At 58.4% G+C, this 67,907-nt stretch overlaps 3 protein-coding genes across 10 annotated transcripts; 1 reads left to right on the forward strand and 2 right to left on the reverse strand.

Annotated features, from left to right (window-relative positions):
• The first annotated feature begins 1,479 nt into the window (after positions 1 to 1,479).
• CFAP410 (cilia and flagella associated protein 410) lies at positions 1,480 to 10,182 on the forward strand. 2 transcript variants are annotated; one of them, XM_074324459.1, is made up of 7 exons: positions 1,480 to 1,676; positions 3,067 to 3,085; positions 4,477 to 4,523; positions 5,437 to 5,666; positions 6,675 to 6,846; positions 8,113 to 8,206; positions 8,355 to 8,741. In XM_074324459.1, exons 1-7 carry the CDS (start codon positions 1,600 to 1,602, stop codon positions 8,364 to 8,366), a joined length of 651 nt encoding a protein of 216 aa, XP_074180560.1. In that variant the 5' UTR covers positions 1,480 to 1,599; the 3' UTR covers positions 8,367 to 8,741. The 2 variants fall into 2 exon arrangements, with proteins under 2 accessions (XP_074180560.1, XP_019601334.2); XM_019745775.2 differs by lacking the exon at positions 8,355 to 8,741 and adding an exon at positions 8,748 to 10,182 and having other exon boundaries at positions 1,482 to 1,676.
• Positions 10,183 to 11,347: 1,165 nt separating this feature from the next.
• Positions 11,348 to 38,204, reverse strand: PFKL (phosphofructokinase, liver type). Of its 3 annotated transcripts, XM_019745745.2 has the most exons (22): positions 38,048 to 38,204; positions 32,565 to 32,638; positions 28,176 to 28,253; positions 26,531 to 26,720; positions 25,681 to 25,846; positions 25,162 to 25,206; positions 24,551 to 24,659; positions 22,419 to 22,514; positions 21,559 to 21,651; positions 19,890 to 20,015; positions 18,924 to 18,988; positions 18,382 to 18,445; positions 16,971 to 17,117; positions 16,581 to 16,651; positions 16,020 to 16,107; positions 15,533 to 15,685; positions 13,870 to 14,034; positions 13,424 to 13,485; positions 13,156 to 13,267; positions 12,413 to 12,512; positions 12,226 to 12,331; positions 11,348 to 11,911 (listed from the first exon to the last, which is right to left on the reverse strand). In XM_019745745.2, exons 1-22 carry the CDS (start codon positions 38,130 to 38,132, stop codon positions 11,764 to 11,766), a joined length of 2,343 nt encoding a protein of 780 aa, XP_019601304.1. In that variant the 5' UTR covers positions 38,133 to 38,204; the 3' UTR covers positions 11,348 to 11,763. The 3 variants fall into 3 exon arrangements, with proteins under 3 accessions (XP_019601304.1, XP_074180528.1, XP_074180521.1); XM_074324427.1 differs by lacking the exon at positions 21,559 to 21,651; XM_074324420.1 differs by having other exon boundaries at positions 12,226 to 12,512.
• Positions 38,205 to 39,520: 1,316 nt separating this feature from the next.
• On the reverse strand, positions 39,521 to 54,882 carry AIRE (autoimmune regulator). Of its 5 annotated transcripts, none has more exons than XM_074324439.1 (15): positions 54,490 to 54,882; positions 53,747 to 53,921; positions 53,439 to 53,591; positions 53,014 to 53,088; positions 51,894 to 52,007; positions 50,736 to 50,878; positions 50,488 to 50,568; positions 49,506 to 49,618; positions 48,309 to 48,408; positions 47,654 to 47,836; positions 46,909 to 47,027; positions 46,672 to 46,792; positions 44,375 to 44,440; positions 41,562 to 41,792; positions 39,521 to 41,101 (listed from the first exon to the last, which is right to left on the reverse strand). In XM_074324439.1, the coding sequence occupies exons 1-15, from the start codon at positions 54,637 to 54,639 to the stop codon at positions 40,985 to 40,987; spliced, it is 1,941 nt and encodes a 646-aa protein (XP_074180540.1). In that variant the 5' UTR covers positions 54,640 to 54,882; the 3' UTR covers positions 39,521 to 40,984. The 5 variants fall into 5 exon arrangements, with proteins under 5 accessions (XP_074180540.1, XP_074180535.1, XP_074180542.1 ...); XM_074324434.1 differs by having other exon boundaries at positions 49,506 to 49,621; XM_074324441.1 differs by having other exon boundaries at positions 39,521 to 41,252; positions 49,506 to 49,621.
• Between the last annotated feature and the right edge of the window lie 13,025 nt (positions 54,883 to 67,907).

A 67,907-nucleotide genomic window follows, 5' to 3' on the forward strand; every position in this document is an offset into this window, starting at 1 on the left:
GATGGGAAATTACTGACACTTCCAGGGCTGTGGACCTTGCTAAAGGCAGGTCAAGGTGACCAGAAACCACCTGGGGGTGGGGTGGGGGGAAGGACCTAATCAGACAAGGGAATGATGAGCCATCGAGGCTGGGGGTGACTTAGCAGGACCTTTGCTGAGACGGGGCTGGGGCGGCAAAGCCAGGACCCGGGCCTAGTGGAACCGAGGTCTCAGAGGAGGCTGAGCACGAAGTTTGGTCTTATCTCCGCTAACCCATCTGAGATCCCAACGCCTGTCTTAATGTAATTTGCAGCCCAAATAACCTTTAATTTCTAAAAGGTTTAAGTACTTGAGGTCTCTGCTGGGGCTGGCCCCCTGTCTTTAGCACCTGCCTCATTTTCTTAAATAACGGAAGGGAGGGAGAGGGAATCAACACGCCCTAGGGCTGCCCTGGATTTCCTATTTCAACAAGTTTAAACCGCTGTCATTCCCGTAGCTAAGAGAACACCTCTAACACCCGGGCTGGGGTTCGGAGCTGGGGGCTCGGGGCTCGGGGCTGGGGGCTGGGGGCTCGGGGCTGGGGGCTCGGGGCTGGGGCTGGGGCTGGGGCTGGGGGGGGGGCTGGGGCTGGGGCTGGGGGCTGGGGGCTGGGGCTCGGGGCTGGGGGCTGGGGCTCGGGGCTGGGGGCTGGGGGCTGGGGGCTCGGGGCTCGGAGCTGGGGGCTGGGGGCTGGGGGCTCGGGGCTCGGGGCTCGGGGCTGGGGCTCGGAGCTGGGGGCTCGGGGCTCGGGGCTGGGGGCTCGGGGCTGGGGGCTCAGGGCTGGGGGCTGGGGGCTCGGGGCTGGGGGCTGGGGCTCGGGGCTCAGGCTGGGGGCTCAGGGCTGGGGCTGGGGGCTCGGGGCTGGGGGCTCGGGGCTGGGGGCTCGGGGCTGGGGGCTCGGGGCTGGGGCTGGGGGCTCAGGGCTGGGGCTCAGGGGGCTCAGGGGCTGGGGGCTCAGGGCTCAGGCTGGGGCTGGGGCTCGGGCTGGGGGCTCAGGGGCTGGGGGCTCAGGGCTCAGGGCTGGGGGCTCAGGGCTCAGGGCTGGGGCTCGGGGCTCGGGGCTGGGGGCTCGGGGCTCGGAGCTGGGGGCTCGGAGCTGGGGGCTCGGGGCTCGGGGCTGGGGGCTCGGAGCTGGGGGCTCGGGGCTGGGGGCTCGGGGCTCGGGGCTGGGGGTTCGGGGCTCGGGGCTCGGGGCTGGGGGCTCGGGGCTCAGGACTGTGGGTTGGGGGTTCGAAGACTGCGGCTGGGGCTGGAGCTCTGGACTTGGGGACGCGTCACCATCGCCGGTCGCCGCAGAATCACGTCAGAGCCGCGCCTCCCTACTCCGCGCATGCGCAGAACGGGGACCTTGGCCGGAGGGTCGAGGAAGGCGGAGCCACCGCGGGGTACGCGAGCCCACGCGGCTCCACTGCGCTCGCGCTTCTCCGCCCCCTCACCGGGAAGCCAATGGGCTCGCAGGGCCCGCCCCTAACGACGCGGGCCCCGCCCCCTGGAGACGCGCCGCCGAGGAGCGGAAATTCTCCAGGACAGCCGGCGGGTAGGGGGCCGGGCGGGGGTCTGGGGTCCCGGCGGCCCGCTGCCATGAAGCTGACGCGGAAGATGGTCCTGTCCCGGGCCAAGGCCTCGGAGCTGCACAGCGTGCGGAAACTCAACTGCTGGTAAGGCCCGGAGCCCCGGGGCCGTGCTCGCGCGTCCCGCTCCACTGCCCGCACCACTGCCCGGGGCCGGAGACCTATGCCCGGCACCGCGGCCCTGGGATGGGATCCAGATGCCTGTAGAGGAGCTGGTTGGGGTGGAAGGGGCACTTCCAGCCCAGCCTTCCCGGCCTCTGTCCCAGGCTGGCCTTCTGGGTCCCAAGGACCCACAGCCTCCGGGAGGTGCTGCCACAACCTCAGGTGGCCACTGGCAAAAGTCATTCCAGAGTTTTCACACACTCACACCCGGCACCCTTCCCATTGGTGGTATTTCAGGCACAGGCTCCAAACCTGCCATCGTTGCCTGAAACAATTAGAATTACCTTGAAGACTCATTGTGGGCTTCTAGATAGCGACAGTAGGGCAGATGGTTACCTCTGTGAAGGGTCTGGTTTCTGACACTGCCAGTGACCGGGAGCCACAGCTACTAACAAGGCGGGAGAGCAGGTGATTCACACCGTTTCTAGGGGAAGGAAAGAGCTGAGATGCTACAGCAGTGAGTCAGTAGTCCTTTTGGTAACTGAGTCCTGGGAGGGAGGAGCTCGCGGTCTGGGAGGTGACAGTGGGATCCAGGTGCTGTGGGGTCAGTGCAGGCTTCAAGGCATTAGGACTCACTGGGCCCAGGAAGGGCCAGAAGCATTTCCTGAGCTTCTGAAAGATGTGCGGGTGTTCCCTGGGGACTCGGGGCCAGGCCTCACGCGACACTGTGCACCGGGCTGTGGGGGGCGGGAAGGGGGTGCTCAGCCGAGAGCAGACCTTCCTCCCGCTAGTGTCCTGGTGTCAGCACATTGGCTGCCATATGGGAGCGCCACCTGTTCATTAAAAAGCCTCTTCCTCTGCCCTGGCACATGTGGTCATTGGCCACAACATCCCCGAATCTGTTTTCAGTAACCATTTCTTTGTTCTGTGGGGGGTGATGATACCTTCTCTAAGCAGGGAGAAACCACCACCCTATTTTGGGCTAGCGTTTGTTTCATAAGCTGCATGTTTACCCTGGAGCGTGGCCTCTTATAAAGACTCGCTTGTTTGTTTGCATCAGGAGGGAAGTGGTCCTGCTCCCAGAGCCTCGTGAATGAGTCCATTCTGTGTCCCCCGGTGGAGACGCCTCTGCTGCTCCTTAGCTGAGAGGCAGCCCTCAGGCACCAAACATGGGCCTGATTTTGTTGAGAATCAACCAGGGGACGATTTTTGGCACTTTTGTCAGTTATCTGGGCAAGCTTGCTTTTACTTTGTCTTTGAAATCATAGGATCTTAAAGTTTGTCGACATTTGTCATTAACGTTTGCAGTTTTTGATTTTAGTTTATGCATTCACCTTTAACAAAATTAAAGTATGTGTGTCTTTTCCTTCCCCAGGGGCAGCCGCCTCACAGATGTAAGTATTATGCTGACCATCTCCAAAGAGCCCTGACCGCCCCCCCCCCACCCCCAGCTGTAGCCTCTTCACAGGGAATTGCTAAATTGACAGGACTGCACCCATTCATTTCAGGCCCTACTCCAGCACTTTGTTCATTTGGCAGTTGTTGTAAGGCAGAACCCTAAGAATCCCTTGTGTCCCAGCTTATCTGAAGTTCCTTTGGACGTTCTCGTGTCACTGAAAGGCTTCCATGTCCATGCAGGTCTCAGAAGAGGGGACAGAACCAAGCTCAGCCCCACTCTAACCTGGGGGACCAGGGGCTGGGTTGACTTTACAGAGAAGTACGCTCGGCTGGGGGAGGAGGCTCTCTGTGGGTTTCTGGACTTGAAGTCGATGAGGAGACGACTCCTCACTTGAGCTCTACCTGTCACGTCCAGCTTCACGCCCAGCCCATGGCAGGAAGAGATGGGGCCGGGGGAGGGGGAGGGGGGCAGCAGTGCATGGCCGAGGGAGCTGTGGGTCTGTGACTGGATGTCTTCTTTTCTCTCTGTCACTCCTAGAATGGATGTCCCCACCTGGCGCCGTTTGCGTGCCAGTCATTCGGTCTTATCTAGTTTTGTAACTTGAACTGTACCCTTCCTTAAAAACAAAGTTGCAAATGGGCTGTCCAGAAAAGCCGATTCCACCGCCTCCAGTAGCCAAAGGGCCGCACATTTAGCAGGACAAAACAGAAACATCACTGTGACAGAAAACAGATCCATTGCACACGGCAAGGCTTTGGCCTGACCATGAACTTGCTGTGGTCAGGGCCTGTGTGGCTCGGTGCCCAGCGAATGGCAGGCACGCAGATACCAGGGGCTGCACACTCAACAGCCTCACAGGTCAGGGAGCCTGAGCACCACCTGAGCTCCTCAGCACTCTTTGCTGCTCAATCAACAGTGTCAGTAGGGTCTGAGGTCCCAGTTTCAAGCCTATGTCCCATTTGGCCCAGCTGTGTTGGCAAGAAGAGACTTCCGTCCTCCTGTAGGTCAAGGACAGCAAGAATAAAGGGTGTCTGTCCAGCATAGTGGGTATTGAGGTCCCCTTACCTGATGTATTTTGGTGTCTTCTAAGATGAGAACTGCTTTCTCGATGGTCGGCAGCATCTGACGGCATTGATGTAGTTTTAAAAGTTTTCGAGAGAGCGCATGTTTCCCCTTCAGGCTGAGGTGTGGTTGCAGAGCGGCAGGCTGCGTGGAGCCCACATGCCTGTGTGTTCCGTGCGCGTGCAGCGGCCAGCGGCCTCGCCACGTAGGCCGTGCAGGTGGAGTCCACTGCTCCCAACCTGTTTCTCTGCTTTGCTGATGGAGAGAAGTGATGCCACGATACCCGTGCCCAGCAGGGTCTGCAGCACACTCTTTCCTCCCTAGATCTCCATCTGCCAGGAAATGCCCAGCTTGGAAGTGATCACCCTCAGGTACTTGGATGCTGCTGTCGCTCTGTCACGGGCTGGAAAGAGGAGGAGAGCTTTCAGACCCCTCCTGCGATTGTGGCTTAAACAACCCGAAACCCCCAGGAGAGTGTGGGAGGGCCACTCACTCTCAGTCCCCGCCTGAGCTGCCCCCCTTTCTGGTGCACCCCGGGGGCCACCTCCTGCTCCATCCCTGCCCACCCTCGCAGTCCAGGGCTGCAGCCCCTCGTGGATGGCCACATCTGCCCCCAGTACTGCAGCCTTTCCTCACCTGCTTCCATCGCAGCCCGGAGCTCTGCTGGTTTCTTTGTATCCCATGATCTGTCATTCATAATTGTTAACTCTTGGAGTCATTGGTGTTTTAACAGACTGAGTGAACCAAATTCTGTCACTGGGATTGCAGGCATTGGGGAGCTTGGAGGGTCTGCCCCTGACTTCCTCCTGCCCACTCTGGACCCAGGGAGGCAGCCTAGGCTGGTGGGAGCCTGTTGCTATGATGCTGGGGTGGGTGTAAGATCCCTGTAAGTCTCCTGCAGGTCCCCATGTGTGAAATCTGACGGGCTTAAACTATAAGGAAGGCACACTGTCCCGGTTTGGCAGCTGAGAAGGTTCTGGAACTCACTGAGTGTTGTGGGCGTAGGCCCCAGCTCGTGTGCAGACCCCGTGACTTACCTTCCTGATCAAACGGCTGGCCACCCTGTTTGTCCTTCGCTAGCTCTGGGCGTTCTCTGCGCCTTCCAGGGCCGCCTTTGGGTCCCTGTGCTGCCTTCCGTGTGCTCACGGCAGCCCCAGCGCTGGCCAAGCCTGTCTGGTCAGTGAATGAATGACAGGGTTTAGAGCTGTGCCACCGGGGGAGGCTCAGACCTCTGTGCCTCAGTGTCCTTGTGGTGGCAGACAGCTCCCTGCGCTCTCTCCTCAGCGTCAACAGCGTGTCGACCCTGGAGCCCATGAGCCGGTGCCGGCAGCTGAGCGAGCTGTACCTGAGGAGAAACCGCATCTGCAGCCTGGCCGAGCTCTTGTACCTGAAGGACCTGCCGCGCCTGCGTGTGCTGTGGCTGGCGGAGAACCCGTGCTGTGGCCCCGACCCCCACCTGTACCGCATGACCGTGCTGCGCGTCCTGCCACATCTGCACACGCTGGACAACCAGAGTGGGTGACCGGGCCGGGCACGGACACACAGCCCCACCTCTAGTCTTCCCGAGGAGCCCCGCTCTCTGCCTCCTTTCAGAATGTGTGCGGGACCCCGTTCCTTGGCGGGACCTCGGTGAACCTTCCACTGTCCGTTTGCCCTCCTCACTGTCCCTGCCTACTGGGCTCTCTGCCCCTTCCTTCCTGTTAACACTGCACCAAACATGTCCACCGAGCAGTGTCACTGCTGGTCTCCGGGGACCCAGGGTGGCAGTGCCCCCGCCCCAGCCCTGGGTTACCTGGTGTCCCTCTTCTTGTTGGGTGCAGAGTGTCACCTGCACCTGTGCCCAGGGCACTGCGAGCTTCGTGCTCCCACCTCGCGAGTCCCACCCACACGAGGCCTCGCCTTTCTCTGGTCAGCCCCCCATTCTCAGTGTACTGCCTCCCAGTCTTACGCGCACAGTTACTTTCTCCCTGACGACCAATTTCAATACAGACAAGTTCCAGGGAAATCAGCCACATGTGAGAGAAATGGGATGAACGCTGTATTATTCTGTGCCTCTTTAATTTGAGGTTGAGTACAGTGGTACCTCAGGTTTCTAACGTCTCCGTTGACCAACATTTCGGTTTACAAACACCGTAAACCCGGAAGTAAATGCTTCAGTTTTCAAACACACCTCGGAAGTTGAACATGTCACGCGGCTTCCGCTGAGAGCAAGATTCTGAGGCCGAGCTGTCGGCTGTTTTCAAACGTTTCAGAACTCGAACGGATGGATTACGTTAGAAAACCGAGGTACCACTGTACTTGCGTTTGAGAAACACTGAAATTCAGATTCACAAGCAGTCATGGGCTACCTGCTGTGTGTCCAGCGGGAGCCAGGGTTGGGGACCTGGCCCTGTTCCCAGGCACTGGCCGTCGGGTGGACAAACACCCCTTTTCTAAGGCAGACTGTGCTAAATGCTGAGGTGCGTGGGGCTGGCGTGTGCTGAGGCCACTCATGCTTTTGTCCCCTCTCGTTCCCCCCGAAGCTGTGACTGAGGAGGAGCTGTCCCGAGCATTGATGGAGGGAGAGGACATCACGGCCTCCGGCAGAGAGGGCACGGGGAATGGCCGGCCTGAGTTGTCTTACACCCAGAGCACCGTGAATGCCACTGCTGAGACCCAAGGGGACCTGCTGAGCTTTGGCGAGGAGGAAGCAAGGTGCGCCACTAGGCTTGTTACCATCCTCCCTCTGAGGAGAGTCCGTGACCTGTGACCACCTCTGTGGGGAGGGAAGGGAGCCAGTGTCCACGGCCGCTCTTTCTCATCTGGCCCTCGGTGTCCAAGAGAAGGCCAGGGCATAGCGTGTGTGCAAGTGGGGAACCAGCCCTGCGTGGGGGTCAGAGGGCATGCAAGGGCAGCTGGGCTGGCAGAGGGAAAGCTGCAGTGCATCCTCCAGGAGCCTGTGGGGGACAGAGGGTAGCTTCTGGGGATAGTTCTCTGGTTGTCACAGACGTTTTTGAGCAGAAACTGAATTTGGGGAACGTAAACAGTTGTCCCAGTGGGGCCGCCAGGCTCAGTCCACTTAGCAGGCAAAGCCACCTTTTATTTTCCTGGGTTGTCACCCGCAGAGGCTGTCACAAGCATTGTTGCATTTAGTGCCCCCACCTGGACGCTGGGTAGGAGCTTGGGGTGCTGGAAGGCAGCCCCCAGGGGATCAGAGGGAAATGTGAAGTAGGACAATTAAGTTCGCAAGCTCATCCTAGAAAAAAGTGCTACACACCTCTTTGCTGAATATCACTATGGTCACCTTCGAAGCACTCCCCTTGGGAAGCTATGCATCAACTCCAGCGCCTAGTCCACCCTTCAAAGCCATTTTGGAACTCTTTTTCTGGAATGGCCATCAGAGCTGTCATCGTATTACCCTTGATGTCCTGAATGTCATCCAAATGTCTTCCTTTCAATATTTCCTTTATCTTCGGGTAAAGAAAGAAGTCATGGGGGCCAGATCAGGTGAGTAGGGAGAGTGTTCCAATACAGTTATTTACTGACTAAAAACTCCCTCACAGACAGAGCCGTGTGAGCTGGTGCATTGTCGTGATGCAAGAGCCATGAGCTGTTGGTGAAAAGTTCAGGTCGTCTGTTGCAGCCTTTTCAGCACTTCCAAATAGCAAACTTGGTTAGCTGTTTGTCCAGTTGGTACAAACTCATGAGTAATCCCTGTGATATCAAAAAAGGTCAGCAACATCGTTGCAACAAGTTCACAAACTTCATTGTCTGACGTCATAGGTGCTGGGGCAGCGGTTCTACCCTCCCGCCCTCGCGTCCAGTGCTCCTGTCACATGATGGGAGTTTCCCTGCATGCTCAGCGGACAAGGGGGGCCATTGTTAGCAGTCTCTCCTCGCTGTGCTCCGAGGCTCTGGGGGCTGACCCTGCAGAAATGGGTCGTGCTCCTCGGCCCTCATACCGTCTTTGTCCCCCAGCAGCAGCGTCCAGGGGCAGCTTTGCCTGAAGCCCCCGGGCCGGGACCAGTTTCCTTCCTTCTCACAGAGGGAGGCTGTGAACAGTCACAAGAACAGGGTGAGTGTGATGGGGTGGCCGCCAGCTCCCTCTGCGCAGACTGGGATTGTGTGGCTGAAGACACCCAGGGACTCACAAAGCCAGGCCCCAGGGGTGGGGAGCTCCAGTCTGGGTTCCTTCCCAAAAAATACTTCCTGAATTTTTATAGCAGAAACGATGACATATTGGCTCAAATGCAGATAGAAACTGGGTGCAGGCACACGGCCACACACACCATACAGACAAGCCCGTGTGCATCTGAGCATGTTACTGATGACCCGCTGTGTGACCAAGGACCAGTTACGCAGCATCTCGGGGCCTCCAGGCTGTGAGCATGAGATGAGTCGGTTGGTATGTAGGACGTCCCTGAGGCTGTGAGCACCACACCAGAGCTGTGGCTTCAGGCGGCCCGAGTCCCTGTCGTGTGGTCTGCTGTTGGTTGACCTGGAAGGCCCATCTCCGTGACATGGCGTGCTGCTGTCCAGGGCCCTGGGCGCGTCGTGGTGTGGGCAGCCTGGCCCGGCCGGGCATGGGGCTCAGCCAGGACTCTGTGTGTCCCCAGAACAACGTCCTGGCTGCTATCCTGCTGCTGCTGCAGGACCTGGACACCGAGGGGCTGGAGGCCGTGCACCAGACCGTGGTCAGCCGGCTGCAGGCCCTGCACAAGCAGGAGCTGCAGGACATGGAGTGACCTGGCGGGGACCCCAAGCTGCCAGGCCCTCCTCGGGCCCCCTGCTGAGGTCCCAGTGTCTTCCCGTGCACCTGGGAGGTGGAGGTGACCACCACAGACACAGCCTCCCCTGGACCCGGGCTGAGTCCCAGCATGTGGGCTGTGTCTTCAGGAGGCCTCAGGCCGCCCCGAGCTGTCACTGTGGACAGCAGTGGCTGTCGAGGCCAGCAGGGGCGTCGGGCGCTGGCTGGGCAGCCCCGCTGCTGTGCCCGCCTATCGCAGGACGTGAGGCTTGACTCAGCTCTCCCTAATAAACCTTTCCCAAAGCTCCACCTGGGAGAGGTTTCCTGTGCCAGACATGGCCTTGACCTTCTTTTTAAAGGTGAGAGCCGTTGCTCATGCGTGTTTTCCCTGGTCAGGCCTCTGACTCGCCCGTGCGGTGATTTCTGGACCACGGGAGCCTCCCAGAACCCTGGCCTTACAGACACGGGCTCCCCCTCGGATTCACATCGGTGTATGCACAGCACAGCTGCCCCGGGGGATGCCTGGTTTGGCTGGCGGGCTGGAAGGCGCTCACCTGTTTAGGAGCCCGGCAGTGATGCAGGGTGTGTTTGTGCGGACCCTGCATGAGAAGCCTTGGAGGGACAGGCCTGCCGTGTCTGCCTGGGGACTCAGGTACAGCCACAGGTGAAGCAGCTGGAAACTTCCTCTGGGAAGAGTTGCAGGCCTTGCCGTGGTGCACAGGATCCAGGCGGTAATGCTGCAGCCCTGGGGGCCTTCCGAGTGCCCCCAAAAGCCAGGGATGTCTCCACATGGAAGGGGAGCAATATGATCTCCCAGCCATTAGGGAAAAGTCCCTTCTTACTGGTGTTGAAATGATGGGACTGGAGAGCAAGCCAGGATGTCCCGTCTGCCCCTTTCCCGTTGGGGCGGGAATGCCCACATCCCTGGGTGAGCTGAGGGTGTCAGCTTGTGGGACAGCCGCACAAACTGAAGGCATGACTTATCCACAGTGTGTGCATGGCCAGAGCCAGTGACAGAGTGACAGCTCCTAGAAGACCACAGCCCTCCTTCACGGCGGAGCTGCCATGGTGCAAACTGTTTTCACACCGTTGAAGGGCGCTGCACGCAGGGTTGGGGGAGCCTGGGATTGCTGGGGGCTTTGTCTGGGGCTCTTTTGTAGTTCACGGGAACAACGGGGTGAGCGCTGAGCTGTGGGAAGCAAAGGGGTGCTACATGAGGGCCCCCAGAAGGGCTGAGGGCCCATGTCTTCCCATAATTAGGGAGCTTGGACATTCTCAATAAAGCTGTGCCTTGGTTCCAACAAGCTGGGGTGGTCAGGTTGAATTGCGAACACCCCCTTCCCCCACCACCAGGTAGGCAGGACTCACACCAACTGCCCCCCAACCTGGTCACTCACTCGGGGACCCTTAGATGGAGCCCAGTGAGGGTGAGCTGCCTGCCTCAGCCCCTCCGCTCTTCACTGCCCCTCTTCCCATGGTCCCCCTGCCAAATCAGACTGTGAGCTCACTGGGCCCCACTCCTGGCCACCTGCTCACTCACTGCTCTGTGAAGCCCTCAAGATGGACCAAAGACAGACAGCATGTCCATCCATGGCCTCTGGTCTTTGCCAGGCACTTGACAGTGCCCACTCCAAACTCCCCACGTAACCCTGAAGCAAGGATTTCAGGTGCAGCGGGCCTTGGCATTATACCCTGTGTGTGTCCCATTAGCCCGTTTACACAGGAGGGGCCTCAGGCCCAGGAGGACACATCACTCACTCAGCCTGCCCCGGAACAGCCCCCACTCAGGGCAGCAGGGCAGACCCGAGGGCTCTGCTCCAGAAATGGGCACCCAGAAGCTGTCAGGCTCTTGGGCCAAAATGGTGAGGCTGGTGTGGGCCTCTGGTGCAGGGCTAGCCCCACCATGGCTGCTGTCCCTCTGGAGTGACCAAGGCTGCCTGCCAAGATCTGTGGGGACATGAAGGCAGCCCGAGGAACAAAAGGCCCCAGCCTGGTCCCTAGAGCCACTGAGCCAGCTTTGGCCCAACCAGGAGGCCCCCTGCCCAGGACCCCTGATGTGGCCAGGGCCTCCCCAAAAAGCCTCATGTGTCCCAGAACCTCGTCCCGAGCCCCTGAAGGTGCTGATGGCAGGAGTGCAGGCCGGGAGCAGGCCTGGCTAAGTGCCCAGGTAGCCACAGTTGGAAAAGAAAGAGGGTGCAGTGAGCTCAGGAGTGACAGGAGTCCCACCAAAGTGTGACCTGGTGTGGTCCAGGTTAACTGGTCCCCCAGGTGCCCCAGAACTTGTGGGGGATCAGCCCACAGCCCATGGTGGTGAAGCCTCTGGCCTCCTCCCCCTCCTCGATACCCACCCCCTCAAAGGGTCTTTACGGACCAGAGAACAGCTCTAGAGCCAATCCCCCTTCCGACCACCAGCCAGCCTACCGTCCCTAGAAGATTCCATGGGCCCTGCTTTCCACAGACTGATAGCACTCCACTGTCAGGGTGATTTTATTTCTAAAAAAGGTGACAAGCTCTGGTCAGCCACAGTGGCCAGTGCATACAGGAGCAGTCACAGCAAGGCCCATGGGGACACCCCCCCCTTGGCACAGAGACCTAGGTGCTGGACCCCAAGGACTGGTGAGGGTGAGGAGCCGGCAGGGGGACAGGCTCAGGCCATGCAGGGGGCTGAGGAGGAGGGGCAGTGGTGTCAAGACTCAGGTGCCCCACATCCCCCAAGGCTGGAAGGTGGGTGCCCGGGGTGTTCCGTCCCGGAGGAGAGCCCAGTGGGGAACAGGAAGTGGGGCAGTTCCGTCCTGTGAGCCGCTTGGAGCAGGGCCGAGAGGGCCGCAGCCTGCCTACTGCCGCCTGCCCGCAGGCTCCCAGCGGCGCAGCCCAGCGGCGCAGCCTCAGAAGCCCTTGTCGATGCTCAGCGTGCGGCGGGTGACGTGCTCCAGCTCCCCGGACACGTAGTCGGCCATGCTGATGCGGTAGTGGGCCAGCATTTTCAGCATCAGCCGGAGGTTCAGCCACCACTGCTCCCGGGGCATTCGATGCCTGGGGCGGGCGGGGTCAGGGGTCAGGGCACCTCCTGGGGCCAGAGCCCCCACCAGGAGCACACCCCTCCTCTGAACCCTCGACCTGCCTGGCTCCTGCATGTGAGGGGCCCATGGCAGTGGCGTCTGGGGTCCCCGTCCCTCTGGGGCCTGCAGCCAGGAGGGCTCAGCACACTCGTGGGGACTCAGACCTGACGGTGCTGCTGGCCCGCCTCACCCCTGCGCTGTGCTGGCCTGCCTCACCCCTGCCCCGTCCCACACACCCACCTGGGAGCTGTGGGCCCAATGCTCCACCTGCCCTTCCCAGGGACTCACTCAAAGTCCGTATCCTTCTTGAGCTCAGTGACAGGGCTGAAGGCCACCACCTTCTTCCTCAGGCCGATCACACAGGCCGAGTCGGGGGAGTTGGCAAACACCCGCCCTGTGGACACAGGCACGTGCTGCAGCGCCATGCCCAGGCTGCAGCCAAGGGCAAGGTCAGGCTGGCCCACTGCCCCCCTACCATTGCGGTAGACAGCCCGGAGCTTCTCGGACATCCAGAGAATGGCCTTCACCCCGAGCTTGGTCCCGTAGTTCCGGTCGAAGGGGGTTGGAGCCCCACCCTGGAAATAGTGGGTGAGGCTAAGGTCCAGCCCCCAGGAGTCCCTAAACTTGGCCCCACTGTGACCTCAGGTGAGCCCTCCCGCCAGCTTCTGATACCCCATCCCCTCTGCCTGGAGCACTCCTGGCCCCTCTTTCCACCTCAAATCTGGCATAAAAGCAGAGGCTGGGCAGTAGGCTGACTAGTCACTGGATGGGGTGGCCTCCAAGGGCCCCTGCATCCAGCAGGCAGGCCCCACCACCAGTGAGCAAGGACCCTCTGGGAGTGGGGAGCTTTTGGGGTGCACACAACCCTCATGTCAGGTTGGGAAACCCCACAGATCCAGCTTCTTGCAGGGCCACCAGGAGGCTGAGAAGGGGAGGAGACGTGGAGGAGGTGGCCACAGGGGTGCGGCCCCACCCCTCCCAGCAGGGAGGCTTCAGTGGACAGGAGCCTGGTCTCCCCCCTGTGCGATGCAGTGCTGCTCCCTCCAGCCAGGGCGTGTGAGCATGAAGCAGCAATGACCCAGAGCCAGGTGCCCCAGAAGGACACGCACAGGAAGCCCTCATCCTGCCATGTCCTCCTGGGGCCCCTGGCTTGGGAACAGATGGAGGCAGGGCCCACAGGGGACGACCTTCCAGAATCCACAATGCCACACGCCGCACCTGCTGCAGGTGGCCCAGGACGTTGGTCCTACAGTCGAAAACTCCCTTCCCCTCAGAGGAGTAGAGGTTGTACAGAAACTCTGTGGTGTAGTGTTCATGGCACTTCTCATTTCTGGAAAGAGGAGCAGGAGGCCTGGCTTAAGTGGGAGCCTCTTGGGAACGCTGACCCCACCACCGCTCTCCAAAGCCCCCTGCACCTTGTTTGGTGCCCACCACGGCTTGGGCAGACCCTCGTCCCACCAGAGCCCAGGCCCGCCCACGGCCTCACCGAAGCACCAGGCCTCTCTGGATCTCCGTCTTCATCTTCTCCGTCATGTGCTCCACGTTGGCCTGCAGGGGCAAAGGACACGGTGAGCCAGCACTGCCCCCACCGCCGCTGGAAGGCAGGCTGCCTGGGAAGGAGTATTCCAGCCTAACCAACACCAGGGCCCACAGGTGATGGGGGGCCATGCAGGAGGGCGCTGGGAGGTGGGGCTGGACTGTGAAGCCACGGAAGCCACAACATAAACACGAGGCAAGACAATGCAGATGGGTCAGGGCACAGTGGTCACGGGCCAGGTCCCCTCACAGGCAGTGAGCCCCCAGCCTGCTGGGCCGAGGCTCCTTGGCCGGGCCCAGCCGCTGTGCCGGGCTGGCTCTCATGTGTTGTAGGAAGGAACGCACTCAGCTGCGCTGGGTGGTCTGCAGTAGCAGAAGGCTGAGGGCTCGGCTCACCTTTAAGTCCTGGATGTTGAAAGGGTCCTCAAAGATGTAGGCGGCGTCAGCCCCCACGGCAATGCCGGTCACGGTAGCCAGGTAGCCGCAATAGCCCCCCATGGTCTCCACAATGAACACACGGCGCTTGGTCCCCGAGGCCGACTGCTTGATGCGGTCACAGCTCTGGGGGGTCAGGAGTGGTCAGGGTCCTCCCCAGTGGGCCACAGGGAGCCGCTATGCTGCAAGGACCTGGTCTCTCTCCAAAGGTGACAGAGGTTGGGAGGAGGCCCGGGCAGTCTCACACCCCTCGTGCCCAGGGCTCTACAGCCCTCACCACAGGCTCTCCACAGACCACGCAGAATCAGGGTCCTCAACTGGGGAGATTCTGCCCCCGGGGGGACAGCGGGGGTGTCACTGGCATATCGTGGGGCAGAGGCCAGGGACACTGCTAGAGGGTCTCCCTGACGTGGGGCCCTCACGTCTCATCTGTGAACGGGGAAAGTCAATGCTGCCACTGTATGTCATTGTAAACAAGGGATCGGCAACATAACAAGTAACATGATGCTCTTGACAATGTGACCTGTATTAATAATCTTAACTCTGAATGAGTTTGAAAAGAATTGTAACATGAAATAGAAAATTGAGAAAAAGGAAATAACATAAGTAGGTTCCTGGGTTCTGAACCATGAAGTTAAATCCCAGATAACAGACAAATAACAAAGAGTAGGAAATAGCTGTAATGTCTGCCCAAGGGTCAACAGCCTACATATGTAAAGAGCACTTGCAAATAAAAAAGAAAACTTGTCAAGAGAAAAATGGGCAAATAATAAAAAAAGATAATTTAAAAGGAAAAAACCACCTCCCCTGTCACAGAGGCAAAGAACACAGGCCCACATTTGGGGCTGATGAGGGGCAGGCACCAAAGGCTCAGAGCAGCCACGAGCGACCCACAGCTGGTGGGGATGGCCAGGGATTCGAAGAAAGCCCTGAGGATCAGGGGATCTCTGGGTTGGGAGATTGAGGGGGTCTCCTTCAGTCCCCTGTTTGTTGTAGTCGTATTGTCTCCTTTCTCTACTGACACACAGAACCTGATGGGGCCCCACACAGAGGTCTGAGCCCCCAAGGGAAGCTGAGCTTTTGTGGGGTCAGAGAAGGGTGGGAAAGGGCTCGAGGGTGGAGTGAGGAGGCCCCCAAGAGGCTCTGCTGGGGACACCCTGCTTGGGCTCCTGCGGGAATGGTCCTGCTCCTGGGACGCCCACGGAGAAGAACAGCTGTAATGACTGCCGGGTCCCCCCGAGCAATCACTCCCCAGGCCCATCTGGCAGCCTCGGTTCCCACCAGATCCACGTGTGACCACTTCCCTAGACGGAACCATGGTTCGCCGTCCACACCTCTACATTAGGACAATGAGTGGGCTCAGCCCTGACCGGAGTTATCCTCACGCTCTGTGACCCGAGCCACACCTCTGCCTGGCACCCATAAAGCTTCAAGGCACAGCCGGGTTCTGCCCACCCCGCAGACAGGCAGCCAGGTGGGCCCTACACCCTGTTGCACCCGAGGCAGCCCCCGGGCACCTACCACTGTGCTCTTTCCTCCCGTGTCCCGCCTCCTGGGGGCACACCGCAGCCACCCCACCCGCTGTGGCCAGCCCGAGTGGGCGGCAGGGGTCCTGGCGTCCTACCTCCATGGCGGCATTGACGGCGGTGTCGGAGCCCAGGCTGAAGTCGGTGCCTGGCACGTTGTTGCTGATGGTGGCCGGGACGACGCACATGACGATGCACAGCTCCTCGTAACAGCCCCTCGCCTCCACCAGCTGCAGCACCCCCTCATAGGCCTGCGGGGACCAGGGGCTCAGGACCCAGTGGGGCTGGGGTGGTGGGGAAGGGGGGCTCCACCCCAGCTCTGCAGCCCCCATGGGCCAGGGAAAGTGGGATCCAAAGAGGACAGGAAGGAGGCCACCCCCTGCTCCCCTTCCCCGCCACCAGCACCTGGGCTTCCAGCTTTAATCTGAACAGTGAAGTTCAGAAAAAGGTGAAAACCCTCCAAAGCCAAATGCTCCTATCAGTCCACTGGCCTGTGGTAACCTCCCTGCACATGTGGTTCTGGAAGGGCAGAGGGAGCCGCTCTCGGGTCCCTTCCCCAAACTTTGTCCCCGGCGGTGGCCTCACCTCAAAGCCGCCGATGACCAGCAGGGCGTGGATGTTGTACGTGCGGATGTTCTCCACGATTTTCTCCATGTAGCTCCTGGGCAGCGTCCTACAGTGGGGAACAATCAGACCAGCATGTGGCCGGTGCAGACCACCAAGCCACTGTTCACACAGCCACGCTGCTCTGACCTGTCCCTGACCCGCCTCTAACCCGGGGACAACACAAGCCCCATGGGGGTGTTGTTGCAGGTTAGAGGCAGAAGCAGAAGCTCAGCACCCAGCCATGCGGCGGGGGGGCTGGCACCCACTCAGCATCCTCGCTGGCACTGGCCAGGTGATGGGGAGCCCCTCGCCTCTGCAGCCTGTGAGATCTCTGCAGGTGTGAGGCCGCTGAGCAGCCTTCCCCTACACACGTGGCCTCAGGGGAACCCTCAGTCAGGAAGTCCCAGGCAGGACGCCCTGTAGCCCGCTGTGGCAGGCTGCCAGCCAGAAGGGGTAACCTAGCCCGGGCCGGGCTGGTCCCCGTGCAGCCCCTGCTGAGCCCACACTCTGCATCTCCCACCCCAGCCGCCCACTGCTCACCTCTTGGTCCCCAGCATGGAGCCGCCACGCCCCAGCCAGCCGGCCACATCGTGCCAGCCCACTTCTTGCACCTGCAAGAGGGAGGCACAGCTGCAGAGGGGCAGGCCATAGGTACTGGGCGATTCTCCCTCAGGTGCCGGACCTGTGCTCAGGGACAGCATGTACGCACGGGGACAGAGGCCATGCCAGTGCCGACCATCATGCCGCAGGTCTCAGGGCCCTGGGCAGGGCACAGCTAACCCCTCTCCCTCGTCCTCTGACCCGTTTTCTTCAGGGACCTGAACGGCCACTCCTTGCATTTCCACACGGAGTCCTCATTTGTTTGTGAGAAAGTCGGGGGTGGGTCATAAACCAGCCAATGCCCCACACGCCTGGCCACCGTGTACCTACCTGACCCTTGGCCAGGCCTTCGAAGCCGTCATGCACCACATACACGGTGTGGCCCTGGCAAATGCCGGAACGCACCGCCGAGCGCACTGCTGCATTCATGCCGGCTGCCGGGGCCCCCACGTTCAGGATGGCCAGGGAGAAGCTGGTCTTCAGAGAAGGAGACGAGAAAGGGTGTGAGCAGGGGGCTGCGGAGGGCCACTGACCTGACACAATCAGGACAGACAGTTTCCTGCCAGCCTGACGCCCTCGGGAGTGACAAATCTGTCTTCAGGACGCCACAAGCTTCTGGCAAAAAGTGAACGGGCTGCAGGGCAGGCCTGGCTCGTGAGACTGCAGGGCAGGCCACGGACTTCAGCAGGACTGGGTCCCCACGGGCCCAGCGCCCTCGTGGGGGCAGCAGTGAGGATTCAGGCCACAGTCCTAGCCTGCCTGGAAGCTCAGCAATCACCCCGCACTCAGGAGTCAGCAGCCAGCACCCCAAGTCCTCAGCGAGCGGCACTGATGCAGAGAGAGGGAGATCATGCTAAGCATGGGGCAGCAGGTGACACTACGAGGGCTTATCTACCCTGACGACATGTGATCTCCTCCACCTGGAACCAACGTGCAAAACTACTGACTGCCACTCCACACCCCTCTTGCATGTGTCCTTGCACCCCGGCCGGCACGCCTCATTCCAGGGGCTCCGTGGCCACATGTGGCCAGGGGCTCCCCCAGTGGCGTGGCTGCAGTGGGTCCCGGAAAGAGCAGCCCTGCTGCCCAGAGGCTGTCACGCTCCTGCCAGTTCTGGGAGGGGACGTGCGGCCCACACTACAGCCAGTTCAGGGGCGGGGAGTGGGGTTGCCTGTCCCTCACTAGCTCCTGGGATAACAGGGGGGCTGGGGATGGGACACAAAAGGTGACACTGGTAGGGTGGTGAGCACCCCAGGCTGGAGACACACTGCAGGGTTCGCCTCAAAATGGTGGCAACGTGAGTGACCACAGCCTCAGGCACTGACCAACCCCGAAGCCGCTGCCTTCTGTTGGCCACCCCATGGCCATGGCCCGGGCCCCACTGCCCAGCACTGTCTTGGGATCCTCTCCACGTCTGCCGGGGCTTCAGAAACGAGTCCTGTGCTCATCCTTATTTTGAAGATAGCCCGTTTCCCCAGTTTTTAGCCATCAGATCCCTTTTCTCCTGACTTAAATCTGTGGGCCTGACTTAATTTCCTGCCGCTGTCTCATAAGCATCCAGCCAGCATGACCTCCAGGCCCAGACATTGGCTGTTGGAGTCCCACAATGGTCAAGCAGAGGCCGAGCCCACGGCTCGGACCCCACACAGGAGGCAGGGTCTGGCCCAGCCGGACCCTGGTGGGCGGCAGGCAGAGTCTGCGGGCAGAGTCAGCAGCAGCAGTAACGACTGCACCAGCTCACCTTCTCCTTGGAGAGCTTGTGGTGCGCAAGCAGCTTGTAAATGTTCCAGTTGTTCTCAAAGCTCCTGGAAGGGAAGCAGTTGTGCATCATGCCCCAAGCCCACGGCCACGCCCATGCCCACAGCCACACCCACAGACACGCCCACAATCACACCCACGGCTACGCCCACACCCATACCACTCAGCACAGCGCAGGCCTGCCCGCTGCTCCCAGGAGGGGGCTGACAAGGTGCGGCCCACCTCCCCAGTGTCATCACCACACACCCTGGCTGGGTGCCATAACTGTGGGAGACCCCATTGAAAACACGATCCCCACATCCTCTCAGCAAAGCCAGTGCCCGCACCCCGCCTGTCCTGGCTGGCAGCTCCTGTCCGGGCCTCGGCCCGCCCACTTCCTGCCTCAAGGACCGCTGGGCCCCCTCCTCCTGCACACTGCTTGGCCGCACACGCGCAGAGGGAAGGGTTTCGGCAGAGTGCAGTGTGCCATCCCTGCAGGTGTGCATGTTCCACGTGCCGTGAACCCCCAGCCCGCGAGGCCCTCACCTGCCGCGGAGCTGGATGGCCTCTTCAAACCTCTTCTCATCCATGGCCTTCTGCACCTCCTTTGTCTTAAAGGAAACAAAAAGCACAGCCTGGGGGAGGGGGCCTGGAGCCTGCACGGCTGCCCCGAGTCGCTGGGTCTGTCCCACACCTGCCAGGCAGCGGTCACTGCCAAGGACAGCAATCAGGAGGGCTGCTGAGGCCCAGAAGACCCCATCTGACCTGGCCACCAGGTCCTCCCCAGCCTCTGGGGGCCCAACGAGGGCCTGCCTGGTCCCCAGACCCACAGTCGACACCCCGCCTGCCCAGACAGGGCTGGTGGAAGTCGTGGCAGGAGGTTCTTCCAAGAGAAGTGTCAGCGTCTCCACCCACCACCCACCCCTGGCTGCAGGGCCCCCCAACCTGTGGAGCCGGGGCCAGCGTCCCCACACTTAGCCTCTCAGCCTCTCGGCCTCTCGGCCCTCACCTCCCACTCCTCCTTCTGGCGGCTCCTGGTCCGGCCACACCCAATGTCCCCACACTGCCTGCCAGTTCACCCAGTGGCTCTAGCCAACCACTCCTCCTGCTCCCATTTTCCCACCAAATGCCCCCCTACCCAGTTGGCAAGGTGAGTCCACGGCCACCAGCTCCGGGAAGCTACATACCCTCAGCTTAACTCCCACCTCTCTTGGGCCTTGTTCCACCTGGAGCACATGCTCACACCCCCTCCCACCTGGAGGGCAATAGGCTTCAGATACCCTGAGGCCAGCTGGGGGTGGGGAGGGGCGGGTAATGCACTCAGACAGCCAGGACAGGAGGTGGCGATGTGTGTGTCGCCTGCTCCATGCGACACAGAGACGAGGTTGGCAGAGGGACCTTTGCAGGCAGCCTGCTGGGGCCCCGAGAGGCCTGGAAGGACAGGTGGTACTGGGGGGAAGGGGAGAGCCACAGAGGCCCCCGGGCACCTCCCTCGGGAGGCCATGTACTCACCACCTGCACGCACTCCATGAGGGGCAGCCGCACGGACTGGTTCCCGGAGAGGCTGACTACACAGGCTGGCGTGTCGGGCGTGGCCTCCAGCAGAGCCATCACCGCCTCCATGCCCATCTTGCTGCTCTAAGTGGAGAGCGGGGGGTTCAGGCAGGTGCAGCCCACCGCTCAACGTGCACACACATGCACGCACATACACACTTGCTTGGCCCCCCTCTGCTCTGGGGGCTGCACTGAGCCGGCCCCCACACCATGCGCTCGATGTCACTTTGCAGATGCACAGACCCTCAACTTCCAGAGCTCCCACACACACTGGCCGAAGTTTCTAGAACAAGTGGCACCAGAAACAGTGACTTACGATGACCACCATTCACAACAGTCACCCGGGCACCACTTCCCGGGTCTTGCACAACCCTGCCAGGACCGTGTGGTCCCGCACCTCAAGACAGCAGTGACATGCCTCGTCCATGGTCACTCAGCCCGATGGGGAAGGGCAAGGTTGGAGCCAGGTTTCTGGGGTTCTTTCCACTATGACAAGGCTTCTTGATTAGGGCTCGTTTATGTCACAACTTTCCTGGTGTGTGTGCAAATGATGGATGTGGGCTGCTAGGCTGGACCAGCTAAAACATTTAGGAACTGCCCTCTTTGGGGACAAATTACAAATGCAGGTCCTGGCCCTGCCAAGGGAGCAGACAGGTCTGCGGTCACCGTGCTCTGCTCAGTGACACGGTGAACGGGTCCCCTGCTCCAGCTGTGCCCGCAGATGGCACTCCCTGTGTCCTTGGGGCCTTCTGCCCATGTTGGGAGCAAGGCAGGTCTGTGTCAGGAACAGCCTAGGAAGAAACTCCCTGTCCCCTTGGGAGCACCATGCTGACAGCTCACTGGGAAGGACGGGTTCCCTGAGCTCAGGCTTCTCTCCTGTGATGAGACACACTGTGGGGAGGTGTCCTATGGGAACTGGATTCAGGGACCAGCACAAAATGCTGTCTCTTTGGCCATGGGTAACACTGTCCTTTGTCTCACCCAAGCATTTCATGTCTTCCACCAGCATCCATGACACCAGCAGGCCAGCCTGCTCTCCTGCAAGCTGGGGAGACCCCAGCCCATCCCTGCTGCCCAGGCTTGATGGGGGGCCAGTGCTTGGCCCTGATGTCCCAGGCCCCTCAGAAGGCTCCCCGAGTGCACCCAAGGCCTCACATAGGATGTAAAGGTACCTGGCCAGGTGAGCAAGGCCCCTCTGGGAAGGCAGCGTCCCCGCTGCTGTGTGGGGCTGAGGAGACCACACACTGAGGCCTCCTGGGAAGGCTCCGGGCGGTACAGCAGCTGTGACTCACCGAGGGCCTCACTCCAGCAGTGGTCTGGGTGGTCCCCAGCCCCCACCCGGGGTGACCAGCCCTCACGTGGAGGTACTTTACCACCCATGGGGCCTCCCTGGTCCCTGACCCTGCCTCCATGTGGCTACAACATGATTCCCACTTTGTAGAGGATGAGGGGGACCCAACAGTCATCACAATGACGATGGCACTGAGGCCAGAATCCAGCGGGGCCCCTCCCCAGCATATGGCTCCCCCAGGGTAAGAGCTATGGAGCCCAGGCTATGGGCCAGACTCAGACGCATGCACACTCACCCGCACACACACGCCCAGGACCAGAGCAATGCCCCACCTACCAGGATGCGGTCGAATGCTGAGGGGGTCCCTCCCCTCTGCACGTGGCCCAGCACAGTCACACGCGTGTCAAAGCCCAGCCTTTGGACCACCAGCTGCTCAATGGGAGACAGTAAGCGCCTCCCTGGGTTTGCTGCCCACCCCACTGTCCCGCCTCCCACAGGCCCCCAACCCTGGTCCTCCCCCATCCCATGTCCCGCTTCCGGAATTCTGGGGTGTCAGCACCCCAGGTCCCCAAAGAGCCAGCCCAAGGTTCATGCTCAGAGCATGTGAGTATGTGGATATGTTTCTGTGTATATGTGGGTGTTTCCGTGTGACTGTGCACGTGTATCTGTGTGAGTGTGCAGATGTGTGTCTCCATGGGAGTGTGTGCACATGTGACTCCGGGTGTGTCTCCATGGGAGTGTGTGCACGTGTACGCCGTGTGTGTCTCCATGGGAGTGTGTGGACGTGTGACTCCATGTGTGTCTCCATGGGAGTGTGTGGATGTGTGACTTCGTGTGTGTCTCCATGGGAGTGTGTGGACGTGTCTCCGTGTAAGGACAGACGTGTGTCTCCACGAGTGTGCACGGGTAGAGATGCCAGGAGGGCCTCGCCCTGCAGGGAACATGTTGTGAATGAAGACTGGAAACCAGAGGATGGGGGGCTCCGAACAGTTTTGGGGGCACACCTCGCCTCTGGGGCCAGGTCGTCTTGGGGACCCCTGGGTACATGCAGCCCACATCTGGTTATCACTGGGCATGAGGAAGCCCTCCAGGGCCTCCTGTCTGCAGGGAGGGGGGCCCAGCAAGAGCACTGAGGACTGGAGATAAAGGGGAGCCGCCCACGTGGCCAGGTCTGCTGGGGGCCCTTCCGCACTCACGTCCTTCACGTAGCGAGAGGAGATGGGCTTCCCTTTGCGGTCGATGGCGCCCTCGGCGATGATGATGATGTTTAGCCGGGACCCTCGGCTCCGCGTCTGGGTCACAGACACCCGGGCTCAGAGGCCAGCCTCAGACACCAGCCCCGACATGGCCGCCACCCTCCAGCCCTTGCTGGGGTCCACACCATGGGGCCCACAACCCATATGACTGGGGACATATGGGAAGGGCAGGCTGGGGGGTCTTTGCTGCAGGCCTGGGAAGTGGGGGGCATCAAAGGGACAAGGGGCCCTCAGGGCAGGGACCAGGCAAAGGGTTCAGGTGGCATTTGGGGTGTGACACTCCCATCCAGGCAGGAAGACACATGGTACCACAGCCTCCCCAGGACTAGGGGCTGGGAGCTGGGATGGAGGGGCAGAGGGACCCCCCACAATAGGTCCTGTGGTGGCAGAGCCAGTCCTGCCAGCCACTAATCTGGGACACTGAGATCGCCTGAGCCTCTACTTTCTCGTCCTTAGAATGGGTGACCTCACAGAGCTGGCCAACAGCCACCTGTGCCTGTGGAGCAATTCCCCCTCCCTGGGGCTGTGGGAGGCTGAAAGGTGGCACCTAAGGGACCCACACGCCATGTATCAGTGGGGTGGGAAGGAATGCTCTCTGGGGCTTTTGAAGTGCTTTTCATGCCTTCACTTCTTTAAGGACCTGACACGCACATGGTGGGATTCACTCTGACCCACAAGCCACGTGACTAACCCACAGCATCTGCCTGAAGAGCCTCACAGGGTAAAATAGTCTCTGCACAATGTGGGCAGAACTGGGAGTGGAGGGCTGCCTGGAGGAGGTGGCACTGGTGCAGGTGAGGTGACGCCCAGAGATGGGGTTGCAGGGGGAGCAGAGGAGCCTAAGCCTCCCTTGCTGCAGCCCAGGAGGTAGGCAGGGCAGAGGGCAGCACCTGCACCTTACAGGTTGGTAAACTGAGGCTGAGGGAAGACCCAGAAGGGCCTGAGGCCTCACAGGGAGCAGAAAGAACCAGGGCGTGCCCACCCCAAGTCCAGGCCACTTCCAGGAAAGCCCAATCCTGAGTTCTCGGCGAATAAGCCAAGGCCAAGTTCAACCAAGAACCCCCAATACCGAGGCCCCTGCCTCGAATCCAGACGACAGGCCTCAAGACCCCTGATCTGAGGACGCCTCTCCTGGCTCAGCACCTCCCTCCCCCCAGCCCTGATCAGAGCCCTCCTGTCCACCACTGAACCCAGGCCTGGCAGAGGGGCCAACCGGCCCTAGTGCGGGGACCTTGGGGGTTCCCAGGGTAGCGTCTTCCTGCCCTGGCCAGAACCACCTCCCCAACTCCACCTTGAGGAGCCTGGAGAGAGCCATGTTCTGGGCACCCCAGATCCAGGCCCCCCTGTCATCTCTCCAGACAAGGCCTCAGTGCCCCAGCTGCCTCCCTGTCTGCTCCTGCCTCCACGGCCCACTCTGGGCCTCTCTGCTGGGGACACTGCTTCATGTCCCATCTCCCCATGCTCACGAGGCCACCTCCCCCAGCTCAGGGTCCGAGCTCACAGCCCCTAGGAAGCCAGCCTGACAATGTCCCTGCTCCTGCCCCTTCCCCCGTGTCAGTACTGACCACAGGGAGGTAGCCAGGGCAATGGCCCCGAGGGGTGAAAGGACTCCATTCAGGAGAGAACATGGGCATCTGGCCAGCCTCACCCGCTGGGCTCTACTCGGCCCTGCCCTTGGCTTTATTGAGGAAGGTTCTAGAAGCTGGTCCTGACCCTCAGCACCTCCCGGTGCCCTAGGCAGGGCTGGAAAGCCATCATTGGGGGGGGGGGGGGAGTGTCCAGCAGTGGATGGGAGTGATGCCACCACCACAGTCACATGGGATAGGAATGCCATCACTGTTCCCCTCTGCCCTTGCTCCAGGCATGTCCACTGCGCCAGCACTGCACCCCTCCCCCATCCTCAATGGGTGCTGCTCCCAGGGGGACACCGGCAGATGCTTGTTGAGCCACAGTGAAGACAAATGGGTCAGAGCTGGCCACAAGCCCTGGGGACACTCCCGTGGGGACACCTGCCTCTGCACTGGTAGAGTGGCCTGCAGCGGGACCCTTGGCAGAAGACCCTGCCCACTCACCTCGCCCAGCCTCTCACACATGAAGTTTTCCCAGCCATCCTCAGGGGGCGACTCGGGGATGAACAGCCAGTCGGCCCCCGAGGCCAGGGCGGACACCAGGGCCAGGTACCTGGAGGGGCCATCTGCTCAGGGCCGGACCCAGGTCACTCTGAGCCCCGCCTCCTGTCCTTCTCCCTGTATCCCAGCCCCAGAGATGATGGATTCCAGCACCCCAGCCTTCATAGCCACAGCGTAAATGTGCAGTGTTAAATGAGCCGTGCCAGGTGCCCTGAAGGCACTACGCCTGTCTGCTGCTCCCAGAAGCCCCGACTAGCCAGGGCAGCCCCCTGACCCCCCTTACCCGCTGCTCCCCAGAAGCCCCGACTAGCCAGGGCAGCCCCCTGACCCCCCTTACCCGCTGCTCCCCAGAAGCCCCGACTAGCCAGGGCAGCCCCCTGACCCCCCTTACCCGCTGCTCCCCAGAAGCCCCGACTAGCCAGGGCAGCCCCCTGACCCCCCTTACCTGCTGCTCCCCAGAAGCCCCGACTAGCCAGGGCAGCCCCCTGACCCCCCTTACCCACTGCTCCCCAGAGGCCCCGACTAGCCAGGGCAGCCCTCTGACCCCCCCTTACCCGCAGTGCCGCCCCATCACCTCCAGCACGAAGGTCCTCTGGTGGCTGTGGACACGGAAAGGGCAGAAGGCGTTAGTGCCAGGCCTCTGTGAGCTGAGCTGTGCAGCTCGGCCTCATGGGCCAGCAGAAACAGTCTCCTACAATCCACAGGGACCAGGACACGCTGTTCACGCCCCATGTGTGCCCAAGTGATGCTGCGGACACAGGAGTAGCAGGACACACAGCCCTTCTCATTCCCAGGGCAGTCACGTGTCTGAGCAAAATGTGGCCTCGGGCTCCCAACCAGCCTTTGGGCTGGTTTTGGGCTCGTTTTCACTGACCTCCGCTCCTAAGGCTGACGGCCATTCACCTTGTGCAGGCCTGGCCACCACCAGCCATAAGCCCGAGGACCCCCAATGGGATGCACCATGGCCCAAGGCCCCTGCCGAGTGGTGGCCTCGCCCTTCACCAGGAGAACGGGATCCCCAGCTCGCTGGCCTAGAGGCCTGGCCGGGCCAGGGGGTCACAGGAGTCACGCACCTCTGGGCCGTGGTGGTGATGGCATCGATGACCTCCATGATGCGATGCAGGGCGGAGTCCGTGCCGATGGTCATGTCGGTGCCGCAGAAGTCGTTGTCAATGGAGCCCACCAGCCCGGCAATGTTCAGGTGCGAGTAGGTCTGAGCTGTGCTCTCCGAGATCTTACCTGGGAAGGAGCAGCCGGGCTGAGGCCCCACCAGCCACGCACCATCCCCCACCCCAGCCACCCCCAGGGAGGAGCCACCCCCTCCCAGGTCCTGCACAGGGAATCCCGAGGGCAGGGCAGGAGGCAGCTGAACCCAATGCCATCATGTAATGCAGCACCCTGACCCGGGGACCTCCAGTGCAGCTTTGGAGAGTTACCACGCCCCTCATTTCCGGGTGCCACACGAGTGGCACAGAACTGAACTCCAGGAGGTCACTTTTCAACTGGTGACCCTGGGACCGCATCTTGTGTGTTACGTAACTTTAACTATTACGCTTCTCCCAACTGACAAAGTCTGTAAACCACATCTGGGAATCAATTACAGTTGGGACTCACCACACAGCCTGGGATGAGGCAGCCTGGGACGGCGGCCCGACATGCGTGGGTGTGCCTGACACTGCGTCCCAGAGGCTGGAGGTCAGACACTGAACGCACTGCCAACCAAACCCAGCCAACTGCTTCTGCAGCCACTGAGAGCCATCCTGACCCCAGCTGGGCAGCCAGCAGCCAGGCAGCGTCTCGCCGCCTCCTGTCGCCCTGCCTATTCCCACTGCCCGGCCGCAGAAAGACAGGTGCTGGGGCCTTCTCGCCGCCCCGCCCCCACCCCGAGCCGTCCGTCCGTGACCCGCTCCAGCGCTGACCCACCTTCCTTCACCAGTTCCTCCAGCAGGCTGCCCCACTCGCTGCGGAAGATGTTGGCCCCGGTGAGGCTGCCGTCCCCACCGATGACGCACAGGTTGCTGATGCCGCGCTGGACCAGGTTGTAGGCCGCTGCCAGGCGCCCCTCCCGTGTGGTGAAGGCCTTGCAGCGGGCACTGCCAATGATGGTGCCACCCTGTGCAACGGAGATAGGAGCCTTGGCTAACAAGGCAGCAGAGGGCCCTGCGGGACACTGGGGCGACCCGGTGCTGGGCAGCAGGGCCTGGTGGACCTGCAGAACTGAAAGGGCAAAGTCCAAGTCGTCCTCCAGAGCCTGTCCCACCTCCCTGGGTCTTTGTCCTCAAATACATGATGAGAAGGACAGTATCCACTGATGGGAAGCCCAACGAGGTAATGGAATGAGCAGGCACCACACACACACGCATGCTCACATGCTCACATACATGCTCACACATGCACATACACGTTCAAACACACATGCACAACACACACAAGCTCACACACGCACAAACTCACACACGTACACAATCTCACACACGTGCACTCATACACACACACACACACACACTTGAGGGCAGGCACACGTGCCCACGGGCTAGGCACCAACACCAGAAGCTCCCTAAGCCCCAAGGGCACCTGCCTGCAGCAGCTCAGGCCAACATTCACACAGCCCCTCCCCGTTCAGCTCTAGTTGGGCCCCCCGAGGACACTGCCAACTGCACCCCACCCCCCACCATGCTGCTCCTGGGACCCACCAGGCGGGGCCCCAGGCTGAAATGGGCCAGCCCAGGGGCACCACGCTCTAGACAGAGCCCAAACTCTCCCTCATCTGCCCCCACCAGTGCCCCTCGGGCTTCCCAATGGCTGTCCCGATCCCTCTACATGTCCACATCCACTGGATTGACCAGGGCCAGGGCAGCAAACCCACTCTGTCCCCCAGGAACAAGGAGAACTCACTCCATGAGCGATGGCTGCTCTGGGCAGGAGCAGCGGGCAGGCCCCTCAGGGTGGGCCATGCCTGGGTGAGCCCTGCACCAGCTCACTGGGCACTGGGGTCCAGGCCGGCCGGCCCACTGCTCCTGCAGGCCTATTTGTGGCTAATATTGATAACTGCCCACTAGAATGAGCCAAGTGTCAACTGGCGGCCTGGGATAAACAGGTGACAAGTGCCCGCACCACCGTCCCAGCTCTGTGGGAGGGCAAGGGTCTCCCCAGACACATGGCTCAAAGTCCACCATTCCTAGGAATCCTGGCCCCTCAGTAAGTTAGAGGGAGGCCTTGGTCGCTGGGAGGCTCAGGATGGTGATGACGGGGAGGCCAGGCAGAGGGATGGAGAGGCCACGCAGGCCACGCCGTGCCTTTTCCAAAGTGTCCCTCCTCCCCTGCACCCTTAGCTGGAACTGAGGGAACTCCCACGTGGAGATGTCCGAGGGCCATTACGACACCATGACCCCACGGCAGCCAGATGACAGGGTCAGCCTGGAGGCGAGCCTCTGTGGAACGCGGTGTGCTTCTCTGTGTGTGTCTTGTGTGTGTGTCTACATCTGTGTGTGTGCCCGTATCTCTGTATATCTCCTGTGCGAGCACACACGTGTGCTCCCATGCATGCAGAGCCTGCCACAGGCCTTACCAGCTGGATGATGTTAGAGACACTGAGCCAGTTGGCTGGCTTGATGTTGTCACCTCCTTCCACGAGGCCCTCGTAGCCCTGAAACCAAGGAGCACAGGCATGAGTCGGTGCCCCCAGCAGCCAGACTCTACCTGAGAGCGGGGCACTGGGAACCTGGCCAACCCCATGTGACAGGCAGCAGGCGATGGATCTGCCCGCCGAGGCCCCTACCCCAGGACCGTGGCTGGGGAAGCCGGGGTCGGCCAGCGGTCATGGGCTGTTGGGGAGAGACGAGGATGCCCAGACGGGCCTCTGGAACCCCAGTGCAGGGCTGGCAAGGCTGCGTGTTACAGAGTGTGACTCACACGGCAGAGTGCTCATGCCACACGTGGCCCATAGGTGTTCGCGAGCCATGCCCAGGTCACCGAGCCCAGATCAGAAACAGAAGCCCAGCACACAGGAGCCCTCTGGCTTTCCCAGGCCCGAGCCTCCCAGAGGAACGCACTGTCCTGCCTCTTAAGGGCGCCAATTAGATGTAGACATGACAGCAGTGTCCACTGTCTGTGTCTGGTGTCTGCAAGGTCCCATGTCGCCATGCCCAGCCTGTCTGCGGCACCACAGGCCACTGTGTGTGCACCAGTCACGATCCGTCCACAGAGATGGACATTTGGGAGGCCTCCTGTTTAGGGCTATTAGAAATAAGGCTGCCAAGCACGCACACACCTCCTGCTAGAGGGCTCCTGACCAAGGGGTGCATGCACGACCAAGGGGTGCATGCACAGCCAGCGGTGGCACCGCCACACAGCACCCACTATGCTTGTGCTGACCTCCTTGGCCACCAGCCTCATGGCCGGGCTCCTGGACACCACGCCACAGCGCTGGCCTGGGCTAGTCCTCATCCCAGCGGCTGCACGTCAGTCCCTGTAGGTGGTTCCATATTGAATTTCCCCAATGACCACATACACCTGATAATTAAGTTCACAAACTCATCCTAGAGAAAGTGCTCCATACCTCAGTGCTGAATATCACTATGGTCACCTTCCAAGCACTCCCCTTGGGAAACTGTGCACTGACACCAGCGCCTAGTCCACCCTTCAAAGCCATTTTGGAACTCTTTTTCTGGAATGGCCATCAGAGCTGCCATTGTATTACCCTTGATGTCCTGAATGTCATCAAAATGTCTTCCTTTCAATATTTCCTTTCTCTTCGGGTAAAGAAAGAAGTCATAGGGGTCAGATCAGCTGAGTAGGGAGGGTGTTCCAATACAGGTATTTGTTTACTGGCTAAAATCTTCCTCACAGACAGTGCCGTGTGAGCTGGTGCATTGTCGTGATGCAAGAGCCATGAGCTGTTGGCGAAAAGTTCAGGTCATTTTCATCTAACTTTTTCACGCTGCCTTTTCAGCACTTCCAAATAGTAAACTTGATTAACTGTTTGTCCAGTTGGTACAAACTCATAACGAATAACCCCTCTGTTATCAAAAAAGGTCAGCAACATCGTTTTGACTCTTGATCTGGACTGACGGAACTTTTTTGGTCGTGGAGAACTGGCTGACTTTCATTGTGCACTTTGACGCTTTGTTTCCGGGTCGTATTGTACACCCATGTTTCATCACCAGTGATAACACAGCCCAAAACATCGTCTGCCTCTCCAAAAGGTTGTGGCAAACTTCCACTCTCCTTTGCTTTTGTCATCGGTGGGCGCCTTTGGGACCATTTTTGCACACACCTTTCTCATGCCAAGCTTTTCAGTTAAGATTTTGCTGTTTCTCCATCGATGTTTATTGGTCTGCTGTGCTTCTCACAGTCAGCCTACGATTTTGACGCACAATTTGATGAATTTTTGCAATGTTTTCGTCAGTTCTGCTCGTTACTGGCTGCCCTGACCTGTCTTCATCCGCGATGCGTTCTCTCCCCTCAGAAAAATGTTTCATCTATTTGTGCTCTGCAGTTTTCTTCCTGGCATTATCCCCATCAACTTGGACTAACATATCGCTGATTTCACTTCCACTCTTGTCAAGTTTAAAGAAATTTAATGTTTGTTCGTTGCTCTAATTCAAGCTCAGACGTTCTCACGACAGCACACAGAAACACGCAACAACAATAATGAACACCACTGAGCAAGACACCGCCACATGGCGACAGGAACACAGCTGTGGGACACTGATATACAGACCGAGGTTATGAAACCTTCCCGAGCTGTGTGTACAGCGCTGCCGATGGAAGCACACGGTGGCAAGTTCGCGAACCTAATTGTCAGACCACACACTGCTTCCCTATGACACAAGCCACTGGCCGTCTGGACCACTTCTGTTAAGGAGTGCCTGGGCAGGTGTCCAGATCATTTCCTCTGTACCGTGGCCTCCGCTTTCTTACTAGTAGGAGTTCTTCACACCGTCTGCATAGACGGCAGGTGCGTTTTATACACGATGGAAAGATGCTGCCAAGCGGCGTGCTGAGGTGAGCAGGGCTGCCTCCTCCGGGCAGCCCTCCATGCTCCTGCCTGCGGCTGGAGCCCAGCTTGGCTCTGGGAATCTACTCACCCTCCGCCTCCTCCCTTTGGGCCACCCTCACCCATGCTGTTCTGTCACGCAGGCCTGTAAGGTCCTGGGCAGTGAGGCCCTGGAGGGGTGGGCAAATGCTCCTGCCCCTGAGGGTAGAGGGAGGACTACACATGGGGAGTACAGTGAGGGCCCAGGGAGGGATGGTTCTCCAACTCAGGGCATGGTAGGTTCCCTCCCCAGCCCCCAGCCCACCCAGGCCTGGCCAGGTTGGAGGGGCAGGGGCCCACTCTGCAGGAACCGGAGCAAGGAGAAGGTTCTCAGGGCCACAGGAGGACTGAGGCCCCAGTCTGGGGACCACCAAGCAAACCACCTTCAACAGCTGGGGCCATGTCCCTCCCTCCCTACCCCCACACCCCCCACCTTTGGTCAGGAATTTGGCCACGAGGATATAAGCCAGCTCTGCCACCACCACCCCTGCACAGAAAAACAGGAAAATGGCCTGCAAACCCACAGCAGGCACTGTCCTTAGCAAGCAGCTACCAGATCAGGTGGATCTCAGTCTGCAAAAACCCAGGACCAGGCACAGAGCCCGAGCACGGGTGGTGCCAGCCTGGCCCCTGCCCACTGTGCACCCAGCAGTCCCAAGAGACCCCAACCCGGTCAGTCAGCTCAGCTTGAATCAAAGTCTCACAGACACAACCCTCCTTTCCTAGCCTTGGAACCTTCTAGAATGTCTGCACACCACCCATTTTGTGTCACCTCTGCCCTCCCCCCCCCCCGCCCCAGGCCAGGCCCCCAGGCAGCCCCAGAATTGGCTGCTGGCCGAGTGCACTGCTGGCAGCTCTCCTGTATCAACTCTGATAGCTCCAGTCTGGGCTCCTGGATGAATAAAAGCCACCCCCATTCACTGAGCCCCTCTCAGGGTCGGCTGTGAAAAGTGCTTTAAATCACAACACTGCATTAGCTCTTGTGTCCTAACACCATCCCACCCCATCCCCAGAGAAGCAACGGGTATCCCCACTTAACAGAAAAAGCAGCTGAGGGTCAGAAGGGTGAAGGGACACACCTGCCACAGGTGGACTTCAGCCAGGACTTGGACCCACCCCGCCCGTCTGGAGGCCACCGTCCACGAACCTAGGCCTCTCCTGGGACAGTCTCACCCTGTGCTCCACAGGTTCTAGGCCATTATCAGGGCGTGGGCCCCACCTGCCCAGCAGTTGAGATTGAGGAGACCTGCTTCCCAAAGACAACCTGGGGCTGGTCTGAGGGTCAGAGCCCTGCAGGGGAGGGGCCTGCAAACTGCTGCCAGGGGTTGGCTGTGCCCTGCCCAACCTGGGGCCAGGGGAAGGGACAGGGACAGCCCACAGGGCCAGGAGGGAGGCACTGGGTTAGCTACTTTCTGAGTAAAAAGTGAAAACAATGTAACACAGCAACACCAGAAAACCAGAAATTCATTGTGTGTGTGTGTGTGTGTGTGTGTGTCAGCCCCAATTGTGACACAGGGATTTGGGGGGTGGGTGAGGCAAAGGGGCACGCATGGTTTGAGTGTCAGGGTGCAGGAGGGTTGGGGATCAGAGGGGGACCTGGCCGGAGGACGATGGGTGGGGGCTGAGGTCCCAGGCCTCAGAGGAGGAGGGTAGCAGCTTCACACCATCCTGTCTCCCCAGGGACACAGTGCACCCCACAGGACCCAGGCGGGGTCCTCAACCCACCCCAGAGAGGGCCCCAGTCACCACCTGGTCGATCACTGTCCCACCGCCACGTCATCGTCCCCTCCCTCTGGGCCTGAGCCCAGGTTGAACAACTGACTGCTGTGGGACAGGGCAGGTGTCCCCTCTGCAGCCACCAGCGCCCCACCCCCAGCACAGAGCCCACCAGCGTGGCGCCTGGACCCTGCCCAGCCTTACCTCGTAGATGAGGAAGACCTTGGCTCCCACATAGATGCCCATGCGTGTCACAGCCCTGACGGCAGCATTCATACCTGCAAGGCAGTCAGGGTGACACTGTCAGTGCAGATGCACAGATGTCGGGGTCCAGGACCCCACCCTCTTCAGGGGGTGCCAAGCCAAGAGCAGAGCTCCAGCCCCAAATCACAGGGTGAAGACGAGTCATTTCAGCTTCTGAGCATTTGGAAATAAACTGCCCCAGAGATCAACCAGGAAAACTCCCACCAGAGTGTGGAGACCCGCTGGGCAAACATTACATGGGTTCCCTCCTCATTCCCTGCCGTGCTCCCCCCACAGCCCTGCTGTGCTCCCAAGCCACACCCTGGGGGCAGCTCAGGGAGCGTCCTGAGCACCGTGCCCCTAGCCCTGAGATCATACACCCTGAGGGTGGGCTCCATGAGTCAACCAGAGGGCAGTGTTCCCAGGGCCTGGGGGTTGGGGGGTCCACAGTCTCAGGCAGTGTAGCTGAGCACTCCAGCCACCCACAGCACACGCACAGGGGAGCCGCGAGGCTGGGGCCGCCACCCCTCTTCCCTGTTCCCCTAGTCTGGTCCCCTGTGCCTAGCAACTACCCTGCAGCACAGGCTTCCTGGAAAGATTGACATGTGGGAAAGGCTGCGAGCCCAGGAGATCTTCAGCCTCCTTCCTTCACAGCTGGTTCCAAGCCCACAGAGGGCAAGGTGTCTGCCCGAGCTCCCTCCACGAGATGCAACCAGAACGAAGCCCTCATAGCAGCCCCAAGAGAGGCACGGAGCACCAGAGGCGGACCTGCGTGCTGGTCCCCCTGCCACACTCTGAGAGTGTGATGGGGCCTCGCCTCTAGGTGACCAGATGGCCAGGGCTGCAGCTGCCATGGGCCTAGAGAATGCCCAGTCAGGTATGCTGGTCGGTGGCCCCGCACGGGCATGCCGGGCAGGCCCAGCCCCCACACTAATGCAAACCATCTTTCTCAAGAGTCCACACCACAAAAGACATCTGTGCCTTGGTACAAAAGGGGCAGGCAGGACTCCCCATGTCCTTAGAGAGGAAGAATGACCGCCTCAGTCACCCATTTAGGGTCTCATCCTACGATGCGAGGTCCAGGGCCAAGTCACATCCTGTGCTTGGCTCCCCTGAGGACCCCTCCTCCACCCCCCGCTTTCCTCCCAGCAGCTGAGCCTGAAGCATGCGAGTGTGCACATGTCCTGTGACCTGTCCCTAAGCTTTCGAAAGCCTTTTCCCTGGAGGCTGGTGCCAATGGCAGTGTGGCCACACCCCCCAGGAACCCCTGCCTTCCTGGTCCCTGAGCTTGTCGAGGTGGGCAGTACCCATCTGCCTGGGCGTCCTGCAGGAGCACCGTGGCTTCCGGGGTCCCTTGCCGCTTGTGTGGTCCACATGGTGACCCCAGCGTGGGGATTCTCGACCTTTACCCTGGTTACACGTCTCCGGCCTGGAAGGCAGGGCCCAGGGGCAAAGAGCAGGTCTCATGGGACAACGGAGAACTGCCCCGCACCTCAGGAAGAGCCAGTGGGCAGGCTCAGGGCACCAGCCGCCACGACAGCACATGGGCATTTGCAATATGCCCATTCTACGCCTGGGTGAGACGCCTGGGTCCCAGAGGCACAGCATGAAGGCACCCCGACTCCTCCTTGGGCACAGCGAGCCCCCCATCCCCACCCACAGCCGAGGCTCCAGCTGGCCACTGTCCAGGGGCTCCCGGCACAGGGGCACCCAGACGGCAGGGCAGGCAGAGCAGAGGCCCGCGGGACCTGAGATGGCCACACCTGCGGCTCCCACGCTGGACTTTAGCCAGAGAACCCCATTTCTAAAGAAATCATGAATGTCTCACATCCCCCAAATGCATGGAACTGGGGCTGCGGAGGTGGAAGTTGGCAGCAGGAGCCCAGGGGGCACCAACCCTCCCCAGACAGCTGGGCCGCCCCAGGACCGGGGTCTGAAGCTCACAAACCTGCTGCTTGAGGCCCCCTGCCCTCCCTGGCCTCGTGGGGTGGAGGGATGGAACAGCACATGTCCCTGCCCTCCCCCGATTCACACCCCATCAGGCCCTGTCCTGGCAGAGGTGTCGGGCGTCTCACTGGCCTTGGCCAGCCAGGGCAGTTCACCCTCCCACAGCCCGCCTCACTAGTGAGGCCACTCTGGGCCCACTGCAGTCTCAAGGTGCAAACCCCAGCTGGGGCAGGCAGGAGGGAGGCCAGCAGCCAGGGACAGGGTGAGGAGGGGGAGAGGGGAGAGGGCAGTGGCCACACATCCAGCCGGATGTCTCTCCGTCTCTCCGGTCACCCCATCTTGGCCAGCTGCTGCAGGGCTCAAGGGACCCCAGGGGTAGGGTACCATTTTCAGCTTCAAAGGACACATGACCACATTCAGTGAAAACTTGAATTTTAGCCCAGGAACCGGATGCCCTGGAGACAGCCATTGGAGGGTGTGGGTTCCTCTGTACACCTCACTGTAAGCTGCCTTCTTAAAAAGGCCTTTTTATAGCCCTTTAATCTGCTTTTCTTCCTCAAAATAAACCCTAGGCTGGATCAGAAGAGTAGGCAGGAGAGCAGCTGCGTCTACCAGCTGAGGGAGCTCGTGACCCCTCACCCTTCCAACTGCAGGGAGGTACAACCCATGACCTGTTGGAGGAAATCCACGGTGCCACCAAACTCATGTCTGAGGTTAACGCATTTGTGACTTTTCGTCACAATCAGCTCCCGGGAAAACAAATGTGCAAGAGAGTGGGGACCATGAGATGACACCAGGCTCAGCAGGACATTTCATTACCAGATGACATGTAGACATGAAACCTGGCTGGGACACAATGAGATGGGGTGGGGAGCGCGGGAGCTAAACCCTCACCTGCAAATACAGGATATCCACATCCTACCGATGAACCGGGAAAAAGCAGGACCTGTGTGTTACTTAGGCGCTGGGAGGTGTCGCCCTCCGGAGAGACTGAGGGTGCAATGGTGGGCGGGCCAGTCTCTCGTTACTTTGCACAAAGTACTGTGACCCCTAAACAACTGCCCTCCCTCACCTCACTGACACTTCCTGTGGCCACCAGGAAAGGACAGACCCCGAGCTGGCAAAGGATGCCACTTCCAGGCTGGCTGGAAGGAAACTGCCAGGTGGCCTTTTGACTCCTCCACTGTTTACAGAAGGAGAAACCAAGGCCCTAGAGAAGTGCTTGGGTTGTCACAGAGGTGGTCAATGCCAGCCCTACCAGGACGTGGGTCTGGCCCTCCACTCCATCCGCTGGCTGGTTGGCATACATCCCAACAAATGCAGACCGCAGTGGCTGGGAGGGAAGTGCCCACTCACCCTGGCTGCCATCAGCCGTGGGCACACACGGGGGGCACACACGGGAGGGCCCATGTGGTGCCGTCAGGTCTCTACGAGATCAGCCTTTATTTAGAAGGATGTGGGGGGGCGGGCGGCGGGGGGCCTGAAGGCAACCTGAGCACCCGCGTCTGGAGCTGGATCGCAGGAGCAGTGATGGTTAGAGAAGAGCTGGCTGGGGGCACGCCCACTGACTGATTCCAGAACTCACAACACAGAAAGGCTCCATTCTCCCACCATACCAGCTGGCCCTGCGTCTTCCTCCTCACATCTACCCAGCCCTAAACTGGGAAAGTCTGTACAGCCCCAACCAGAAACCATGGCGAACAGTTGTCTGCAGGTTGGCAGGAGTGAACAGGGGGGGAGCCAAGGTTGCCAGGGATCTGGGAAGTAGGGACCCTTGCAGCAAATGGCATGAAGTGAAGTGGTCCACAGTCAGCCAGCAGCTGCACTGACGACTGACGGCCACACTCCAGCCACATCGAGGGAGTGCTGCCTGTCTTGTGTGAGGCACCGAGGCCACAGCTGACAGGCTTTGCCCTGGGCTGGCCCACCTGCGCAGGCTGGCAGCACCTTCCCGGGCCCCTCAGCCACCCCCACCAATCCCCATCCTCTGTTCAACCTGTGCCAAGAAAGGACAGGTGCATGCCACCCCCAGGGCTTTTCCCCCTGACCTGAATGCGTGCCATTTGTCCTTCCGTTCTCCTAGTGCTGCTGTCTCCACTGTACAGACCAGAGCCTGCGGTGAAGACCGGCCGCGCAGCAGCCATGGCAGTGGGGGCCTCACCGGCCTCTCTGCACGTCTGGCAAGGTGGTCCAGCCCTCCCAGGGTGACCTTTCCCGGGGTCTAATCTCACAGGACAGTACTTCCCTCAGGCCACCCTCCAAACCCACTCACCCCAGGCCTGACTCACTGGCCATGCTCTCGGGAGGGGAGGCAGCAAGTGCACTGGCCATGAGGGGCTGCGGATATGCAGCAGGGCACACTGCTTGCCAGCCAGGCCAGGCCCTGCAGGCTCAGCCCCAATCTGCCCTGGTAGGGAAGGGCCCCTCAGGGGAAGGCCCATCACAGGTGAGGACACAGAGTCTGACTCTTTCTGCCTGCCCAGACTTGTGAAAGCTCTTTCCGTTTCTGAGGGGAGATGCGGAGGTGTGTGTTGGTACTTTCTGATCTGGAGGCAGGCAGACGAAGCCCAGCTGTGCAGGCTCCATCCCTTCCAGTCCTGTTTCCTGGTCTACTGAGGTCTGTCCTGGGGTTCTGGAGCCCTCTGGCCATCCCAGGTGAGAGGCACGGGAGAGCCGAGTTCAGGACAAGACCAGGCTGCCAGGAGGGAGGCTGCTGGGACAGACATCCTCACTCCCCCACCCCTCAGGGAGGGCACTTGCCCAGCTCTGCCAGGCCTCGGCTACAGGGTCCTGGGCAGGCCACCAGGAAGCCCCCCACCTCGGGCTTCCCCTGTACAACGGGGCTGAGAACAGGTCTGAGCCAAAGGAAACACCTCCCCAGGGCACCCTCTTCCCCACCAGGCCTCAAAGGAGACAGAGGGCTGTTCTGGGTCGGTCTGCCACCCCACTCCTGCCAGCCAGGATGGAGGGGGTAGGATGGGAGGGGTGCGGGCATCAGTGCCACCCTGGAGGCCATGATTGGGGGAAGCACAGGGTTCCCAGGTGCCTTTTAGAACCAGGAAGAGCCTGGCTCTCAGGTTCCGGAGGGACCTGCGTAGCTCAGCACGGCCTCCATGAAACAAGACTCCTGACACGTGCCAGGCAAGGAGCGGCGCGGGGAGGGCCCGGGTCAGCAGGAGGGGCCACAGCGGCCAGTCCAGCGCCTGCCCCGCGCTACGTCCTCCAGCCACTGCCGGGGCGCAGACACACCCCCTGCAGGCGTGCGAGGGCGGGGCGCGGAGGCCGTGGCGTGCAGCACGTACGCGAGCGACCGGTGCGTCGGGGAGGGTCCCGGGTGGACAGGGTGGGTCTGGGACAGGCGGCGCCGTGTGCCAGGGGGAGCCGACGGCTGCGCGCTCCCAGGGCCCGGCCGAGGGTGGCGGGCGCGCGCAGAGGGTCCCGGGGACAGGTGGACGCCCCCCCGCCCCCCCCACCGGCAGACCCCGCACACTGCCCACCTTGCGCGTCGCCGCCGCTGGTCAACACGCCGATGGCCTTGCCGGCCCCGGACATCCGCAGCTTCTCCAGGTCCACGGTGGCCATTGCGGCGCGGAGTCGAGCCTCTCGCTCTCTGCCAGCGCCGCGGCGCGCGCTGTTGTCGATCCCGCCCTCGCCCCGCCCCGCCCCGCGCCGGCCCCGCCCCCCTTTGAGGTCACCGCTGCCCACGCGGGTAGGGCGGCTGCAGGTGGGATGCTGTGGTAGAGGGGTCCAGCGCCCCCGCTCCGAAAGTGCCCAAAGCTGTCCCCAAGGTCCCTGGGTCCCCGGGCTCATGTGGGCCGTCTGAACCCTCCATAACAGGCTGCCCAGCAAGCAGCGCACTACTGGGAATCTGCGACCTTGGCTGACCATGGGCAGCCGTTTTAAGTTTCTAAACCTGTTGGACCTAACAGAAACGTCCGTTCGCTGAGAGTGCATTTCATCGTCGTCCAGGTGTTCTTAAATCCACCCGAGGAGCTTTCCAAGGCCTTGGAAAGGGCCTGACCCTCGAAGGCATAGCCAAACGCGAGGCAGGACCCACGGACAGTCCTTTGCTGAAGGGACGCGCAGAATTTGTAATCCTAGGCCTGGAACAATTTTAACTTTGTTTTTCAAGTTCATTGCGGAAGCCGCAAGTCACCCTCACGCCCATTGGGCAGTGCTGGCCTTCCTGCTTTAGCTGAGGGTCCACTGAAAGGGGCCGCTGGTTAAAATGCAGAATGGGATTAAGACGAACCCTAGCCGGCATTTATTTATTCATTACTTCGGTAAATATTTGCTGGCCCCTTGGAAAACTCTTGCACACCAGGCAGCGTTGGGGGGGGTGGGGGGGAACTGGGGCAGGACAGTGGCCTCTACCTTGGATGTTCAGGGGGGTCGCTCAGGCTGGGTGATGGAGACTTCTGAGCTAGGTTTCCGCCCCGCTCCTCCCCCCCATAGGGACCCAGTGTGGTCAGCAGAACAGACCCAGCCCTGGCAGACAGGGTGCCTGGTCACTGGTAGGAGAGTTCCTGTGAACCAAATCCAGGGCTGTGACAAAAGGCATCCACCCCTGGGAGCCCTGACTTCAGACTGCTTGTGGGGAAGGCCCAGACAGCTGCTTGGAGCCTTGGGGCTGGGAGGCGTGGCTAACCCTGAGCTGAGTGGTGACACCTGTGCGTTTGCTTTATGAACATTCAAGCTGATCACCTATGATTTGTGTAAGTCTCTTTATATGTAGTATGTTCTGATAAAATGTTTACTTAAAAAGATTCCACTGTCGGGGAGGGTGAGCGGCAGCCGGAGCTGTCAGTCAAAGAGGGCAGGGTTTCCTTTTCGGAAGGTGACTGAGTCCGGGCCCTCTGCTGTCCAGCTCGTACCCGTGGTTAGTAATTCTGGTGTACACTCACACCTCACTATGAAGGCAGAGCTCATGTAAAGCGTTCTTATCAGTAATAATTACGTAATAACTATAATGAAATAAAGAAGGCAAGTGTAATGCAGAGTCCCAGCTCCCGCTCCCCACACAAGGACACAGGGTATGGTGAGGCCAAAAAGGAACAACGGAGCCATAGACAGGGGAGTCATACCACTGTATGGCGGCTGGTTGAGACACAAAAGCAAACATCCACCAGTACCCCAATGAGGGGTCTTCCTGCACCCCCATCTCACTGGCAGTCGGGCGAGACACAGGAAGTAGTATCAACACGATCCATAATCCACATTCCACTTGCTAACCACACTTGCTAGCCGCAATCCGCCGTCCGCTTCTCTGCCAACCAACCAACCAACCCCTGAGTGTAGCCATGGCAGTTGTATCAGTGGCTAACCGCTAACTGCTTACAGCCGATGGCCATCTGATCACAGCTGATGGCCATCTACTACCTGAGCCAGCACCTTTCCTCATGAGGTCGAGAGCCTGGAAACTGCTCGCTGGGACTCCATCCCTATAGCAAGAGAAAAATTTTTAAATATTTTTTCCCAAAAATACAATATTACATTTTGTAAAATATTTGGAAATAGTGGAGGAATGGGATTGGCAAGGAGAGGGCGGGGCCCAGGAGATGGTGAGCGTGAATGCAGCCCACTTGCATTATTTAATGGTGACATGTACGGACGTAAGGAGGGACAAGTTCCGTGTCCGGATTAATTAGCATGAGTAAGGAACCACGTGTTACCCCTGGAGTAACTGATGTGCTGCTATGTTTTCTTGCTTTTCTTCTAGTTTTATTACGTGTGTGTGTGCCTGTGTATATTCTTAAAAATACACAGTTTTGTCATGAAAAGCTAAGTGGCAAATACAGTACGACTGGGCAAGGAAAGGCCACCATAGCCTGTTGGATGGAAGCTCTCAGAGAAGACAAACAGTCTCTGGCTGTGATCTGGCCCATTTCCCTGAGAGCTCACGGCACAGGATACCTGGTGCCATGTAAGAAAGTACCCCCAAACATAGGGGCCCGAGACAGCAGGAAACATGTCTTATCTCATGGCTTCTGAGGGGCGGGGTTTGGGAGTGGCTCCTCTGGGTGAGTCTGGCTCTGGGTCTCTAACGGAGCAGCATCACTGGAGGCTCGACCGGGGTTGGAGGAGGTGCTTCTGGAATGGCACCTGTTCTCACAACGTGGCTTCCCCCAGAGTGAGCGACCAGACGAAAGCCACAACCTCAACTCAGGAGTCACACACGGCAGTCCAGCAGTTCTGTTCATGAGAAGCAAGCTCTTGAGTCCAGCCCACGCTGGAGGGGAGGGAGCAAAGCCCCACCGCTGGAAGAGACCAATATCAAAGATGTGCCGACTTCTTTTAAAGCCCCCAGCAGCCCCTTCCGGGGAAGGTGTGAGCAAGGCCTGTCCAAGTCCTGGGGACACACCATGGACAGCAGGCTGGGGTGCGGGCAGGTCCGAGACGTTAGGTAGGCATACAGTCGGGGAGTGGGCAGAACCTCAGACCATGACAAGGAGGTTGGTTGAGCCTTGTTGTAGATGGTCTTGCTGGGCCATTTGTTCCATTGTCCTTTTAGGTTGGTCAGAGTTCAGAATCTTCCTGTCCCTTGTCTGGAGCTGAAGGAAGAGATGGTGGGTCCCTCATTCAGCATTCTGCCTGTGGTCACCTGGCCACGCGCCTTCCCTGTGGTGCCCCTGCTGCAACTGTTTGTGGCATTGCCGGTGCAGACACTCTGCTTGCCACTCCAGAGAACAGATCTCCCGACCTCTGCAGGGGTGACAGAGGGGCGTGGGTTCCACCTGCTTCTCAGCTGGCTCTCCCGTCCCCTCCACTGAGGTGGGGTCCCACCGGGCACGTGTACCGAGGCCTCAGAGCCACCCGACACTTGACCAGATGGGCATTTATGCCTGGAGAACTTCTAGAAGACTGTGGCATGTAACTTGGAGGAGCTCCCCGCCCACCTGTTCTGGCCTGGAGCTTGCCCCACCGGCTCATCCATCAGCCAAAAGGAAGACCTTCCCTGGGCTCCCACAACAGCCTCATCTGCCTGCCCCCAACTCCTGGCCTGTGGGTTACCAGGAGATGCAGGTGCTGCAGCCCAGGTACAGGGTCCCACAGCCAGCTGGCAGGGGACCTGCCCGGAGCATGGCACTCCTCTGGGCTCCTCACGGGGGAGGCGCTTGCGGGGCTCCTCTGGGAGGCAGGCGGCTGGACTTGGCTGGAAGCTGAATCTGGGGCTGGGAGCATGTGCCTGGAAGCCTGTTGTCTGGGGTTTGTCTTCGGCTCCTGGCTGCCTTTTCCATTTTGCTGTGGAGGATCAAGCAGGCACTTAAGTAGAGAGAGCAGGAAAATGGCCCCACGTCCCCTGCAGCCCCCACAAAGGTTTCCACTCTAGGTGAAGCATGGAAGGACACGCACACCTGGGGGTAGCGGCTCCAGTGGGGTCGCCGTGCAGTGATGGCTGGTTCTAGGGTGGTAACGGTGGAGAAGGGTCGGGTCTGTAAGATGTTTAGGAGGCCCAATCAAAGCGCCTGGGTGGGGGGGACGCTGGAGGGGCTGGGTCACTCTGGAGGGAGGGGCAGGCCAGCCAGGGCTGGAGGGCCTCTTTCTGGGGGTCCACATGGGAAGCCCACCCACTGCCCTGCCCCCCTGCACCCCTTTAGCTCTGGCTGGGTTGCTGCTCTGCCTGGTCCACCAGGCTACCCCTCTCGCCCTCTGCAATGAGGTCAGCTCCGCTGGAATGAGGTGAGCTGCTCACAGAGAACAGGGTACCCGGGTTCCACCTCTGAGGTAGGGAACACCACACTTGAATACGTGGAAGGACAAAGTGGTGTCCGTTCACCCACTCATTCATTCATTCATTCATTCATTCATTCATTCACTCATGCACTCATGGACAGCACTGCTGAGACCGGCAGGCCGGGCCTTGGGGCCAGTGGCAGCTCCACCCAGCCCACGGGGCTCACGGCCCGGCCACTCTGCCCGTCCGCTCATGTGCACAGCTGGCAGCTGACTGTCGCTGTGAAGTGCATTTGCCTTTCGGAAGTCATGCTTGTTCCGTTACTCAGAACTTAATCAGAATGGCAGGACAACGTGCAGAGGACGAATAGCCTGGAATCCCCCCTGCCGCACACTGTGTGCATTGTTCAGCGTTTCCTTCCAATATGTCCACATGTCCACATACATACTCATATCTATATGCATATATGCATATTCTCTTTTTACATATGTGCTCCCTCTCAGTGGCCTGTCCCTAGGATCCCTACTGACTTCCCAGAGGGGACTCTCAGAGTCCCACGAGAATTAACGGAGGTGTGGTCTCTCCAAACTGTCCTCAGAGCAGCAGGTCAGCAGTCAAATGACAGGCATGTGAGGTGCACGTCCAGCCCAGCTCAGGTAACCAGCCAAGAGCCAGGCGGCTTCACTAGCTTGAGTCTAACTGCGTCCAGAGTATTGTCTTGTTCTGGGTGCCCACCCCCCATCCACAGACACACCGGCCCCTCCCAGCACGCTGTCACCCCCGCCCTTGTCCTGCCTTCTGCTTCACAGCGGTTATTACCCTGTCTGAGGCTACAGTCCTCTTGTGTGTGACCTGTCCCTCCACCGGAATATCCCTCCAGACCCCGTGCCTGGCAAAATGCTCAGCTTACAGAGGACCTACAGGAAGCTTTGTTGAATGAATGAATGAGGGTGGCATGGACTGTGAAGCACCAAGGCAAGGAAATCTGAGCAGAGAGCACCGTTGTGCAAAGGCCCTGGGGCAGGGAGGAGCTTGGACCTTTGAGGAACAGAGAGGGGCAGGGCACAGTGGGGCCAAAGGCAGAGGTGGGTGGGTCTCGGGCACAGGTGGCACCGGGCAGAGTGGGGTGTGATGTCTGTGTCTCATCTCGCTGTGACTCCTGTTCATGGCATTTCTCTGCTATTACAGCGAGTTCTCAGCCAGCCGGCTCAGCCTACACATCAGGCACCAGAAACGCAGGGGTTCAAACATCCCAAAATAAACACACACCCCTGGAGAGCACGTCAAACCACACAAAAGTGACTTTAATTTCAGCACACATGCTGGCTCGTGTCACCGCAGACGGGCTGTGTTTACAAGCCAGTGTTGCCAGCACTTGGAATTTTCCAGGTCCTCTTGGCACTAACCTGGACACTTCCAGGGGTGCGGGAGTGCGTCCCCTGTCCCTCTCGGAGCAGAGTCACAATGAGCAGGAGCACTCAGGTCCACCCATGTGGGGGTGGGGCCTGCTCTCACTCAGCCCCTCCCCCTGCGCTGCGGTGGCCCCTCCCGTATCAGGAGGGGAAGGTGGGCGCCTCTGCCAGCGGGCGGGACATGCTCTGGATGGCCCACTGTAGGATGCCATCAAAGGAGTGCTGTGGGACAGAGCAGAGCGAGGGCGCTGGGGACCTGGGTCTGGGAAGGGCTGGAGGAGTGGACCTCCTGTCAAAAGAAGATGGGCCCCTAAAAGCCACATTTTCTTCCCAGAGATTCTAGTTGCTCGTCTTCGGGTCGAGGAGTGGCAGATCCACAAAGGGCCCAGGTTCGGGTGCCCACCCCACACTGGGGAAAGTCGTGGCCTCCGAGTTACGCTTTGGGGGCCATAGTGCTGGCTCTGCAGCCATGTCCAGGCCCTGGGACCTCTGGGCAGGCTAGAAGGGGGAGTGGCTCAGGGCTCCTTAGTGTGTTTGTACACTCAGGGCTCCTGCGCGTGTGCGGAGGGGTCAGCGCCATCCTGGAGCGTGTGGCCCTGTGCTGCATGGAGTGCCCAGGGCCAGGTGTCCTAGGCCCCCGGTGGTGGCTAGGGTGCTGGCTGCCCTGGGGCGGGAATGGGGGGAGCAGTACAGCAGGAGGAGAAGGGCAGGTGCAGGCCCAGCCAGGTGGTAGTTACCTCGCTCAGGAGGGACTCCAGGTCATCCCGGTGCAGAACAGGCTCGTGACCAGAATCGTCCCCTGCCTGGAACCGAGGAAAGGGGAGGTCAGCCCAACTTGCACACCCCCGCTGGGATATCCCATGGCAACAGGGCTCCCCACAGAGGCAGCAGGATCTGGGGGGGGGGGCTGGTGCCAGGGCAGTGGGGGAGCTGCGATGCTTCTCTAGTGGGTGGGGGGGTGAGAACTGAATTCTAACACCTCGCTCCTTCTGGGGGTGGTGGGCACAGGCGAACTTGGGGCATGAGCAAGCTTGGGGTGGCCTGCCCAGGGCCCTGCACCTCAGGAAGCTGGCTGCCCCAGGCCCCCCAGGCCTGCCTGCCTCCACACACTGTGTGTGGCCCTCTGGGGAGTGGGAGGCGACTCAGAGAACCCTGCCACTGATGGAAAATGGAGGCCCAGAGAGGAAAGTGCCCGGTCCACTGCCAGCCACTCAACCAGCCAACAAGCATGGCCAGGGCCAGCCATGCCCTTGGGCGAGAGGCCAGAGCCGGCAATGAGGCTGCCACCAGGAGGGACAACAGAAGGCTGTTCTAAGTGGAACCCTGTGAAATTGCCAGGTTTGTAGCTCAGAACAGCCAAATGTCAGCACCTCCAGCTGGGTAGGCCTGATAAACACAGGCCCTGCCCAGGGCCCAGCAGCCCTAGGTGCTGGGATCAGGCGCACTGCCCCAGGTGTACAGAGGCCTCAGGAAAGGGTCTGGGGCCACACCCACGGGCATGTGACTACACCTTGGGAAGGGGGCCAGAAGAGGGGCAAGGGGGGGCCACTTTTTACTTCAAAATGGCATCACGTTTTACATCAAATGAAAAGAAAGGGGCCTTTGCTGTTACGAGAAAAGAACCCAGGTCTCAATAAAGCATCTTCTGGAGGGAGGCACCCCCTCCCTGGAGACCTCCGTGAAGGCTTCCTGGAGGAGAAGCCATGTCAGGGGGCTTGGGGACCCTGAGAGAGGCTTCCAGCCAGAGCAGGACTCCCGCAGCTGTGAGCCCGCCTCATGGGCGGGGCCTTGATGCAGTGTCTGGGGTACCCTGTCTCCCACACAGTGTGTCTGCGAGCCTCAGGCTCGGCTAAGAAGCAGGATGGGCACGGATGGGGTGAGGACTTGTCACCCCCATGGGGCCCCCAAAGATTCCTCTGGGGCAGGGACGTGGTCAGGAAGGCCTCTGTGTAGGGCAGCCAAGGCAAGCGATGCCACACTGTGGGGGCTCCTGACTGGGGACACACGGGACCCCACCCCTCCTCCAGGATGTGAGGGAGCCCTGGGTGACTCACTCACAGCTGGGGCCCTGGCCAAGTGAGGACCGAGAGTTTCTTCTCTCCAGGAACTCCTGGCGCTGGATGGGGCAGGACGGGGTGGATGGGGGTGTGGACGGAGGAGGGGTTCTAGGGAAAGGAACCTCACAAGTGGTCTGATCCTCACTTCCTATCTGGGCAGGCCCTGGCGGGTAGTCTGGCCCCAGGCATCTAACTTCCTCAGCAAAAGGTTTATCTTTGCCTTAAGCAGCCCTGTCCCTCGTTCCTGTGTGTCTGGCTTCACACACCTTTGAAATGCCTTTCAGACCCTCCTCCTAAGACTTAACCACCCTCCAGAGAGCAAATGAGCTTAACAACCTGTAACCCCACCTTGGGCTCTCCCGTCCCCATGTACCCTTCCTGACGGCACCGCCTTCATCTCAGATGCATAAAAGAAACTGCAATTGGCAGAAGCATTTATCTCAGTCTGTTGAGACCTTATTTCTGAGGCATATCTTCTGTTTGCCTCCAATAAATTTTTATAAAAATTCTATACAGGTTTGGACTTTCTTACATGGACAGGTGAAAGCAGACTCGGTGAGATTAGGCTGTGTGTGTGTGTGCGTGTGTGTGTGTGTGTGTGTCCCTCGGTCATCGCCTGCGCTTGCTCATCCCCAGTGCGGGGCTTCCCTCCGCTCGCTAGGTCACCCCACCCCTCACCGGGGCAGCAGAGCTCGGTGCACAGCACTCCCCGGGCTTGGGGAGCGGCGCTGGGGGCTAGAGAAGCTCTGGGCACAGACGTGCAGCCAACTTCCTATCACTACCGTTCAGGCGTGTTTCCTTTTTAAATAGATTAACCAAAAAAAAGTCGATTTAAACAAAAACACTGCATATAAATAAGGACCACACGGTTGGGGATATAGTTCGAACCCGCGAAGCTGGAGCGGGAGCCTCCCCTCGAGATGGGCTCCCCCACCTCCCAACCCCACGTGGCCCTCCTTCCCCACGGCTGCACTGACCTTGGCAGGTCCCGGTGCCTGGCGCGCGGAGCTCGGGGCGGGCGCCCCCTCCCCTGGAGCCGGAGCCGGAGCAGGAGTCGGGGCGGGGTCTCCCGAGCAGGATCTGCAGCGCAGGACGGCCCTGCGCACAGAAGACAGGCTGCGGGCTGCCCGGGCTCGGCCAGGGGGCGTGGAGGGGTCTTTCTTGTAGCCGCGGGGGCCGCCCCCCCACCCCGCTTCCCCTGACGTCGCACTCACCCCGGCCTGGCCCCTGCGGGAAAGTGGCAGCGCCAGTGGAAGGCGGCGGCGCAGTGAGCGCAGCGCAGCGCATCCGCGCCGTCCCCGCACACTCCGCACCGCGCGCCGGGCGTGGGGCCCTGCAGAGCGGACACGGCTGTGACCCGAAGCTAGCAAAGGGGTGCAACCCACCCTGCGCCTTCTGCACCGCCCCAGGGACCCCACTGGGGCTGGACGTCGGGGAGGGGCGTTCGTAAGGCCCCGCGGTTTGGGGATCCAGCCCCAGGAAGTCAGGGGCGCCCTGCACCTTAGGGCTGCAGCCCAGAGAAACCAGGTGCCCCGACCCGCTCCCCCTTAGTGGGCCCCTTACCCCCTTTAGAGCTGGTCCATGAGTCCCCGGAATGGCCCGCCCCGAAGGAGGCGGGAGAAGCTGGGGGACCTGGGTGCTCTCCAACATCCCATCCCGGCTATTGTCCTGCCTCTTTTTGGGGTGGGGATTTCAGGAATGAGGAGAGAATGCCTCACCCCTGCTGGAATCCCTCCGGGAGCCCCCACCTTGTCCTGGGTGCCTCCCTCCAGCTTCTTCCCACCTGCCGCCCCACGGCCAATCTGGCTGCTCTGTCATAGGCCTCCGTGGAGTCCTGCCCCCTCACCCCCATCAGACTCCTACCCACTTTCCCCCGCCACTCTCCTGTTTCAGGTTTGCCTGACTGCCTTGCAGGCCCTGAGCTCCCCGAAACCAACTACCAGACCCCAGCCCCCTGACCTGCTGCTCCTCGGGGCCCACACATAGTAGGGGGCGCAGGGCCGAGGGGTCCAGCGTGGATAGGGGGGCCGCGGAAGGTGGGGCCAGCGGGTGCTTGTAGGTGACAGCAGTGTGCATCCCAGCTGGAGTCTCCTTGGGCAGTCCCCTCGCCTCCTCTCCTGCCGACCTGAGTCCCAGGATGACCTGGAATCAGAGAGTCAGTGCTTGTGGTGCGGCAGGGGGCCTATCCAGCACCACCCAGGGAGGTAGTGACTATTGGGGTCCTGGGAGGAACCCCACAGTGGGTCAGACAGGGCTTGGTAGTCTCAGCTCTGGTCATCAGCCTGCGACCCTTTCCCCATCTAAAGACAGGGTGCTCTGGGGCTTCCGGCTGTCAGAGTAAACCCAGGGTCTACACCCAGGCATGTGTCATAGCCTTCATGTTGTTGCTGCAACAGACACTGCAAACATTTGGGGAAACATTATCAGTGCCCAAAGTGCGTTCCCTGTGTTGGACAGAGCCAAGGCCCCCAGTCAGAGCACTGAGAAACGGGCCATGTGGCTGGGCTGAAGTGAGGGTGCACTGCTCACTGGCTGGGGCAGGACTGACCCACAGGAGTGGCCAAAGGGCAGTATTCCAGGCAAGCAGAGAGCCTGGGGCTGGGCCTGTGCTTACCGGCGTCTCGGCAGGCAGCTCCGGGGGCCACGGCTGCTCGGCCCGGGGCAGGTCTCTCTGGGCTCCTCCCTGGAGGCAGCTGGAGCACCTCCAGGTACCACTGCTCGTGTCACCAGCCAGGGGCATGCAGGGCAAGACAGGGAGACGATAGAGTCCCAAAGCCACAATGCAGGGGAGGCCTGAGGGCTCCTCCAGGTCACCCTTTCCTTTTACAGATGGGGAAACTGAGGCTCACGCAGGAAGTGGGCAGAGTCACAATGGAAGGGCCTGCCTGACCAGTCAGCAGGAGAGCCCAGAATGCCCAATATTTACCCCTGGTGGGGTGGCTCTCACCAGAGTGGTCAGTGTCCCCTTGAGTGCTCCTCTGATGAACCCCCAAAATGCCTAACACTGCACCTGCAGCAGCCATGCCTGGCTCTCACTGGCCTGGCCTGCAGGGGGGACTTGCTAGGTTGGGGTTTATATCCAGAGATCCACCTCCTTCCATAAGGGGGCGGGTGCCCAGCAGAAAGGAGCCCATCATGTGCAAGAAGGAAGAGAATGGAAGAATGACAGATGATCAGGGCAGGGGAAGGGTGGGGGAAGCAGCATGACGACCCTGGTTGAACCCGATTGCTTTGTGCCAAAGCATCTGAGGCTCAGAGAGATGTGAGCAGGTCAAGGTCACACAGAAAGCAAGTGGGCAGGGCCAGGGCTGGACTCCACCCATGCTGTTCCCGCAGACCACCACGACCTGTGGGCACTGTTGGGGAGACAGGGCTCTGTCGGTGGGCCAGGGGAAGGGGCGCCAGGAGGCAGACTGGCCCTTGGGGTGCAGCCCTGTGGCCTCTGTGCTCCTCAACCCCGACTTGCGGTCGAACTGTGCTTGGGGTCGGGGATCAGCTGCTTGCGGGAGATTAGCCCGCAGTGTGGGGTGAGATGGGGCAGGCTGGCCACTCTTTGCCTCGGGCCTCCATTCTGCTTTGCCACCCTCAGGGGCCTGTGGCCAGGCTGGAGGGGACACTGTGGTCACACAGGGAGGTGGATGGATGGAGCCCAGGCCCCAGCTCCACTGCCCAGTGACCTGAACCAAGCCCCCCCTCCCCACCAGTCCTCACTTCCCATCCGTAGACTGGAAAGGCTTCTGGGCGTCTTCCCACTCAGGGTCAGTGGGTAGAGGCCCCGAGAAGCCGGCGGATGGGCGGTGCGGAGGCTCACCTGGGAATCTCCCGGAGTGGTGGGGACAGGCAGGCCAGGTGGAAGGCCCGGGGGCAGCCGTCACAGCAGATGAGCTCCCCGCCGTCGCGGCACACTGCACACTCATCCTCGTTCTTCTGACACAGGAAGAGACGGCGTCCTCTGGGAGACGGGGGATGGGGCCACGCCCTCCCGAGAGCCCCAGAACAGCGCCCCTCTTGGCTGCTGCCTGCTCCTGGGGCCCCCCAGACCGCGTTCACCTCCACACATGTCCTGGTACATCCCTCTTGGGAAGAACAGGCTTTCTCGTGGGCACCTGTGCCCCAGGAGGTCCCTCAGCTGCACGCACACAGCCACGCTGCCCTTCCTCATGGGGCAGCAGCCGGGCAGGCCCGGTGCTGTTCCTGTTGGCCCAGCCACCTGCTGTCCCCTCCACACAAGCCCTCCTGCTGTGCCCTTGTCTGCGTGGCACCCACCATGCCCTCCTGGATGCTGCCTCCTCCAGAAGCCCCTGGGCTGCCAGGCTGGGCAGCCTTGCACAGCAATGAGCACACTCATGCCAGTCCCCTGGACCCCGCCAGCTGGGAGCAGGCCCGGGTGCCGCTGGCTCCTGGGTGCCTGGCTCAGCTCAGTGCCTGGGACGGTTCTGCCTCATTAAGAAGCGGTGCTGGGAGCCCAAGGACGCGCTTGACACTTGGGCGCCTGGCTTTCAGCAGGGGCCACTGCCCCACCCATGGGCCAACTGTGAGACGAGGGACAGCTGGCACCTGGACGAAACACCACGACTTTAAAAGCCCAGGAGGATTCACTCTCCTTGACTTATTTGAATTTTTAAAACTGCGTTATCAGAACAAGATACTATTAAAAAAAGAACTCCTCCCTGTGGAGAGAAGCCTAGGCCTTGTCCTGCAGTCTTTGGAGTGAGTGACCTGGACAAGCAGCCAAGTGGCAGGACCGGCGGCGGGGTCGTGGGGTGAGGGGCACCTCCGTGTCTGGGCGTTACCTGGTGGAGGTGGGGCTCGCTGGGGAGGGAAGGAGGGGCTGGGCCCCTGCCCTGCTGACCTGCCCTCGGGTCCCCTCCAGCCTGCAGGGGAGAAAAGAGGGTCACCAACAGGGGCTGCAGCCTGGCAGGGACCCCCATCCCCAGTAGAGCTCCTGGCCCAGCGGGGACGCTGCTGCTGTTCTGGGTGCTGGTGGAGGGGGCAGGACGGTGCCAAGGGGCCTCCCTGGGGGGGTTGGGGCAACACTTACAGGGGAAGCAGCCTGGGTCCCCTTGGCTCGGACCAGGGTCTTCAGGCCACCACCACTGCGAGCCTTGTTCTTCCCCGCACCGGGGTCTTCAAACTTGCTGGGTGTGTAAACACCCCCAACCTGGATGCACTTCTGGGCACCACCTGGGAGGAGACACTGACTGGCTTGGCCGCCTGCCCAGCTGGCCCTGCTGGGCCGCACTGCAGGCCCCATGCCCGTGGCCAGGTGAGCTCTGCACCTGGGTGCTTCTCCCCACCTGCCCCCACTCAGGTCTGGGGCCAGGGGCCTGGGCACAGGAGGGCTCTCTGCTGGGGGACTGTACTGGGTGAAGCATGTCTCCCCCAGATTCATGTCCTTGAAATATCAGAATGGGACTTTAGTTGCAGGTAGCGTCTTTGCAGATGGAATTAGTTAAGACAGGCTCACACTGAACCCTACGTCCAATGGCTGGTGTCTTTATGAGAAGAGATAACAGAAAGACAGATGGAAGACACCCTGTGACAATGGGGGCAGAGGCTGGAAACAGGCAACCAGGGAGCCAGCAGCCACCAGGAGCTGGGAGACGCAAGGAGATATTCTGCTCTCCAGTCTACCGTGGGAGCGTGGCTTTGCCGACACCTCGAATTTGGAATTTCTGTTGCTTTAAGTTGCTCAGTTTGAGGCAATTTGTCATAACAGCCCAGGGAACTAAGGTGGGGTCCTTGGGCCCATCCCTGGTGAGAGCCCAAGGCCCACAGCAGCTCCCAGGGCCAGCTGGTCCTCAGCAAAGCCAGCCGGAGCCCAGCACAGAGAGTGCAGGAAGGCGGTGCTGGGGTGCTACAGACTGTCCTGCCGAGAGAGTGGCCCCCCAGAGGGTCCGAGCAGCGCAGCCATGCCCGAAGACCAGACCCCGTGAGCAAGGACGTTCGTTCTCAGGGCGTGAGCGCAAGCTGGAAGGGCTCATCCAAGTGGACGGAAGTGATCCAGGATGCGGCCATGGACCGCTGGCCTCTCGGAAGTCCCCAGGCCTGCGCGTCCGGGAGCCGCTGCCCCCTTGCGGGCCCTCAGAGCCCTGCCCCTCCAGAGCCAGCAGAACCACTGGCTGCCCACTGTCCTGTCTGCTCTGGGGCCACCAGAGAGCTAAGGGGGTCATGGGCTCAGGGGGCTTGTGCCGTCTACCTGACTCAAACACCTGCTGGATGAGGATGCCCTCCACGGCCCCACGGGCTCCTGGGACGTCCCCAGAGGACACAGCCACAGCTCTCTGGACCGAAGCGGACATGGTCTGGATTCCTGGGGAAGGGAGCACCAGATGGTGGTCAGCAATTGGGGTGATGTCCCCTGAGCACCTCCTGTGTGGGGGCAGTGAGGACCGAGGGTCCAGGGCAATGGGATCCTTCTTTCCTTCCACGAGGGCAGGTCTCAGAGGAGGCCGGCCCCTCACACAGACAGGCAGAAAGCCCTGTGTCAGAGCAGAGATGGGTGTGAGTGAGTGTGAGGATGAGGGGTGAGGAGTGTGGTGTATGTGTATGTGTGTGATGTGTGTGTGAGTGTGTGTGTGATATGTGTGTGTGAGTATGTGTGTGTGATATGTGTGTGATATGTCTGTTGTGTGTGTGGTGTGTGTGTGTGTGGTGTGTGTGGTATGTGTGGTGTGTGTGTGCTATGTCTGTGTGTGATGTGTGTGTGGGGGGTGTGTGTGATATGTGTGTGGTGTGTGTGATATGTGTGGTGTGTGTGTGATATGTCTGTGTGTGATGTGTGATGTGTGTGTGTGGTGTGTGTGATATGTGTGTGGTGTGTGGTATGTGTGTGATATGTCTGTGTGTGATGTGTGATGTGTGTGTGTGATGTGTGTGTGTGATGTGTGTGATGTGTGTGTGTGTGATATGTGTGTGATATGTCTGTGTGTGATGTGTGTGTGTGTGTGCTGACTGAACGTGGCGGGCAGGATGAACAGGGCCCCCTAGGACATGGCCCCGGGGGCTGTGCAGGGAGGGAGCAGAATACCCAGGACCTGCTCCCAGGTCAGTACCCAGTGAGCACAGGAGGTCTCTGGTGTCCCGTGTCCCGGGGCAGGGAGGGGACCAAGGAGGCTTCTCTGGAGGAAGCAGAGTTGAGCTGGCCATTGGATGGGCACAGGAGAGGTGACCCAAGGCGTGCCCTCTTTCCCGGGTGTGGCTTTGGGGTGAGACTCCAGGGCAGCATGGTCCCAGGTGCCAGGACAGGCCCTTGGAGGGCAGGCCACAGGTGGAACCCCTGACCCTGGCCTAGGAGCAGGAGCCTGGGGCCTACTCACCGTTCCCCAGTGGGAGGCGCTGTGGCTCGGCAGCGGTCTCCGGCTTCTTGTGGGGCTTGGCCTTCGCTTGAGAGCCTGCAGGGGAGGTGCGGCTGCAGGCCCTCCTCTCTGCCAGGGCCAGTCCACAGGCAGGATGGAGAGTGGGGAGGGGTGTCTGCCCTGCTCCTGTGGGTTCCCTCGCTTCACTGGGCTCTGGTGTCCACATCAGTGAAAAGTGACACCCACCTGTCTACTTCATGGCCCCTGGGACAACATCCAGTGTGTCCAGTTAACACCCCCAGGGGACCTCTGCTGCCCCCACTAGGCTGGCTCTGGCTGATCTGGTGGGGCAGACGCTCCTGGAGCCAGCTGGAGGGCATGTGGTGGGGGCAGCGGCGGCCTTCCCGGGGTGGTCTGTGACCCAGCCGGCTCCTCAAATTGCATACCTGGGCTGGGGGCACCCCTTGGGGACAGGGCTGCCGGGGCCGTCCGCGGCTCCTCCAGGACCTTCCTCTTGGTGGGGGGTCTGGGCAGGGGCACTGCAGCCTTGGGGCCAACGGGCGGCTTTCTCCCCTTCCGGGGCTGGCTGAGGTCCACATCTGCAGGGCGTGAGAAGGAGCCGGGCCTGGCCTCCAGCCTTTGCCTCTTAAAACTCAAGGTGGTCCTGGGTGACGTGTAGGGGCTCCCTACCGCCCCCCAGACATACACACCCCTTCCCTTGTACAGTCCTCAGCCCCCAGCCCAGCGCCCCCACCTTTAGGGAAGCTGTGTAGGATGGGCTGTAGCCGGGCGTATCTCTCCAGGTTGAAGTCCTTGAAGAGAACCCTCCAGAAGTCCAGGATGATGGCTGTGTCTCGGGTCAGGAGCCAGGAGAGGAGCGCGTGGAAGGCCTGTGGGCAGCCCTCCTTCTCTGTCAGACGCAGCGTCTCCTGAAGCAAGAGCAGGAAGTGGGGGCCCTGCCTGCAGCCTCCCTGGTGCGCCGCCTTCCTGCCACCTCTACTGGGGGACTGGAGGGCGGATGCCAACCCGAGCCCTGGGCACCGTGCCTGTCTCTTGGCTTGGGGCAGGCGTGGGAATAGCATGTGGGTGTTGGGGAGAGGGCGGCCCACTTGGAACTCATGTTAGGGGACCATGCTCCTGGCTTGGACAGAGGCTTGGGGACGCTGGGAGGGGCATTGCCGATCTGGGTTGGGGGCGGACCTGGAACTTGTCCTGGGACCTTCTCCTCAGCTGGTGATTGGGGCAGTGGGGACCCGGCCAGCTCTAACTCGGCTTGGAGATCGTCCCCCTGGCTCGTAGGTGGGGCAGGGAGGGGCTAGCTAGGGTCATTGGGGGCGGCGGCGTGTCGGCGGTGGGAGACTTGGGAGGCACGGGGCTGGGGGCGGGTCCATCTGGAACTCAGCTTCCCCACCTACCCCCCCACCACCACTCCCAGCCCCGCTCCTGGGAGGGGGGAGGGGAAGGCTACCGGCGAGTGGGGTCTGGGTTGGGGCCCACCTGAAACTTGTCCTCGGGAACCACGTCGCGGTCGGCTAGCGCGTGCAGCAGCGGAAAGGCGCTGTCCACGGCCACGGCGATCTCAGTGCGGTGCAGCCTCAGGAGACGGCGCAAGGCCGCGTCCCCGCCCGCCCGGGCCTCTCCCGCCATCGCGGGGTCTGGAGCGTGGGTCCAGGGGCCCCCTTTCCCTGCCTGGGGCGCGGCCTCGGAGCGCCGGCGGACTTGTGGGATGTCTGGGCCGTGTCTGCCGCCTGGTCCTCGCGATCCCCAGCCCCGTCGGGCACCTGGGCCAGCGCACCTGGGCGGGCACTTCCGCGGAGCTGAGCGCTGCCGCTGCCGGGTGCCCTGTTATACTTGACTCCCCACGGAAAGAGCAAAGGCCGTGCTGCCCCAAAGCCAATCAGGCCCGGGGGCTTCCAGAGGGGCAGGACTGGGACTTCCCGTAACCGAGTGAGCCGGCCCATGCCCCACCTGCCAGCGGGTTGTTGGCCTTTCTTTGCTTTGTAAAGGAAACTTCTGAACCAACTCTCCCGGTCCCCGCACTCATGTGGACCAGGTCTCATGAAAGCAAAGCCACTTCATGTCACATCTAATGGCACCTGCTGGGCCAGCGGCTCTGAAACTTCCACACAAAGGCACCGAGGGGCACCGGGGCACGGTGCTGTGGCTTTAGGGGTGACCAGTGAATGTCGCCCCCGGCAGGCAGCTCAGCGTCCCTCTCCTTTGGGCATCCTCCTCCTCTAAGGTCACTGTGCACCTGGTAGGTTTTTTCCCCCCATTGGCTGAACTGACATTGGGAGACTAGTTAGCTGTAGGACGATGGTTTAAGGGGAATTTAAAACTGCCAGGAAGATCAGTCTTCCCTTTTTTACAGCGGTGAAACCCTTGCAGGTGTGCCTGTGCCATCGAGCTGGGACGGACCGCGGCCTGCGTCACCAGCTGCTTCAAGATTAGCGAAGAGGCTCCTGTAGAATTCCGGACTTTCCCGCAGGCGGGGTTTCCATGGCAGTCCCTTACTGCAGGTGCCCTGCCAGCCTGTGTGGAGGGGGCCCCCCGGCCACGGGCTGAGCCTCAGTTTCTCCATGAGGCACTGATGCAGCAATGAGCCTGCGCTTGGTAGGCCATCTCTAGCCTCTGTCCTCACCTGCAAGGCAGCAGGCAGGGTTATTTCATTTGTCAGGCACCACCCACAATGCATTCAGCAGTCCCTGTAATGACCACTTTGCAAACGCATGATTCAATTTCAGAACTGCCCTGTTGGGTCAGTGCTATTATTATCCCTGTTCTACAGATAAAGGCTGAGGCACAGAAAGGTTAAGGAACTTGACCAAAGTCACACAGCAAGCACACGGCCTTGGATGGGTGGTGTCTCGGTCCATGCTCACAGCACGCAGGACACTCCTGGGGTGCCCAGGTCATGTCACACATACCACATGCAAAGATGGGGAAATGCTTCCCGTGTGACGTACTCAGAGGTCAGGGAGGGGTGAGGTCCCAGTGGCAGGCAGGGACTAGAGGGGCCCCGCCCCTCAGCTGCTTGGCCTTGGCCCCTCAGAGGAGCCTGGACACTGTGAGCCTCTCCCTTTGCCCCAGACAGAGGCTTCAGTCTCTGTGGCTCCGCTGAAAGGGCTAGGCTCCCAGGAGTCAGGCTGACCTCAGGGGACTTGAAACACCAGCCAGGCCTCAGCTGGAGAAGCAGGTCAGGGGGACCCTGACCCCCGGCCCCTGAGGACTTTCCAGCTGGTGCAGCATCAGGGGAGTCCCAGTCTCCTGGTGACACTTTCCCCGGACTCGAGTGCCTCTTGGCCAGGTGACCCTCAGTTTCCCTGTGAGAGGTGCCCAACGTCACTAATCATCAGAGAAATGCAAATTGAAGCCAAATGAGATACCACCTCGCACCCACTGGAATGGCTATTACCAAAAACCAGAAAGTAACCAGTGCTGACAAGGGCGCAGGGAGATTAGCACCCGCATACAATGGTGCAGCCATTGTGGAAAAAATGTGTGGCGGTTCCTCAGTAAGTGAAATGTAGAGCGACCATATGACCCACCGGCTCCACTCCCAGGTATATACGCAAAGGAACTGAAAACAGATGTTCAAACAAAAACGTGCACACGAATGCTCACAGCAGCACTGTCACAAGAGCCAACGAGTGGAAACAACCCAAGTGTCCATCTACAGAAGAATTGACAAGTAAAATGTGGTCCATCCATGCAATAGAGTATATTTAGCCATAAAAAGGAATGGAATTCTAATACACACTACAACTTGAAAACATTATGCTAAGTGAAGTAAGTCAGACATTAAAGGCCACATATTGTGTGGTTCCATTTCTATGAAAAACCCACACCAGACAAATCCACAGAGACAGAAAAGAGATTATTGGAGCTGGGGGAGGGGGAAAGGCGGGGTGACTGCTTAATGAGTATAGGGTTTCCATTTGGGGTGATGAATTTTAAACTTTCAAATAGTTAAAATGGTAAATTTTATGTTATGTATATTTTACCACAATACAGATTAATTAAGAAATCAGTTGGGCATATTTGTGTGGGTCTATTTCTAGGTTTTCAATTCCATTGGTCTACATGTCCATCCACCCATCCATCCATCCACCCACCAGTACCATCAAGCCTTGACTACTGTAACTCTATAAAAAAATCTCAAAACCTAGTAGACGAAGTCTTCCCGTTTTATTCTTCTTTTTCAAAATTGTTTCTGCTATTCTAGTTCTTTTGATTTTCCAAATAAATTTTAGAATAAACTTGTCTCTAACTACGTTTCCCCAAAAATAAAACCGGGTCTTATATTAATTTTTGCTCCAAAAGATGCATTAGGGCTTATGTTCAGGGGATGTCATCCTGAAAAATCATGCTAGGCCTTATTTTCCAGTTAGGTCTTATTTTCGGGGAAACACAGTATATAAAATCTTGCTAGGATTTTGATAGGGATTACATTATATATCAATTTGGGGGAAATTGGGGACATTTCTATTATGTAGAATCTTCCAATCCATGAACATGGTATGTTTCTCCATTTAGTCAAAGCTTCACTGATTTCTTTCATCAGTGTTTTATAGTTTTCAGCACACAAGTCCTACACATTTTGTTAGACTTACACCTAACTATTTAATTTTTTGAGCAAGTGTAAATAGATCTGTGATTCTAATTTTGGTGTCTATATGTTCATTGTTAGTATACAGAAATACAAACGATTGTTTGCATATTCATATTGTATCCTACAACCTTGCTGAACTCATTTTATTGGTTCTATGAGTGTTTTGTTTTATTTTGTTATGGAGTCTCTGGGATTTTTGTACAAAGATAATCATGCTATCTGTCAATAGGAACAGTTGGATTTCTTCTTTTCCAATCTATATGCCTTTTGTTCCCTTTCCTTGCCTTATTGCAGTGGTGAGAACGTTCAGCACTGTTTGAATAAGAGAGATGAGAGTAAGGTCTTGTTTCAGATCTTAGGTGGAAAGCTGGAAGCTTTTGGAGACGCTCTTTATCACGTATAGGAAGTCCCTTTCAATTTCTATTTTTATGAGTTTTTTTTGTTCTTAATCACGAATGGGTGTTGCATCTTTGTCAGATGCTTTTCTGCATGGATTGATATAATCACGTGATTTTTTTTCTTTAACCTGTTAATACGGTAGATTACAGGGATTGATTTTTGAATATTGAACCGGCCTTGCATCCCTGGAACAAACCCCACTTCGTCATGGTGTATCATTCTTTTCATATAGTGTTGAACTTGGTTAGCTAATATTTTGTGAAGAAGTTTTGCATCTGTATTCACAAGGTATGTTAACCTGTAGTTATCTTTCTTGACACCGTGTACAGATGTCAGGGGGACTTTAGGCTCTGGCATGCTGGGAGAGCTAGCTGAAGATGTGGACTTGGAGGCCATCAGGCTGTTGGTGTCCTCAGACCCCGACCCGGGATAAGAGTGCAGGAGGGGAAGGGAAGCTGTCCCCGTGGCCACTCTGTTCCTGAGATAGAGGGTGACTGGGGGAGAGCGTGTGGGTTGTCAGCCAGAAAGCATCTAGGAGGGGAAGACTCAGCTGCATCTTGAAGGTAATGTCCTGTGAGGACTGAGGCCTGGCCTTCAAACAGCTGGTCTGAGGTTACTGGTGAGGCGTTTGAAGAGTGGAGTGCCTTCCAGAAAGAGTGGGGAGTGTGGCAGAGATGTGAGGGGCATGCCGTCTGTGAAGCGGCACTCTGAAATGGGGAGCAGACTCGGGAACAGCCCCAGCATATGTCACCCCTGGGAGGGACCCAACCCAGATGGGAAATTACCTGGTAGAGGAGAGAGAGAGGCCTGCAAGCCATGGCCTATTTTTCAAAATAGATTTAACTTTTTAATCTTTTAGAAAAGACTTTATTCTTTAGAGCAGTTTTAGGTTCACAGCACAACTGAGGGGAAAGTACAGAGGTTTCCCATACGCCCCCCCCCAACCCGCTCCCACGCGCACAGCCTCCCCCACCTTCAGCGTCCCCACCAAAGTGAGGCATTTGTTACAGTTGATGAACCTACAGTGACACGTCATTGTCACCCAAAATCTGTAGTTCACATTAGGGTCCTCTTGGTGTTGAACATTCGATGGGTTTGGACAGATGTATAATGACATGTGTCCATCACTGTAATAGCACACAGAATAGTTTCATTGCCCTAAAAATCCTCTGTGCTCTGCCTGTTCACTCGCCCTCCCCCCACCAGGAGGACACCTCTCAGCCCCATCCCAGATGTGGCCCAGTCAGCACCAGGGTTATAGCAGAAGCTCCCACTGCCGAGGGGGTTGAAAACAAAAACATGCCACAAACAGCTGGCACTCTGGAAAAGCCAGACAGAGAAACGCTGGGCATTAAACAAAGAGCAGGATCACAGGGCAGCTGGGGTCCTGGTAGGGGCTCCCCACGGAGGGCACCAGCTCCTGACTCAGTGAACAGGAGACAGACAGAGAAAGGATGGAAAGACTGGTAGTGTTGAATCTGGAATTGGATACTGTGCCTGAGCTGTGGAGGCCAAGGGCCCTGACCACCAGAACCGGAGCCGAGGGGACCAGCCCGGAGGCCTGGGAGCAACGTGCCACCTGACCTGCTTGTGGGCTGCCTGCGCCGGGGGCATCCAGCCTCAGGTCCTGAAAGACTCGGGCCAGCCCACCTGGCCACAGGCTGCATCCCTGCCCAGGCTCCTCCAGGGCCCGTCCCAGAGCAGTGTCCAGACATGCTTGTTGAGTGGACAAGAGGATGAGCCCTCGCCCAGCCAGGGACAAGGCAGCCAGCCCAGGGAATGCTGAAGGCCTACTACTGGGGAAGGTGAGACCCTTGAAGATAGGGACAGGGCCCTTGACAGTGCAAGAGCAGAAAACACATAGGGACTTTCCAGATCAAAGGGCCTCTGGCCAGCACCCGTGTACCAGTGTCCTGAGCCCCTCGCCCCAATTTTGTGGCCCTGAGCCCCAGAACAGAGCCTGGCCACTCATTGACTGCTGGGTGTCTGGGGCTGGGACCCTGGGCCCTGCAGGTTGTAGAAGCCTGTCCCAAGACCAGGGTTTTCTGGGGACATGCCTTCCAGAATGTCCCCACCTGCTCCTGTCCTGCTCAATGTGCAGAGAACAAAAGAGAAGTGTGATCCACTCCAGGGTTGGAAGGCGTCCCGTGCAGATTATGTGTGAGGGGGGAGGAGTGGGAACCCCCCAGGTGTCCCTTAATGGAGGCAGGTTGGAGGGCAAACATACCTCTCCATGGGTGAGGGATGGGCCATGTGCAGGGACCCACATGGTGTCTGTTATACGCTGCAAGTTCAATTGTTGTGAAGGAGGAAAAAAGGAAAACTTCTTTACCTGAAAGGATACGTGACAGGTATGAGGCCCAGGGCAGCAGCGGGCGACGGTGAGGGTCTCCCTGTTTAATCAAAAGTGGTTTGTATTTGAATCTTAATAACATGCACATTCATTAATTTCTGTACTGACATTGGAAATAAACTCTAATAGAAAATATGTACAATACCAATCAAACATCAAATAATTAGGAACACAAATAAGAAAAAATTTGCAGTAGCCACATTTCTAAAAAAGGAGAAAGAAATAGAAAGATACGCCATGTTCCTGAGAGAGACCCAAGATGGCGGGGCAGGTGAACACTGTGCTTATGTCCTTCTGTGAACACATTAAAAATACAACTAAATTACAGAACAGTCAACCTGGAGAACCATCTGAAGTCTAGCCAAACAGAAGTCCTATAACCAAAAATGTAAGAAGCCATGTCAAAAATGGTAGGAGGAGAGGAGACCGGAACAGGCCTCCCCGTGGCAGTTGAGAATCAGGAGAAATATCTGGGCCAGAGTTTCCCCCGAAGAGGAGGGAGGGACCCCAGACCCCTACACCCGGCTCCCCAGCCCAGAGTACTGGTGCCAGGAAGAGGAACCCCCACATCTGGCTGTGAAAAACAGTGGGGATTCCGATCATTTAAGTGGGATGGAAGCTACAGGAAACCCAGCCGTCCCTCTTAAATGGCCTGAGCATAGACTCACTCATTCACTCACAGGCACACACCTTGGGCTCCAGTGGAAGGACAGTGATTCAGGGGCCCCGGAGACATATGGGGGGTCGGAGGGCAGACAGAGGAGTGTGTCCTGGAGGACAGTCAGCATTTCCCCTGTGAGAAATTCTCCTCCCGTGCAGCCAGCAGCCGGGCGCCATCTTGCCTGTGTTGAGCCCGCCCCCGACGCTTACAGCCAAACCTGAATCTGATTGGCCTGCTGAGCTCCACTGCTCTTTCCTGCTGACTCACTAGGATCCTGCCCACCCAACTCTCCTAGTGCCAGAGGCACTTTCTCTGGGAGCAGCCAGCTCCTCCCGCATTGCAATCTTTCTTGAAAAACTATCAGAATCCACGAGCTCCAGACAGCAGCAACTTGCCTCGGTGTGCTCTGAGACGTTTGCTGAGTAGCTCCAGGCTGAGCACTGGCACCAAACAAGCATCTACATTAACCTGGTGACCACAACTCTTCCCCCTCTAGCGACTCCCTGAGACCCTGCCTCACTTAACTCAGGTACCACACAAGGTTTTATCAGTGGCTGAACCTTAAGGGAGCCGTCAGATGGCAGCAGGCCTCCAGGTGTCATGGCTTTTTGCAGAGCTAGCCCAGGCCCGGTACCGTTGGCAGCCATCCTGTGAAGAATGCACTAGAAGGAATCACCAACAGACTAGATGAAGCAGAGGACTGAATCAGCAATTTGGAAGACAAAGTAGCAGAAAACACCCAATTGGAACAACAAAAAGGAAAAAGAATCCAATAAATATGAGAATAGTTTAAGAGACCTCTGGGACAACATCAAGTGTAACAACAGTCTCATCATAGAGGTACCAGAAGGAGAAGAGAGAAAGCAAGGGATTGAGAACCTATTTGAAAAAATAATGACTGAAAACTTTCCTAATCTGGGGGGGGGAAAAAAGGCATACAAGTCCAGGAAGCGCAGAGTCCCAAATAAGATAAACTCAAAGAGACCCACACCCAGACACATTATAATTAAAGTGGCAAAGGTTAAAGACAAAGAGAAAATCCTAAAAGAAGCAAGAGAAAGGCAACTAGTAACTTATAAGGGAGCTCCCATAAAATCGTCAGCTGATTTCTCAGCAGAAACTTTGCAGGTCTGAAGGGATTGGCAGGAAATAGTCAAAGTGCTGAAAAGTAAGGACCAACATTACACAACCTAGCAAAGCTGTCATTTAAAATCAAAGGACAGATAAAGAGCTTCCCAGACAAGAAAGAGCTAAAGGAATACCTCACCACCAAACCAGTATTACAAAGAATGTTAGAGAGACTTCTTTAAGATGGAAAATAAATCAAAATTATGAATAATAAAATGGCAGTAACTACATATCTGTCAACAATTACTTTCAATGTACATGGATCAACTGCTCCACTCAAAAAACACAGGAGGGCTGAATGGATAAGAAAACAAGACCCTTACATATGCCGCCTACAAGAGATTCACTTCAGATTGAAAGATACAGACTGAACGTAAAGAGATGGAAAATGTTGTTTCATGATAATGGGAACAAAACAAACAAACGAAAAATCTGGGGTAGCAATACTTATACCAGACAAAAGAGACTTTAAAACAAAGGCTATAACAAGAGACAAAGAAGGACCCAGTACTCCCACTTCTGGGTAATTATCCAAAGAAACACAAAACACTACTTCGAGGGGACGTGTGCATCCATATGTTGTTCACTGCAGCAGTGTCTCCAATGGCCAAGATGTGGAGGCAGCCTGGTGTCCCTGAATGGATGAATGGGTACAGAGGAGCTGGTACATACATACAACGGAATATTACTTGTCCAGGGAAGGGAATGGGTTCTTACCATCTGCAGCGGCAACATGGATGGACCTGGAGGGTGTTGTGCTGAGTGGAGTGTCAGACAGACAAAGACAGAGGTAATGTGATTTTGCTTATACATGGAACCTAAGAAAAAATTAACAAACAAAACAGAAATAGACTCATAGATACAGTGAACATTTTGATAGTTGCCAGATGGGAGGGGGTTATGGGTGTGGGTGAAAGAAGGGGAAGGGATTACCAAGTACTAATTGATTGTTACACAGTAGTCATGGGGATGCAGGGTACAGCATAAGGAATATAGTCAATAATATTGTAATGACGATGCATGGTGTCATATGGGGACTGGATTTGTTGGGGTGATAGATGGGAGGGGGTTGGGGGGGACAGAGTGAAAAGTGAAGGGAGTAAGAAGTACAGATTGGTAGTTACATAATAGTCATGGGGAGGTAAAGTAAAGCACAGGGAACATGGTCAATAACATGGTAACAACTATGTGTAGTGCCAGGTGGGTACTAGACTGGTCAGGGGATCACTTCTTAAATTATATAAATGTCTCACCACTGTGCTGTTCACCTGAAACTAATATAAAATAATGTTGAATGTCAACTATAATTGAAAAATTAAAAAGGAGGGAAAGTTGAAGGGCAATAGGAGGTCCACATGTCAGGTATAAAACAAACAAGTCACGGGGATGTAACGTGCAGCATGGGGAACACAGTCCATAACATCGTGACAGCTGGGACGGCGTCAGATGGTGGCTGGACTTCTCATGGGGATCACTGCTTTAGGTCTATGAGTGTTGAATAACTATTGTATGTAACCCTGAAACTGATATAATATTGTATGTTAGCTATATTTTAATAAAAATATTTTTTAAAGCATTAAAAAAGATACACCATGTTCCTGGATTTAATTTCTTAGTTGTATTTTAAAAAGCCAGTTCTTTATTAATGAATTTATAAAGCTAATATTATTTCAATCAAATTAGTACAGGGGTTTTAGGATTTGCTTCTAATGCTCTTTTGGAAGACGAATGAACAAGACACTTGGAAGATATTTAAGTGTATTAAGAAGCTACAGTGAGAATGGCAGTGGGACTCCTGCAGACAGACACAGTTTGCTGGAGGGACATACAGAGCTCAGAGCGAGTCCAAGCACATCTGAGGATGTGTAGTGAAATAAACACATCGTTTTGTGTGCATGTGGGAATGGATGGAGCCATCAACAAATGGCCTTGACACGAGGGACTAATCATTTACAAAAATCATGCCAAACACCAAAAAATATTCAGGCTAGAGTAAAGGTATCAGTTAAAAGAATGAAATAAAATGCCAAAATAAAGAAGAATGCTTACATCATCTTCGGGTGGAGAAGAAATTTTTAAGGATAACAGGGGAAGTAGAAACCATAAAGAAAAGACCAACTGATATGACTTAATAATGCAAGACATTTGTATATAAAAATATCATAAAATGCTAAAATGGATATGACGAGCTGAGGAAAATATTTGTGACATATATATGCACATTATGTAAGAGTTACTGTGTTTAATATATAAAGAGAGCTCTCAAATCAATAAGAAAAAGACAAATACTCAAGTTAAAAAACCAACAGAGAAGAGAGACTAATTTTCTTAAACGTTTTATCCCACAGCCTGTGGCATCAGGAGCTGGAATGTAGCCCCCCCCATCACTGTCTACTTTGTGACTTTTGACTATCAAACTATGAAATGCATAACCTGTACACAGATGATGAAACCGGAATTTCACAGTGTTTAGAAACGTACCACATAGGGAGTATCTTTGCGAAAGTGGGTCTCTGGGACAGCAGGTTAAATATAAGAAGCAGATGTGTCATCGTGGCATTCTCGGGGACCTTCATGCAGTGATGTCACCGTGAACGCTCCCGGCCACTCCGGACTGGGTGATGTGGGGGAGAGGTGCAGTTGTGGGACTGGGTGTCTTCAGGAATCTCAACAGCTGGACACCCTGCAGTCACCAGGTGTAGCCAGGAGAGGGGGCTGTCTGGCCATTTCTGTGGGTGGCACCGTCTGTTTTTGTGCTCACACATCAGGTTGAAAGGGTCTTGTCTTTTTCCACTCACATTGTCACGGTCACAGAGGGGCCTTGTTTGAGGCGGGCTCTAGGATGTCATTGATAACCCCCCATGGCACACCAAAGACTGGCCCAGAGGCAGGCAGCTCCCAGCGACAGGGCTGCCTTCTCTCCATGTTTAAAGCATCACCTTCAATTGTGGTCTGGTCAGAGAGCCGCAGGCTGAGTGTGGGGAGGGCAGAGGCTGGGGACCGCCTGACAAGAGCCCAAGCTCACTCTGCAGTCCTGTCTGGGTCAGGCCCAATGAAAGGGTCAGTTTTCTGGAGAAGAATGAATGCTCATCACTCATTCATTCATTCACCTGTGAAAGAATTTCCGCCGGACTCTACGGACAGCAGAGAAAGACTGAGTGAATGCCATTTCTGGTAAATGCCTGCTTTTCAGAGTACTGAGAGCACTGGGAGTTCCTTGGACCATGGCGCTGGTCAGAGGAGCCTTAAGTCAACCTTGGAAAGTTTTGCCAGAGGCACGAACGGGAAGTGATCCAGGTTTGGCGGGTCTTGAAAGTGGGCTAAATTGAGCTCTTTTGTGTTACTGGACTGGGTTGTCTGCTGGGATGTTTCCAAGGCTGGTCTCCGTGTGTTTTTATTCTAACTGACTAGTGAACTCTCCACTCTCTGCGTCCCCTGCCCGTAAACACAGCCCACCCCAACCCTCGGCAGCCTCGCCCACAGCTCGCTGCAGTTTGCTTGTCCTGAAGCAATTCCTCTGCTCTCCCCTCCCCAGGAAACTCACCTTCTTGAGCTGGCCTGGGTTTTCTTCTTTATTTAGGGCAACAAACCCAGCAAACATCACAAAACATTAGCACTCCTCACCCATGACCCTTAGGTGGTCACGTGACTTGATTTGGCCAATGAAACTGGGGTGAGTCACCACATTCCCTTCCTTTGCCCTGGCCAGACGCTCCAGATGGAGGCGGGTTCTGTCCCGTCAGCCGGTGCGCCCTGCAGGGGCCCCGGGACCACGAAGGTCAGGAAGAGAGGACTGGACACCAGCCTCTGTGTCTGAAGCCCTGAGCCCAGGCTGTTTGCTGCTGCAGCCTCCCCAGCACCGTCTGTCACTCCCCAAAGGCTGCTTCAGGATGCTGGTCCCCATTGTCCCCTGGGCTGACATGTTCTCCCGCTGAGGCACATCACAGCACTGGCTGCCAGGCCCCTCTCTGCTTCATTTGCCGGAAAACCCTTTCCAGTTGCCTGGTGTGGGCCCCACAGACCATCCGGCAGGAATGCGAAGGACAGCAGGTGGGCTGAAGTGGCCTGGGGTGCCTGCCACCACTGCCAGGACCCAAGCATCGGCCCAGCAGGGCAACCTGGTCAGTACCCTGGCTGAACATGGCCACCCCAGGCCCAGCTGGGTGACCACCAGCACCTGAACCCAACCGAGTTGTGGGTCACTCATCAGGCCAACCAGCAGAGGTTGTCATCTGAGGGTGACCACCAGGCCTGGTGGGACCTAATCACATGCTCACTGCAGCTGTGAGGGAGTGTCAGCAGGCCCTCCTGGCACCCACGCCAGCCCCGAGGACATCCTGGCCGTGGGAAGGCTGGGATACACCCAAGAAGCTTCAGAGCCTGCTTCTCGGGGCACAGGGGGGCCAGGGTGCAGGGAGGCGGCTGCTCAGCAACAGGTCCTGTGGAGGTGGAGAAGCTGTGTTAGGTCCTGCCCTTTGTTCTGTGTGGGACCCTCCAGGTGTGTGGTCTGAGGCCTTCCTGGGGTGTTTGCCGAGGACAGGCGGCCAGAAGGTCACCCGGGGCCCAGGACCCATGGTTGGCACAGCAGCCTGAGGATCTCAGAGCCTGATCCTGGTGGTGGCCTTGGGAACTGAGCCAGTCACCAGGAGACCAGCTGCTCTGAGGCCTATTACAGACCCCCAGGGTCCCCTCTGTCCCCACTCCACTTGGCACTGGTCTCTGCCAAACTGCCGTGGGGCACACAGGGATCCTGAGACTCTGATGGGAAGGCCCCTGCCTGGGAGCATCCTGGAGCATCCTGAGGTGACAACTGAGCTTGTCATCTCACCCTGGGCGGAACCTCCCGTGAGCCCCCGCTCACACACTGCCAGGGCCGGGAGCTCCTGCCTGCCAGGCTGCGCTCCCTGCTGCACGGGTCCAACATGAGAACAGTGTCCCTTTGTGGAGCTGGAACTCGCCTTAGGACACCCACGTTCACCCCCTTCTGTCATCAGAAACGACAGACAGGGAAGGGCTCACTGCAGCTGTGTCGGTGCAGAAGGGCGGTGGTGGGGGTGACACTGGAGCCCATCAGACGACAGGGGGGCCTGCCCCCCACTCACACCTGGTCCCTGTGATCATTTCTAAGCTGGTGTCCTCCTTAAAAAAGCAAAGCGAAACCAAATAAAAGGAGGAGAAAGCAATTAAGACGATTTTACTTAAACATGGGGAAAATGAGTTCATTGTTGCCATCAACATTCTCTTCCTTCCACTTTAAAAGTTTTTTAAATAAACTATTTAAAATATGTATTCTAAAATATTTAAATATATTATAAATATTCCATGCTCATGGGTAGGAAGAATTAATAGTTATAATGTCCACACAACCCAAAGCCATCTACAGATTTAATACAATCCCTATCAAAGTTCCAATGGCATTTTTCACAGAAATAGAGAAACAATCCTAAAATTTGTGTGGAACCATGAAAAACCTCAAATAGCCAAAGCATCCTGAGAAAGAACAACAAAGCGGGAAGCGTCACACTTCCCGATTTCAAATTATACTACAAAGCTATAGTAATCAAAACAGTATGGGACAGGCATAAAAACACACACACACACACACACACACACACACAGACCATGGAACAGAATAGAGAGCCCAGAAACATACTCACGCCCATGTGGTCAATTAATTTACAACAAAGCAGCCAAGAATATACATCAGGGAAGGGCATCTCTTCAGTAAATGGTGTTGGGAAAACTGGACAGCCACATGCAAA

Source organism: Rhinolophus sinicus, linkage group LG01 (assembly GCF_036562045.2).
Source record: "Rhinolophus sinicus isolate RSC01 linkage group LG01, ASM3656204v1, whole genome shotgun sequence".
Taxonomy (NCBI): Eukaryota; Metazoa; Chordata; class Mammalia; order Chiroptera; family Rhinolophidae; genus Rhinolophus; species Rhinolophus sinicus.

Bases quoted from the DNA above. Each gene is read 5' to 3' on its own strand.
- AIRE (XM_074324434.1), bottom strand. From the start codon at position 54,639: ATGGCGGGAGAGGCCCGGGCGGGCGGGGACGCGGCCTTGCGCCGTCTC. The intron at 53,089-53,438 runs GTATGCAATTTG...CCTCCCCTGCAG, and splicing joins AAGGGGTGCCCCCAGCCCAG to GCTCTCAAGCGAAGGCCAAG. The intron at 50,569-50,735 runs GTAAGTGTTGCC...TCTCCCCTGCAG, and splicing joins GGACCCAGGCTGCTTCCCCT to GCTGGAGGGGACCCGAGGGC.
- PFKL (XM_074324420.1), bottom strand. From the start codon at position 38,132: ATGGCCACCGTGGACCTGGAGAAGCTGCGGATGTCCGGGGCCGGCAAG. The intron at 13,268-13,423 runs GTGAGGCCGTGG...TCCTCTTTCCAG, and splicing joins CAGAGAGGCCTGGTGCTTCG to AAATGAGAAGTGCCATGAAC. The intron at 11,912-12,225 runs GTGAGTCCCTGG...CGCCCGCCCCAG, and splicing joins AAGAAGGATACGGACTTTGA to GCATCGAATGCCCCGGGAGC.
- CFAP410 (XM_019745775.2), top strand. From the start codon at position 1,600: ATGAAGCTGACGCGGAAGATGGTCCTGTCCCGGGCCAAGGCCTCGGAG. The intron at 5,667-6,674 runs GTGGGTGACCGG...TTCCCCCCGAAG, and splicing joins GCACACGCTGGACAACCAGA to CTGTGACTGAGGAGGAGCTG. The intron at 6,847-8,112 runs GTGCGCCACTAG...GTCCCCCAGCAG, and splicing joins TTTGGCGAGGAGGAAGCAAG to CAGCGTCCAGGGGCAGCTTT.